Below are 72,089 nucleotides of genomic sequence, written 5' to 3'. Positions count from 1 at the left end.
GATCCTTGTGTATGTTTCGGAGATATAGCTGATGACTTTATGTGACAAAAATAAATGTTTACTTTTCTCACATCTGCGTTGGCCCTGCAGATATGAGCACAAGCTGGAATCTGTGGCCCTGATTCTACAAATGTGTACATGCTTCTTATATGCACCGTAAATTGTCCCATTACATCATAACTTAAGCATGCATTAAAGCGTTTTCAGGATTGGAGCCTAAGGCAGTTCAGTTTATGACTCCCATCCCATGGGAGAAAAAGAGAGGAATGTAGTAAGGGAAAAAATGGGGCTTCTTGAAATTTTTCAAAGTTAAAAATTGGAAAAAGAAATCCATGAAAATTGACAAAAAATTGACGGTATTTTTTTGTTCTTTCTTCTCTCCCTCTCCCCCCCAGATTTTCAACCAGCTCTAGAAACTGAAAGGAGAGTGTAAAAAGGCATACATTACAGAAGGCCATCCTTTAGGCATAAAGAGAGAGAGCACACCAACTCTCAGGGGCTTATCTACACCACTGGTCAGATTGACGGGCAGCAATCAATCCAGCAGGGGTCAATTTATTGTGTCTAGTATAGACGCGATAAATCGACTGCCAATGGTTCTAGTCTCGACTCCGGTACTCCACCTCAGTGAGAAGCACAAGGGGAATCGACGGGAGACCCCGTCGACACACCGCAGTGAAGACACCGCGGTAAGTGGATCTAAGTATGTCGACTTCAACTACGGTATTCACGTAGCTGAAGTTGCGTAACTTAGATCGATCCCCCACCCCATAGTGTAGACCAGCCCTCAGGCTTTACTCCTTCATCAACTTATACTGTCCTTTCCCTTCAATCACTTCCTGAAAGTAGATTGCACTGTCATACCAGAACACACCCTATTGGAAGCTATCATGGTGCACTCTGCATCATAGATCAATTTTTTTTGGCACTTTGGTAGCACATTACAACAGCTTTTTTAAAAAAATGCTCCAGTTTAACTAGATCAAATTGAATGGAACTATTTAGATCCATACAACCCTCGAATGTCAACTCACTTGGGAAAAAGCAACAAAGAGCCCTGTGGCACCTTAAAGACTAACAGATGTATTGGGGGGAGGGAAAGCTCAGTGGTTTGAGCATTGGCCTGCTAAACTCAGGGTTGTGAGTTCAATCCTTGAGGGGGCCACTTATGGATCTGGGGTAAAATCAGTATTTAGTCCTGTTCACCCTCCCTGATTGAACTAGCCTTGTTATCTCCAGACTGATTCTTGCCTGCATATTTATACCTGTCTCTGGAAATTTCCATTACATGGGTCTGACAAAGTGAGTATTCACCCATGAAAGTTTATGCTCCAACACATCTCTTAGTCTTTAAGGTGCCACAGGACTCTATTGCTTTTTACAGATCCAGATTAACATGGCTACCCCTCTGATACTTGTCACTTGGGTAAGTTTAACCTTTGTTTAAATTGCTTTAGCTTACAAAAATAGATTACTGAATTAAATTCAACCCTTTTAAGCAAGGTTGAGGGGGATTTTCTTCTCCACATTCCCTACTACTTCCTACTGTCACTGTTTTATTGGGGGATAGACATCATTGACTGATAGTGAGAGCAACATGAAGACTAAGACCAATATTTGCCTTTTGTTCTTGTTGCAGGCAGGGGGCGCCATTAGAAAGGCTTTGTTTCACTAGTGAAAAGTTGTTTGTTGGTAAATACCTGAGGGGTGGTGGTATTTTTTTCTCTCAGCTGCATTCCTAAGCTCACTGTGACAAAGAGGGCTTTTTTTCTTTTATTCCCCTCATGGCAAAATTGGGGTAGAGGTGGAAAACACAATTTCACCAGGGGCATCGTTTCATAAAAATTGCAGGGCAAGTGGTGCAAAGTTGTATCAGCTTATAGAACATTGTATGCGATTATATTATACCCTGTGAAGCTGGGGGAGGGGGTACAAGAGGGGAACATATAGACCTATGGAAAATCTGGGGGAGACAAATGTTGCCCCATAGCAAATGACACCCCTGAATTTCACGGCTGTTAAATGTTTTTTGATCACCTTTTCAAACCAAGGGCCACATTCTGTTTCATTGCCATGCTGTGAACCTGTTCAGAAAAGGTAGAGTTTATGTTCGCAAACCAGACAGGCAGATGCCTGTGGTGTGACAGCTTGCTCTGACTGCGCTATCATACCTAGGCTTTTATTCATAAATAAAACATTTGATCAAAGGGCACCTCAGCTAGATCTTAAGCTAAATCCATATTCAGGACGAGTCTGTAAATTGCAGTTCAAATACCAACCCCTTATGCGTTGCCTAGCAGGAACAGCATTTGTACTGTTTGCCTTCAGTGCCATTGCACGAAAGCCTTTCGAACTCGAGGAGAATCGTATGCACATCCCACGGGGGGTAGAAGGGAGGTTGGCGGCACAACCAAACTGGACAGATGGCAGGAGATAGTCATGCTTACTTCTGCATACTCCAGCCCAAGCACGGAGCAGCCCGCAGAGAGGTGCAGGAAGGAGATTCTACCTGCATGGATTCATAATCTTAGTCCCAATCTCGTCCTGCAAATTCACTATTTCAATGAACATTCCTGCCAGTGAAGTCACTCACTGGAAATATCCACGGCATGCAAACACAGATCTGATGCAAAATGTGTGCAGCATTCTCCTGACCCTACGGGAAATATTGCATGGCTTGTGTATTTTGGTATATTGTGGCAGCACCTAGCGGTTCCATTGTGCTGAAGACTATAGACACATAACATTGGTCCCTGCCCCAAAGCACTTACAAACAAAGCATTTAATAGGTAGGGCCAAGATCTTCAAAGGTATTTAGGTACCTAAACTCTCACCGATTTCAGGAAATTTGAGTATTTGGGCCAAGCTGCCTTATCTTTGACAGAGTTGTCCCTGGGTGGTCGAAACACATCCGTTTTTCACGCTGCTAGTTACTGGTGCCGTACATTACAACGAGCTCACTGAATTGCTCTTTAAAAATCTTAAGAATTCATGGGTGATGGAAATGGATTTGCTGAGCCCACCCAATGGTACACACACTATAATCATTCATCCTCATCATCCGAAAACAATTTTCTTATTCCATTTCAATGATACTGTGTCAGGCACTGTATCTTAAAAGGTTAAAACCTGGGGAAATACAAAACTTATACCAGCTTGGACTATTGATAGTAGAGGATATTTTACAGTCAACATTCACATGAACTTATTTTTTCTCTCTCTCTGGCATTTGGATTTACATTAAAAAAAACATAAAACCCCTCAAATTTTTGGTAATTATTTTACAGATTTGGTCCTATGCATAGAGTTTGTATTCCTCTACACTTCAGGGAAAACTGGATTCATACCATCTCTGATATACAAGAAGGATATGTATCTGTAGAGAGAGCAAATGAAAATGGAAGAGAAGTAGAAGACATCAAGCATAACAAATGTCTATGGATGAGTGTATTTACAGAAGAAAATACTGAGTCCAATTAATTGGTCTTCCGGATCCGTGTGAGTTTTTTCAGTGAAAGGTGATTTACATATTATAATTATAATAATTGTTTTTCAGCAAAGAAATATACCAAACATAAAGTGAATTACCATCTGTGATATGTAAAGAATAAACTATAATATATGCTCCATGGCATTTTCCCAGCGTTATGGGCTATCACTCGACATTTTTAGTTAGATCATTGATGTGACATCAGAAAATCATAATGCTATCGATCTGGTGTCGGATCAATGGTCTAACAAAGTTCTAGACTGACAGTTTGAGTGGATGGATAGCTAAATTTAAACTGATATGTTTACCTCCTTCTCAAAACAATACGCTGCCTAGCCTCACCATAACTGACTGTGCTGATTCTGAATGGTAGTAACATAGATTATATTTTTGGAAACCAACTGCGTCATTCCTCTCTTTGTTTTTCCCCTCTTTCTTTGAGTCCTAGTCTCGCAAAATATCAAAGAGGTGAAGAAGGAACATCACTTTCATCTCAGAGTGGATCCGCCTATAATTTGATACTATAACCCAGTGGGTCAACAAGCCAGCCCAGTGCATCAAAGAACACTCACTAGTCACAGGGTCTTAGTCTTGTCTCCCACATAAAATAGTTTAACATAAGTCTCCATATAAACTCTATAGCCTTTACCCTGTCCCAGGGTCTCTTGCAGGGATCTAACTACCCTCTACAGATCTCACTGCTCCTCCTGCTGGGGTTAAGGCAAGTCTCTCTATTCCCTTCTGCTGGGATTTTCCTCTCAGACCATTTCTACATTACAAACTTTGTCTGGAGCAAATTATGTCAGCATAATGCCGCCACAGTGAGTATATCGCTTGTTTATGTGCACACTTGGCTCCTTGCAGTGGTGCTGCATATACACACCTGAAGTCGATGCACAGTGCAATGCACCATGCGTAGTATCCTAGTGAGCAACTTGCCACCATCCAGTGCACAGTCTTTTGGAAAGTTTTGGCAGTGCATGGTGGGATAGACACAAATTACACAATGGTGACTGGGACAAGGTGTCAACTCCCCAGCATGCAGCTTTCTCCATCCCATGATGGCATCTATACCCCATATTTCTTGCACCATTTTAAAAAATCCCACAGACTGAGTTCCTCCTTGAGTCCGCCAACTCTGACAGAAGCATGGACTCTGCACAGCTCTGCTGCAAATACAGGATGCACTATCCTCTGGTATTGGCAGAGCCACAAGAAGAACTGAATCAGTGGAGAATGTGATGAGTTTGTGGAGGAGAGATTGCTGTGGGATGCAGCAAAAGCCAAATCAAGGTTGTTGGTGATATTCCCAGAGCAGCTGCAGATTGTGGAGCACTGCTTCAGTGCCTGAGAAATGAGAACTGACTGATAGGGTTGCATCTTAATGCAGTTTGGGATTATGAGCACTGGCTGCAGAACTTCTGGATGTTCAAGGCTACATTCCTGGATCTGTGTGCCACGCTCACCTCAACCCCCCAGCACAGGGACACTAGAATGACAGCTGCACTGACAGTGCGATTGCATAGTGGAAACTTGCAACATTAACTTGTTACCAGTCAATGAGAAATAAATTTGGAGTTGGAATATCCACTGTGGGATTGTTGTCCTGTAAGTGTGCAGGGTCATTATTCATCTCTTGCTATGCAGGACTGTGACTCTCAGCAACGTGCAGGACATAGTGGATGGATTTGCAGCAATGGGGTTCCTGAACTGTGGTGGAAGGGAAAATGGCATGCATATGCCTATTTTGGCTCCAGACCACCTTGCCTCAGAGTATAACAACACAAAGATCTACTTTTCTGTGGTCATGCAACCATTGGTGGATCACTGGGGATGCTTCACCAACATCAGTGTTGGTGGTCAGGGAAGGTGCATGACGCTCTCATCTTTGAGAACACACGATTGATCAGAAAGCTACAAGCAAGGACTTTCTTTTCTGACTGGTGAATTACCATGGGTGATGTTGAAATGCTAACAGTGCTCCTGGGAACCCAGTTTAGCCCTTGCTCATGAAGCAATACACCAGCTACCTCAACTGGACCAAAGAAAGAATCAACTATCAGCTCAGCAGGTGAAGAATGAGAGTTGATTGCGCTTTTGGATGACTGGAGAAACAATGGTATTGTTCATCCTGAAGAGTAGGTCTCAGTCAGAAAAAATATTTCAATGATTATAGCTGCCTGCTGTGTCCTGCATAATACCTGTGAAGCAAAAGGGGGGCAGTTTCTGACAGCGTGGATGTGGAAAAACTGTGTTTTGAGTTTGACCAGACAGACACAAGGGCTATTAGAAGAGCTCAACATGGAATGATATGTCTCAGGGAGGTATTTTAACAGTGAGCCACAGTACTGCGTAGTGGTGCACTGAGCTCTACCTGGCCCTGAGGTTTGGGAGCCTGTTAGGAATTGTGTGGTGCTTGGTGTACATCTCTGAATATAACACCAGCAATGCCCCTATTGCTTCTGTGGTGCTCACTGTGAATTTATGATTATTACACTGTCTTTGTCACTGCTCGTATGAGCTGTAACACACTGTACAATAACAAGTGGGTGCTTTCAGCAGTGCTAGGCATCCTGCAGCATATGTTGGGAACTAATAAAGATTAATTATTTTCCAAGCAATAGAATTATATTGAGTATCAAAACCACTTCAAAAGTGTGTGTAATTTAAAAGCAAATACATTAAAAACTTAATAAATTAATGGAACAGAATTGAACAAGGGCGGGAAAAAAACATTCATGTCCATTTGACTACACATACAGCAACTATGGCTCTCACAGATCTGCATATGTGGAGCTGTGGTTGTCCTTGATGTCCCCCAGGGTGGAGTGATAAGGATAGGAATGCGGCCCCGGATACCATGTGGAATGTTGGGGGTGGCATAGAAAGGTGCTAAAATGGAGTTCTGCATGGATTGCAAAGGGAGGTAAGCCTGGGACTGTTGAACCTGTAGGTCCGCAAGAGATTGCAACTGTTGGGAACAGGGCCGGCTCCAAGGGTTTTTGCCACCCCAAGCTGCGCCAAAAAAAAATAAAATAAAAGCCGCGATCGCGATCTGCGGCGGCAATTCGGAACAACGCTTCCTCAGCTCTCGTCCACTCACGCCCCTTCTCTATCTACGCTACATTGATGACATCTTCATCATCTGGACCCAGGGGAAGGAGACTCTGGAAAAATTCCACCACAGTCACGTTAACACCACCCTATACCAAAAACCCACGGACCACTATGCCTACCTTCATGCCTCCAGCTTCCATCCCAGACACAACTGTATCTGCTCCAACCCCTCAAACAGAGACCAACACCTACAAAATCTTCACCAGGCATTCTCAAAACAACGATACCCACACGAGGAAATAAGGAAACAGATCAACAGAGCCAGACGTGTACCCAGAAGCCTCCTACTGCAAGACAAGCCCAAGAAAGAAACCAACAGAACTCCACTGGCCATCACATACAGTCCCCAGCTAAAACTTCTTCAATGCATCATCAGTGATCTACAACCCATCCTGGACAATGATCCCTCACTTTCACAAGCCTTGGATGGCAGGCCAGTCCTTGCCCACAGACAACCCGCCAACCTGAAGCATATTCTCACCAGTAACTACACACCGCACCATATTAACTCTAACTCAGGAATCAATTCATGCAACAAACCTCGATGCCAACTCTGCCCACATATCTACACCAGCAACACCATCACAGGACCTAACCAGATCAGCCACACTATCACCGGTTCATTCACCTGCACGTCCACCAATGTAATATACGCCATCATATGCCAGCAATACCCTCTGCTATGTACATCGGCCAAACTGGACAGTCCCTACATAAAAGGATAAATGGACACAAATCAGATATTAGGAAATCAGATATACAAAAACCTGTAAGAGAACACTTCAATCTCCCTGGCCACACAATAGCAGATGTAAAGGTAGCCATCTTACAGCAAAAAAATCTTCAGGACCAGACTTCAAAGAGAAACTGCTGAGCTTCAGTTCATCTGCGAATTTGACACCATCAGCTCAGAATTAAATAAAGACTGTAAATGGCTAGCCAACTACAAAAGCAGTTTCTCCTCCCTTGGTGTTCACACCTCAACTGCTAGAAGAGGGCCTCATCCTCCCTGATTGAACTAACCTCGTTATCTCTAGCCTGACTCACTCTTACTTGCATATTTATACCTGCCTCTGGAAATTTCCAATACATGCATCCGACGAAGTGGGTATTCACCCACGAAAGCTCATGCTCCAATATGTCTGTTACTCTATAAGATGCCACAGGACTCTTTGCTGCTTTTACAGATCCAGACTAACACAGCTACCTCTGTGATACTAATCTTCTACCATGTGACCCTGGGACCTATTCCCTTCTCCTGGGAAAGTGTGCTGAGTCTGCCGTTGGGTACAGTTGAGCCTCAACCCCTTTAAAGGGATGTCTTACTCTGTGACAGCACTTTGCATAGAACAACTGCATAACAGGGTTGTTATGTCATTGGAATGGGTGGAAATAAAAGTAACAAACCAAGGCAAAGGCATACTACTCATTCACTTAATTGCTAATATGGGCATATACAGAATACCATTTCTCCACTCACAATGTCAAAATCTATGAAGTACTTGAATCTACTGTAGTTCAGAATCTTTTTCATATGGCAAGTTTCAGAGTAACAGCCGTGTTAGTCTGTATCCGCAAAAAGAAGAACAGGAGTACTTGTGGCACCTTAGAGACTAACAAATTTATTAGAGCATAAGCTTTCGTGGATAGACTTTACAAAAACTAGACAAGCCATTTACAAGACAAACTTTGCCTCTCTACAAAGGAAAAAAGACACTAAACTATCTAAACTGCTACATGCCACAAGCAGCCACAACAGTAGTTCCCTTAACCCACCCAGCAATATTGTTAATCTTTCCAGCTATACTCTTAGCCCAGCAGAAGAGTCTGTCCTATCTCGGGGCCTCTCCTTTTGTCCTTCCAGACCCATGAATATGATACAGTTCTGCGGTGACCTAGAATCCTACTTTCGACGTCTCCGACTCAAAGAATATTTCCAACATACCTCTGCTAGAACAGCATACTAACCCACAGAATCCTCCCTACCAGCACTACAAAAAAAAAGGATTCTGCATGGACTCCTCCGGACGGTCGAAACAACAGACTGGATTTCTACATAGATTGCTTCCGTCGACGTGCAAAGGCTGAAATTGTGGAAAAGCAACATCACTTGCCACATAACCTCAGCCATGCTGAACACAACGCCATCTACAGCCTCAGAAACAACCCTGACATCATAATCAAAAAGGCTGACAAAGGAGGTGCTGTCGTCATCATGAATAAATTGGAATATGACCAGGAGGCTGCTAGACAGCTCTCTAACACCACATTCTACAGGCCATTATCCTCTGATCCCACTGAGGATTACCTAAAGAAACTACACCATCTGCTAAAAAAACTCCCTGACAAAGCACAGGAACAAATCCGTACAGACACATGCCTAGAACCCCGACCAGGGGTATTCTATTTGCTACCCAAGATCCATAAACCTGGATATCCTGGACGCCCCATCATCTCAGGCATTGGCACCCTAACATCAGGCTTGTCTGGTTATGTAGACTCTGTCCTAAGACCCTACGCTACCAGCACTCCCAGCTATCTTCGAGACACCACTGCCTTCCTGAGGAAACTACAATCCATCGGTGATCTTCCAGAAAACACCATCCTGGCCACTATGGACGTAGAAGCCCTCTACACCAATATTCCACACAAAGATGGACTACAAGCTATCAGGAACAGTATCCCTGATAATGTCACAGCTAACCTGGTGGCTGAACTTTGTGATTTTGTCCTCACCCACAACTATTTCACATTTGGGGACAATATATACCTTCAAGTCAGCGGCACTGCTATGGGTACCCGCATGGCCCCACAATATGCCAACATTTTTATGGCTGACTTAGAACAACGCTTCCTTAGCTCTCGTCCCCTAACGCCCCTACTCTACTTGCGCTACATTGATGACATCTTCATCATCTGGACCCATGGAAAAGAAGCCCATGATTTCAATAATTTCCATCCCACCATCAACCTCAGCCTAGATCAATCCACACAAGCGGTCCATTTCCTGGACACTACTGTGCTAATAAGCGATGGTCACATCAATACCACCCTATACCGGAAACCTACTGACCGCTACACTTACCTACATGCCTCCAGCTTCCATCCAGGACACACCACACGATCCATTGTCTACAGCCAAGCTCTAAGATATAACCGCATTTGCTCCAATCCCTCGGATAGAGACAAGCACCTACAAGATCTCTATCAAGCATTCTTAAAACTACAATACCCACCTGCTGAAGTGAAAAAACAGATTGACAGAGCCAGACGAGTACCCAGAAGTCACCTCCTACAAGACAGGCCCAACAAAGAAAATAACAGAACACCACTAGCTGTCACCTTCAGCCCCCAACTAAAACCTCTCCAGCGCATCATCAGAGATCTACAACCTATCCTGAAAGATGATCCTTTACTCTCACAGATCTTGGGAGACAGACCTGTCCTCGCTTACAGACAACCCCCCAACCTAAAGCAAATACTCACCAGCAACCACACATCACTGAACAAAACCACTAACCCAGGAACCTATCCTTGTAACAAACCCCGATGCCAACTCTGTCCACATATCTATTCAAGTGACATCATCATAGGACCTAATCACATCAGCCATACCATCAGGGGCTCGTTCACCTGCACATCTACCAATGTGATATATGCCATCATGTGCCAGCAATGCCCCTCTGCCATGTACATTGGCCAAACCGGACAGTCTCTACGCAAAAGAATTAATGGACACAAATCTGACATCAGGAATCAAAATACTCAAAAACCAGTGGGAGAACACTTTAACCTGTCTGGTCATTCAGTGACAGACCTGCGGGTGGCTATATTACAACAGAAAAACTTCAAAAACAGACTCCAAAGAGAGACTGCAGAGCTAGAATTGATATGCAAACTAGACACAATCAACTCCGGTTTGAATAAGGACTGGGAATGGCTGAGCCATTACAAACGTTGACTCTATCTCCCCTTGTAAGTACTCTCACACTTCTTATCACACTGTCTGTACTCGGCTAGCTTGATTATCACTTCAAAAGTTTTTTTTTTTTTCTCTTAATTAATTGGCCTCTCAGAGTTGGTAAGACAACTCCCACCTGTTTATGCTCTCTGTATGTGTGTATATATATCTCCTCATTATATGTTCCATTCTATATGCATCCGAAGAAGTGGGCTGTAGTCCACGAAAGCTTATGCTCTAATAAATTTGTTAGTCTCTAAGGTGCCACAAGTACTCCTGTTCTTCTTTTTTCATATGGGTGATCAGAAGCATCAAAAAACTCCACTGTGAATGATGAATTCCTGTTTGCATGTGTTCTTGTTCTACTCAGGATTACACACTGTCCCTAGCAAAGTAAAGTACACATCTCACCATCCAGTGGTAGCAAGAATTATGAGCTCTCTTGTTAGCTCTCTCCTCCAAATCCCACTCCTAAAAAGAAAGCCATTCCGTATATATTTTTCCCAAGCAATCTCTGGTTGAGTGACATATCTGCAGAGGGGTCATGGTGACAGGCACAGTCATGAAGCATATGGCATATGCAAGAACACTGACAGCTAGTAAGAATGTATCTTGGCTATGATCAAGGGGAGTCTATTCACGTGTTAAACCTTTTACCACAACAACAATAGTAGTAATGCTGAAAAAGCAATTAGTAAAAATATAGTGGAAATCTTGCATAAATGATCCGATTTTAGCCTGTAAAGTGAATCTGATGATATAAAGTGTAATGTCTCATTTGTGGATGCAGAAGTTTACCTTCCATGTAAAGTCAACAGCAATATCAAAGACCTGAGTGGTCCCATGGATTGTCAACACTACTTGGGATGGATATTTTGTTTGGTTGGTAGGGTTAGGGGGCAGAAGGGGATGTCAGAGTTGTGTCATTCGTAGGATGGAAAGGCTTTTTAGGCTACCTCCTAGCAGCGGGAGGAGGTACACCTGTGAAAGACTCTCCTGGCACTGAGTTGGAATAGGCTATCATGCAGTTAAGGTTGTATTTCTGAATTGGTGTAACTGGGACTTATTGTGCTATAGATGCTGAACTATGGCACTGCCTCCACTCAGACATACCCCTTCTGCAGCTGGCAGCAGCACAATGATTATTTGTATTCCAGTAGCACCTAGGAGCCAGAGTCATGGATGAAGACCCCATTATGCAAGGTGTGGTACAAACATAAGATGGCCATTGCCCCCAAAAGCTTATAATCTAATTAGTGCCCCTTCTCCCGCTGTGCCCCTCTCCCCCAGCCTAATTATGACTCTGCTCTGTGCAGATGTCCTGGAGAAAGAATCCTTGTCACTTGCACAGGACCAGGTCTAACTGGGTCCTTGCAACATTAACAAATATTCGCAATGGCACAGTCCACTCTGCAGGACTTCAGCAGTGGAAGGATTCAGCTCTCAGTGAAGCACTCACTGCACAAATTGATAGCATTGCTCACTCTAAAGGATACCCTCAGATTCTGAGATCCTGACAGACTGTAATTTGTTACAGCAGTAGGCTCCTTTATGACGCATCATGCTGTTTTACAGTATGCCAAACCTGTCCACAGATTGGGATCTTATAAACTAGACAGAAATGCCAGTGAATCAACATCTCTTTAGTATTCACGGCAATACATTTTAGGTGACAGTTAACCTGCTAAAGGGAGTGATCTGCAAACGAACACTTTCACTGCAACGCAATCCTATTCAGTAACATGATCCTGAAGATATAAGCAGGGTCTGCAGGAGCTCTCCCCCGACAGCTAGTGATGAGCTGGGGAGGGGAAAAGCCACAGGACCAGACTGTATTTACATGAACACGCCCACTCTGCCTACATATCCAGCAGACAGAGCTGTGTTGTCAAAGTGATCAACTTTGGCTGGTGTTGGGTTACAAATCACTTTCGCATTGAATGCAGGGGTGATGAAATGTTGTTATCCTTTTTGTATGAGTAAAGAGCAGCAGAACTGTATTTAGCCTGTCCTGATTGAGGGGGTCATCCTCATCTGAACTGAATTTGCTAAGCAAGGGGTTTGGATGCCAGAGCGCAGTGAAGAACAAAAGGTGGGTGGGGACAGGTGTTCCTGGCTAGAGGTGTGGGCTTGTCCTAAGCATGGTGTAACTGGCCCCTTACCACTGTTCAAAAATAGAATAATTAAGGATCCCTTAGGAATCTTTTTCTTTTGTTAAGTGATCACTAAAGCTGAAATCATCTGGTGTGGGACACTCTTTCTGCCCAGCCTGCTACAGCAGTGAGGTTCCCCCACTACAAACTGAAAATCACTGAGAGCTGGGTGGACCCTCAAGAGACTGACCCACAGAGGTCACTGCAGAGAAGCAGGTGGCAGCAGAAGATGACAGGGTGCCGTGGTGACGGCTGGCAGAGCTGGCAGCAAATGGAACGGTGCCAGAGCAAGTGCCTGGATGACAGAGTGAGCAAGGTGCCTTCCCCCATCCCAGCCTGAGTGGGAGGTAAAGTCACACAGATGCACCTCTGAACTCTGGGTCTTTACTGGCCAGGCCAATAAATGTGAGTGGGGTGTAGCGGAGGGAGAAGAGAGGAGCACATTAAAGGAAATTTTGGTTGTTGGACTCAAGAACCTGAGGCAATAGATACTGCCCAACGTACTCTGGGGGAGGTGTTTGACTCATGGGTTTATGTTTATGAAACCTGCTTGTGATTTTTTCCAAAATTAATGCTGGGTGACCTCCCTCCCTTTATTAAAAGTTTCTTTTCTACAGTCAGACTCTGTGCTTGAGAGATGGAAAATATTGATTCTTAGAGGCACTCAGGGGGTGGTGTGTAATTTTCCCAGGTGAGGGCTCAAAATGGTTCATTGTTGTAAAGGAACTCCAAGATATTGAACCCAGACCTGATTGCTGCCGACTCCACCTGGCAGAAGGGTTACAAATATTAGACATCTACAAACTGGCTCTGACCCATTCAAGAATTAAAATACAAACTTTGCTGAGAGATAGATACAGATGATTTGAGGCCACATTTTACACATGATCTAGGTACAAACCCATTCCACATTACAAAGAGGAAAAAGCAAAGCCGTTGATTTTGGGTGCGTTAGATAATAGCAACCTGAATCTGACTCACACCTGTTCAAGGTTCTGCAAAACCTAAACATGACTGAAGAGACCCTGGAATAAGCAATCATCAAAGGTTCCAAATTTTGAGTCAGCTGGGATAAACACTGCCTCATACCAGCTTGGGGAGACAAAGAGTAGAGTCTGCTATTGACAGCACCATAGAAATCTAAACTAATCTACTTAGATGTGATGCTCAGTGATCTAGAAATACTATAAATTAGACAGGATGCTCAAATGGTCTCAGATTAAGTGATTTGTGCAAAATCACACAGGTAGCCTGCTGCAGTGTAGCCAGTGTTTATTGTGCTGTAGGGACTGGATTATGGTGCTGTCAGATTATGGTAATCCCAGATTTCTAGTGTTCTCTTTCAGTCCCTTAACCATCTCAGTGAATTGCTGATCATCACACACAAAGTGAATGGCAGAGTCTGGAACAAACCAGAGCTCGTGAGTCCTAGTCCTGTGCTCTAACTGCTAGACATCCACCAGAATGTACGAAGATTTTTGCTAGATCTTCAATTAATCCCCAGATCTAATTCCAGGCAGCCATTGTGCAAATCTGAGGGCAGAATTTTATCTTAACTGTTGAAAATGTCTGTCACTCATTTTTTTTTTTGTTAGTTCCTATTCATTTTCAAGGCAATTCTTTTAACAGTTATTAATTGTTAATTATTATTATTATTTTAAGGGTCAGATTTAGCTGCTGTGCATGCAATGCAATAAAAGATCCCATATTCCTAGAAACACAGAAATTGCCATACTGGGTCAGAAAAGTGGTCTGTTCAGCCACTGACAGTGGCCAGTACTAGCTCCTTTTAAGGAAGGTGAAGGAAACCCTGCAGTTATTACCACAACCACATTTTCTTCCTAACCCCCCATTAGGCAGGGGTTGGCTTATGACCTGAAGCATGAGAGTTTATCCCTTTGAAAACTCTCCCTGCCCCCACCCATTATAACTCTCTATGTGCTCATTATCTGTGTGTGCCCAGTTTAGGTGTTCTTGAGGGGGAGGGGGTAGAATGTCCATAAGCTTCACAATAAAATATTTTAAAGGTGACGTTGGGTGGGGGGTGGGGGGATAGCTAAAAGGATAGCCTCAGAATCATGGTAGTCATAGATTTTTAAGTGCCTGTGGTTGTCATACCTATTAAGAATCAACAAATATTCCAGAGGATTCCAACCTTAATATCACTCAACAATGTGTTTTAGCAGCTCTGCGTTAAAAGTAGGGCTGTTGATTAACTGCAGTTAACTCATGTGATTAACTCAAAAAAATGAATTGTGATCAAAAAAATTAATTGCAATAAATTGCAGTTTTAATTGTACTCTTAAATAATAGAATACCAATTTAAATTTATTAAATATTTTGGATGTTTTTCCACATTTTCATCTGTATTGTATTCTGTGTTGTAATTGAAATTAAAGTGTATATTATTTTTGCTTACAAATATGTGCACTGAAAAAATGATAAACAAAAGAAATAGTATTTTTCAATTCACTTCATACAAATACTGTAGTGCAATCTCTTTGTCGTGAAAGTGCAATTTACATTTTTTTTACATGACTGCACTCAAAATCACCACAATGTAAAACTTTAGAGCCTACAAGTCCACTCAGTCCTACTTCTTGTTCAGCTAATCATGAAGACAAACAAGTTTGTTTAGATTTAAGAGAGATATTGCTGCCCTCTTCTTATTTACAATGTCACCAGAAAGCGAGAACAGGCATTTGAATGGCACTTTTGTAGCCGGCATTGCAAGGTATTTATGTGCCAGATATGCTAAACATCCGTAAGCCCCCTCATGTTTCGGCCACCATTCCAGGGGACATGCTTCCATGCTGATGGCACTCAATAAGAAAATAAGCATTAATTAAATTTCTGACAGAATGGCTTGGAGGAAGAGTTGTATGTTCCCTGCTCTGCTTTACCTGCATTCTGCCATATATTTCCTGTTATAGCAGTCTCAGATGATGACACAGCACATGTGGTTCATTTTAAGAACACTTTCACAGCAGATTTCACAAAATTCAAAGAAGGTACCAATGTGAGACTATTAAAGGTAGCTACATCACTTAACCCAATGTTTAAGAACCTGAAGTGCTTCCAAAATTTGAGAGGGATGAGGTGTGGAGTATGCTTTCAGAAGTCTTAAAAGAGCAACACTCCAATGCGGAAATTACAGAACCCAAACCACCAAAAAGAAAATTAACCTTCTGCTGGTGGCATCGGACTCAGATAATGAAAATGAACATGCATCAATCTGCACTGCTTTGGATTGTTATCGACCAGATCCTGTCATTGGAATGGACGCATGTCTTCTGAAATGGTGGTTGAAGCACAAAGGGACGTATGAATTGTCATCGCATCTGGCATGTAAATATCTTGTGATGCTGGCTAAAACAGTGCCATGCAAATGCCTTTTCTCACTTTCAGGTGACATTGTAAACAAGAAGAAAGTAGCATTATTTCCTGCAACTGTAAACACACTTGTTTGTATGAGCGACTGGCTGAACAAGAAGTAGGACTGAGTGGACTTGCAGGCGCTAAAAATTTACGTTGTTTTATTTTTGAATGCAAGTTTTTTTGTACATAATTCTACATTTGTAAGTTAAATTTTCATGATAAAGAGATTGCACTACATTACTTGTATTAGGTGAATTGAAAAATACTATTTTTGGGGGGGGTTACAGTGCAAATACTTGTAATAAAAAATAAATATTAAGTGAGCACTGTACCCTTTGTATTCTGTGTTGTAATTGAAATCCGTATATTTGAAAACGTAGAAAATATCCAAAAATATTTAAATGAATGGTATTCTGTTGTTTAACAGTGCAATTAATCACGTGATTAATTTTTTTTTAATCGCTTGACAGCCCTAGTTAAAAATAATTTTAAGCAGGGATTTATTTATGAACTGCCCAGATTCAGGATACCAGAGAAAGTTTCTAAAACGTGTGTGTCAAGGTAAATATTTAGCAAATGAAAATGTTAAATATGGAATATATAGAAGAGCCTATGAATAGAGCTGGCCAGGATCTGTTTTTTTTATTCCATGATGTTCTTTCTTTCACTCTCACTCTCCCAAGTTTTTGAGGTTTTGCTGGAAAAACAAAAGAGGGCAGCCAAAACGCAAAATTTTCAGTTGACCATTGAACTTTTATTAAAAACGAAAACTTGAAAAATTTAGTAAAAAAACATGGGCATTCCCCACTGAAATTTCTATTTTCATCAAAACAAAACAAAACTATTTGTCCATCATTCCCACCCCTCAAAAAAAAAAAGTTTAAAAAATTGACTAGCTCTGTAGGGATAACATAATCTGGTTGGCAAACTGAACTTTTAGGGCCAAGAAATTTCACTGATATATCATGAAGTTGAAGATTAAGGAACACATTTCTATAATCTATTACAATATGAAAACTCACATTAATGTTAATTATGGTTACGAAGCAGTTAAACACTCAGAAATCAGCAAATGTAAACATTAAGGTTGAACTGTAGGCTTTATAGGATAATCTTTAATGATTTGAGCACAAACTGTTACTCATACAATAAATCATACTTTTTCCCCCTGAAAGTTTAGCTGTACACGTTTAGCACCCTGTCGTACTGTGAATTATTTAGAGTATATCAGAATCCAAAGTAAGACAAGCTTTTATAATGTCAACAACTTTAGTCAACATTTAGAGTGAGTATATGATTATATTAATCAAAGTCATAGAAAAAGGTATTAAGATGAATAGAAAATGGGGGAATAACATTTGCTGTGCAAATGACACAATGCTGTTGCCTGATTCAGAAGAAGGTCAGATGAAGTTAGTGGAGAATATATCTGAATATATGTGGACAAGACAAAAAACTAATGGCTTTGTGCAAGAATCCTGGGGAACATGCAAGATTCCAGTTAACGACACAGCAATACAGCAAGTGAGAAATTATTGCTACTTCAGAAGCATCATTACAGAAAATAAAAGGTCAGATACTGTAGTCAGCACCGGAATAGCAAGAGTGAAAGAGACAGCATGAAAGAATAAACAGCAGATGAGAAGGGACATAAATCTGAAGACTAAATTCTGACTCTTAAAACGTATAATTGCTCTGTGTTAAATTATGGGAACATGGACATTCAAACAATCGATCATAAAGAAATTACAGTCATTCAAATTATGGTGCTATACAGGAATTCTAAAAATATCATGGATAGACCATGTTTCCAACAAAAAAAGATTGGAGATTATTGGAACTCAGCAAATGTTAGAGAATTTATGAAAAGAAATAAAATGATTTTCATGGCACATTTTAAGAGCTTCAACAGGTGATGCATGTTTATGGGCACTGGAAGGAAAAGTTGATGGCAAAAGAACACACTGTAGAAAAAAAGACGATTCTTGGATGGATGATTTGATATCCTGGGTGGATCAAAAGGACTGTTCTGAGTAGAGGACTGTACAGAATGAACTACCATAGTTGCAAATCTCCATTCTACTTGAGTTGCCATATTAGAAGAAAGTTATTTGTATGAAAAGTAATATGCTTCAAAAGCTGTGTCATGCCAGTTTTATGCACGTTTAGCTTCACTGGAGTCAATGATATTATCCCAGTATGAAACTGCAATAACATGGTGGTTAATCAGGCCTGGAATGCGTTACCTAGGGAGGTGGTGGAATCTCCTTCCTTAGAGGTTTTTAAGGTCAGGCTTGACAAAGCCCTGGCTGGGATGATTTCGTTGGGATTAGGTCCTGCTTTGAGCAGGGGTGTGGATTAGATGATCTCCTGAGGTCCCTTCCAACCCTGATATTCTATGATTCTATGAACTAGTGCTGGGGAAAATCATATAAATTTGAAACTGAAGGGGGGGAATCATATTTCAATTAAAGCTTTGTAAAAAACATGTTTTCCTACTTTTGTTGGTCTTTGATTCTATTTGATCAAAATTTATGGACATTTGAATTTTCTATATCTATTGCTGAGATTTCAACCAAAAATGCGGGGGGGAGAGGGGAGGTCTTGAACTTGTGGATTCTGCATGAGAGATTATTTCAGAGTGCAAAAGGCAAATATGTTTTTTCTAAGAAATCTAAGCCTTCAAGATTAGTAACCTACTTAACTCGCAACCAATCGAACATTGCAGATGTTTTTGTGTATACACAGAGACATAAGCCACATATGAGCCAGGTTTGTTTTTGCAGTAGATACAAGCACTAGCCAGGTGTTGAACCCACATCCTTCTACACTATAAGCTAGATGTCTGCCCCTATCCAAGCAAACCCAAATCTTCAATAAATGAAATTAATATAAGTATACAAAAATATAGTAGACATTGTTGCATACATATCAAAGGATACAGAAAAATGATATACAATATATCATTTGAGGAAATATTATGTGCCACTATTGAAGAGTGCTCTGTAATGAAGTGGACAGAGTTAAGGTTAAATGTACCAGCTTTAATTTCCAAACGTCCCATCATTTAAGCCATTAAGTCTATGTCTAGACTTTGAGCTTGGAGTGTAGTTTCCAGCTGGAGGAGACATACTTGAGCTAGCTCTGAACCACCTAGCACACTAAAATAGAAGTGAAAAAGTGGCAGTGCAAGAGATGGGAGGGGGTAGCTGCCCAGTATGTACTAGGTATTTCAGCGAGGCTCACAATCAGGGTGCCTAGTCCCTGCCACACTCGTGCAGCTGCAGCTATTCTTCTATTTTTATCATGATAGATTGATCAGAGCAAGGGCCAGTATGCCTTGTCAAGCTGGAAATTACACTTCAAGCTCAAAGTCTAGACCTACCCTCGGTGTGTACTATTAATGCTAATTTCATTTATGTCATGTTTGAATTTTCCTGTTTTCAAGGTGGGGAAGGAGGAAGCCCAAAATAAATAGCAAAAATCCAATACCAATAAATTTTTGAAGAGATTACCTGCAGAGAACAAATGTTCAGAAGCATGCAATAACAGGAAGCTATGGTGAAAACAGTAACCAAAATTATAGCAATTGCCACAAACACATCCAATACAATATCAATCGTGTGTTTTTGTAACAAGGACTCTGGGCAAATTTCTGCCTTCAAGAGCTGGTTTCAGTATTTGGGCAATTGCTCTTTTGTTGCTGCAATTATGATATGTATTAAGGAAGTGTGTCTGCCTGCACATGCTGTATTAGCATTAGGACATACCTGTGCACAGTTACCCAGCAATGCCTTTACTGATTATTTCTTTCCTTTCTTTGGAAGTGTCAATTTTCTTTGGGAATGAAATGTTTTGATACATTCTGAAATCTGTGCTGAGTCCGGGGTGCTTAAGAAGTGCCCCTTTGTTTGGTACCCACCTTACAGTACTCACTTGCAAAACAGCATGTTAAAAGTACAAAAACCTGTAGGAGAACACTTCAACCTCCCTGGCCACACAATAGCAGATGTAAAGGTAGCCATCTTACAGCAAAAAAACTTCAGGACCAGACTCCAAAGAGAAACTGCTGAGCTTCAGTTCATTTGCAAATTTGACACCATCAGATCAGGATTAAACAAAGACTGTGAATGGCTATCCAACTACAGAAGCAGTTTCTCCTCCCTTGGTGTTCACACCTCAACTGCTAGCAGAGCACCTCACCCTCCCTGATTGAACTAACCTCGTTATCTCCACACTGATATATACCTGCCTCTGGAGATTTCCATTACTTGCATCTGAAGAAGTGAGGTTCTTACCCACAAAAGCTTATGCTCCCAATACTTCTGTTAGTCTCTAAGGTGCCACAGGACCCTCTGTTGCTTTTTAGCATGTTAAAAAAAAGTCTATATATACTGCACCCTGTTGCTTTGACATCTTGCAAATGCAGATGTGGCAACTTGATCTGACATGAAACTCGCAAACAGAAGCAGCACAGCTGACAAGATGCTTCATGGATCAATTACATTCTAGTCAACTGGCATATTCCTAGTTAACATAGTGCTTGAATCTGAAATCATCCTTTGTTTACTGGCTGCTTGTTCTGCTGTCAGTAGTGCTGTGCAGCACCATTAACCACCAGCATCACAGAAGTGATTTACAGCACATGTGCAATACAAGATGCAGAAGCTGTCTGCAGTGAGGTAATTATTCCCTCTGAGATATTACAAATCTTGTATTGTCTTTATATAAACCTTGCACCCATCATCTCAACAAACTCAAAGGTTTATAAAATATGGCTTGGTAATGAGCATTCTAAATTAGATTTAACAACAACAACTGTAGCTCGCCAAGTGTGAAGTTTGAGTGTATTTTAGAGTGTAGACAATGTCATGGCATCTGAGAGCTTGTTTACAGCCCTTTGTTAAAAAATAAAAGTAAGACTTTCAGAATGATTGCAAAAATAATTCACAAATATCACAGACTGTAACAGACTAGCTAGTGGAAATTTGCATGCCTACACTGATTTCAATGGCAAAGGTATGTCTGAAACACAGAAATCAGAACACAATGGGGACAGATTCTCAGCTGGTGTAAATTGGCATACTTCACTCCCGTAACTTCCAGGGATTTCCTGGAGGCAAACAAGTACTGGAGTAGATGTTTTAAACAGAAAAAAACTCAAATGCCTTAGCTGGATTCTGGTTCGGTGGCCTGCATAGTAATAAAAGGAGAAATAGAGGAGAGTCTGGAATACCTTCCACAAGCAATTAGTGTTTTATATTTACTCCAGAAACTTTAATATAACCAGAAGTTGTGACCCTGACATGGCTGTCGGGTAGCATTCAGAGAATGAGTTAGTGATCCTTGGTCCAATACCTAGTGGCATGTGCACACTGTATAAAAATCACCTTTATCGTTAACACTAACTGTCACACGTCTCAGCAGGTAAGCCAGCTATTGGATAGCTATGGAGGTTGGTGAGCCCTTTGCTCCCAGACATGGTGAACCCATGACAGAATTCTGGCACAGTGACAAGGCAGCATGGTAGGGAAACCTGTAGGTTTGCTGTCTACACTGACTTGTTCTGTAGACAGTTAGGGGACTTCACTCTTCCGGACTGACATTCCAGCACTTTTTGTGAGCCAGAAATTCATTTCCAAAGAAACAAAAAATAGTTGTTTTTTTTTAAATCTTGTTACTGGCTTTAGTGGGTGACTGAGCATGTCCTGCATAGTTCTACTTATCAGGGCAACTGTAAAACCAATAAATTACCTTTTCCATGAAAAGGAGGATAAATGAAAGTCAGATGAAATTGAAACTTACTATAAAGGTTATTTGCTAATGCAGCCCAGTGACAGGACAAACACTCAAAATGAGTATGTTTTGGTAGCTAGGGAGACCAATTTCAAAAGTCAGCTAAGTCAGACAGGGTCCAATCCTCAGCTAGTGTAAATTAGCATAACTTCATTGACCTATTACCTTTTAAAATACTACTGGGTGTTTCATGGCCACTTTTCATTCATGTATTCTATGATCTGTTGTGCTTAGGTATTTCTTGTCTGAAAGCTCACGTGACTTCCTAGAACCAGCACTCGAGAGTCAAACTTGTACTCCCACAGTCCTTGGGTTGGTTTACTCAAACAGAATCACTGTTTAATCAGATGTCTGCTTTTCCATCATCATACATCTCAATCAGTCGCTAAATCTAGGTGGTCAGATACTGCAGCATTGAGCATCCTAGAAATGCCTATAGATACATTTATGTTGAAGTGGAAAGCAGAGCTGGAGCTGAATAACCCTAGCAGAAACATGTATATTAGAAAGAAATTAGCTCAAGCCATTCAACAACAAAGTTTATAGAAATTTAAGGCAATCGGGGCCAACTTGAGGCAAAATGGGCCAAGTTCATTGTTAGAGGGCTTTCCCTCAACCCTCCCATTTCCTTGATTCTTGTCACGCAGACAGCAAGCAGCAAAAGACCAGAAGTCCGAAGTGCAGACAATTCAATGTTTATTGGCAGGGCCGGTGCAACCCATTAGGTGACCTCGGCGGTCGCCTAGGGCACTACAATTTGGGGGGCAGTGACCGCGGTGGTATTTCGGCGGCGGTGCCTTCTGCTGCCTCTGTAGGGGGTGGCATCTCGGGGCGGGACCTTCCGCCGCCTAGGGCGGCAGAAAAGCTGGCGGCGTTCCTGTTTATTGGGATTAGTGTCCAAGTAAGCATATTCCGAAGCCCTTCACACCATCTCTATGCGCCGATAGAGTCTGTTCCCCAGTGTTCCCTTCCTAGCTCTGACACCGGAGAGCATTTACCCCAGGTCCCCCTTCCCAGCTCTGACGCCACAGAGCCTTACCTGTGTCCCTGAGATAGAACTGGTTGGAATTCATAATTTCTATTCTGCATGAAATTCCAACATTTCAATATTTTCTTTCATATCATATTTTAATGAAAATTTGACATTTCAAGATTTACCACATATAACAAGGTTATATGCAAACATGAAACCTGTGTAAGAGACCACCCTTGCTATGTCACCCCATCTTGAGACAGCACCCGAAGTATCTTCAACAGTGCCAAGCAGAGTTTTATCCCACTTTCATTAGAACATTCCTAGTGTTAGTTAATCCAATTTTTAACATCCTTTAAGGGATCACTTAAGACTAGGTCCAGCTTATTCTCGATCCATTATGCTGGGTCATTGCCAGATTTAAGGTCTGATATCTTGTAAACCCAGAGACAGAAGATTTATTCCACTTGAAATCCCCTCTTCTCTTTGCCACCGAGCTTTCCAGTTTTCCAATAGAACTACTGCTTCTTTCTATTTATTTTGGATGTCCCCACTTTTGGGTACTAAACTTGACACCTTCAAGAGGGCCCGCTTTCAGGAAGCGATGAACATACACAATCTTGGCTAAGTAGTTTATGTGTAACAAAAGCTATTTTAAGTCATTCTGTGATTTACTTCTTAAAATATTGGTTATATTTCTATGTATTTTGCTCTCCTTATCATTAGCATTGCAGTAGTGCCTCAGAGACCCAGTCATGGATCAGGACCCCATTGTTTGTGATTAATCAACCCAAACTTTCAAACTTGAATGTGTAAAGTTAGGCCTCTAAATCCATATTTAGGCACCTAAATGAAAATGACCTGACTCCCACAGGTTCTAGGCAGCTCTGATTTTACTGGGAACTGTAGGGAACTAGAGGTGGCATCAGCTCTGAAGAGAGGCCACTTAGGTAGATGCCCAAAATGGACTATGGAGCTTAATTTTAGACACTCAAGTGTGATAACTTGGCATGGTGTGATAGGCATGGGATCAAATCTAACATAGTTTATGTTCCATCCCCTACCTTTGGTTAAGTAGATTTCCATTTTCTGAAGGATACCTTTTTGGCTCCAATAGAGTTGGCATGCTAATAGACATGTATTGAACACAATATATATTCCAACTGAGATGTAATCAGTCACCCACTAGCAAACACCATATCACCTTGTCATGTGTTCTCCAGTTGGTGTGGCCATGCCACAATTTCACTACTGAAACTGTGCTTCACTTTCCCTCCTATTCTGCTAGGGTAGTTTTTCAGGTGCTTTAGTGCATTGGCTCTCTAGCCAAAGTAAAAGTCCTCTTCTTCAAGGGAAACAAGTGTCCAGAAAGGAGCAAAACATATCCTTGGACTTCCCCAGACACTACCCTCATGGGTGTTGGTGCAGGGCAGATACCAATAGTCAATGGCCATCCTTAGGCTAGACTAGTCCTTTCTTCCTTGATCCTTGTTGCACGCGGTGAAGGGAGCTTCCTCCAGTCTTGTCTAGAAGTACCAGCCCAGCACTGCAATAGGAAGATATCCTGTCTGCTGCTCTTAGACCTCCTGCCAGACATCCCACTTCCTGGGTCAGGTACTGAACAACTGATCTTTCTCTTAGATTCCAGCTTCTTCACAGGTCTTTTACTCTGCAGTTCCTTCTGATCACACCTCATCCATGATGTTTTTTTACCTCACTATGCCTTTATATCCATGCCTTTTACAGCATCCCTGTCTATCCCATCCAAGTCACATGGTTCCAAGCAATGAAGGTCTGCTAATGCGGATGGCCTTTTTGCAACTATGCAAGGGAGCGTGTATGCTCTTTAAGGGGCATCATAGCCTAGCTTTGGGAGCAACTTCTGGTATGTTTAGCCAGAAGGTACCTTTTTAATATAGTTACTTTCCCCAGGGCCGCCGAGAGCGGGTTCGGGCCCCGGTGAAATTTTTTGGGGGGCCCCTCAGCAAGGGCAGACCGGCTAAACAGGGCCGACGGGGGGGGGGGGAGGGGGGAGGGGAAGTCGGGCCCCCTTCCGGACTGCTGGGCCCCGTAATTTGTACCGGCTTCCCCCCCCCCCACTCTTGTCAGCCCTGACTTTCCCCAGTTATAACTTTTCTTTAATATAAGACCCCGAGTGGACTGTTTGTTCTACCCACAAGCATCTGTATAGATCTGGTCAAAATTTTTGGAATAAAACTTTTTTTTTTTCATTGAAAAATAACCTCTCTGAGGGGGAAAAAAAAATCACAATTTTTTAAAGAAATTTTCAATTTTTACAATGAAAAAATGAAACATTTTCAGTTTTTCCTCTTTTTCTCCCATTTTCAGCCATATCATGGAAAGAGGGAGAAAAAAGGAGGTGCAGGGGAAGGAGAAGGGACCAAAAACAAACAAACAAAAATGAAACCCTGAAAATTTTCAGTAAAAATGTTGTATACACGTTTTTGAAGTCAGTTATTTACAGAAACTTTGAAAGAAAAATGTTTTAGAATTTTTTGAAAATATTCACAAATTGTTTTTTGAAAATATTCACAAATTTGTTTTTACCAGTGTTAATTCTGTGCACAGGCCTCTTACACTCAGGAGCTCTCTACCAATGGCAGTGGCATGCCAGATGTGTATGCAACACATGCATCGAATGCCCCAGGACTGGCTATACATGCAGGACAATTATGTCAGGCCCCCAAACGTGCATGGAAGACACCATTTGGTAGAACAAAATGGTATCCTCCACACAGCATGACCTCATACACACCGTACATGAGAGGTGATGCTGCATAGAGAACACCATTTTGCATGCCAATGTACAATTTCATTCCTGACTAAAGATGTCACCGCACGCCATTGACCACTGACTGGCAAAGTCATTTTTCATGGTCCATTACAGGCCTAACAAAAATAGGCCAGATGTTCAGCTGGGGAAAATTGACATAACTTTGTTGAAGTCAATGGGATTAAATTTATTTACACCAGCTGAAGACCCTGGCCCAACCAGATATAACTGTGAAAATGGGATTTAATGAGACAATGGTAAGTGGAAAAAATATACATGACCCAACAGAGGAGGTGAAACTGAATGCACCACTGAGCATGGAGGCAGTGCTAGATGGCTTGAGGCTGAATTAAGGAAGCCAGCTCAAATTTGGAGAAGTCCAAATAACATGCACCAGAGAGATGAAAATTCATCAAGTTCATGTTGTTACTACAGTAACACTGATATGTATTTTCCCCCCTCAAGCAGCATCATAGCGAGGGGGAGCACAGACTGATCCCTACAACAGTTCTTTTAAATTACTGGGGCGTTTTGTTTGTTTTTTTAACGGAACAGGATAGAAGCCAAAAGAAGGCAGAAACAAGCCAAAGGAAGTTCCAGCAGGGGCAATGTAAAGACAATTTTAGGGAAAGGTTCCCCAACAGACCCATAACAATCATTTCAAAAGGAGTGAAATCTAGTTAAACAAGAGATCAGGTTCTAAAGGAGATAAAAGGAAAAGCCTGAAGAGTCAAACATTTTCATGGTGATACAAGGGCAGTAGAAATAACCTAATTTATCCCAGGACTTTAAAATTCCCTTTCATTGATCTACTGTGGGGGACTCTCTTCCATCTTCCCAATCACTCATTTTTCCTTATACATTTTTTGTTTCCTCTAGAGAGATCTCTTGGCTTTCTCATAAACGTTTTTTATTTGAAAAACGCCTTGTGTATTCAAGACACTTCCTTTTCCATCCATGATTGCTATGGTATTGTAAAGGCTTGAAAACATTCGTGAATTAAGAATGCAAGCAAAAGGGATCTTGTAAAATGCAAACACTAAGGGCCAGAGCCTCGGGTGGTGGAAAATAGCACAGCTCCATTTACACCCACCGAGGTTGTGTCATAGACATCTTAGAGCTCTATCGTCAGTGGGTCAGTTTCACTGGTGATGTTAATTGGAGTTTAAGTTACACATTGGTAAAGCAGGTGTAATTATGTTGTTTGTAATTTACATACTGAAGGGGTGGAAAGAGAGGAAACTCAATTACCAGTAGGATGTACAGTAACTCAAGGGGAAACTCGTCTCCTCCTCCTTTACATCTGCTTACATCCTCTTACCCTCCTGCAAATTACATCTTTACTATTACAAATTACTATCTGTGTCACTTTTGAATTTAGCACACTAGAGTCCTGGATCTAAAGTCCACTGACGTTTGAATAATTTCACTTAAGTGACTTGACCAGACTCGCACCATGAGTGAACAGCAGAAGGCAATAGAATTTTGAATCTTTTCCACCCTTGCGTGGCAAAGTTATTTCCAGTAATAGCTCTAATTAGAACTCAGGTCCTTTCAATCCATTTTAAACCTCCCATTTGTATTTCTGAGACAGCATGTGTCAGATTATCTTGTCCTTCTTCAGAAGCTTTAGGAATGCAATGTCTCTATAGCACACTATACATTTTAAATTTGTATTTTTTCCCTCATTGGTGCTGCATTTTACATTTAGCTAAATCTTCCACTGAACATAACAGATAAGAATCTGTCTGAAATATGAATATATGGTAAAAGCTTAGAAAACTCTTTATTTTGTGCATCATTTCCAAACCTTACCCAAGATTTTAGGGTTTCTTGAAATGCATTTTTGGATATGAACCTCAATGTACTGTTTTTGGATTGAAAAACTACAATTTACCTATTACAGTGGTTCCTGTTCTTACATTATACCAGCTGGTCTGCAAGGGATAGAAAACAAAGCCATAAAATATCACTGTAAACTGTTTCTTCCCTTTAGGGAAAGGGAGGAATATCATTATTAGTAAACATGTGTTTTGCAGTAACCTCTACAAGCCATCCAGTCAGTGCCCCATTGTGCTAGGCACTGTATCAGGGATCGGCAACCTTTGGCATGCGGCTCGCCAGGGTGAGCACCCTCATGGGCTGGGCCAGTTTGTTTACCTGCTGCGTCCGCAGGTTCGGACGATCATGGCGCCCACTGGCTGCGATTCGCCGTCCCAGGCCAATGGGGGCGGTGGGAAGCAGCACGGGTCGAGGGATGTGCTGGCCGCCACTGGCCACCGCTTCCCGCCGCCCCCATTGGCCTGGGACGGCGAACCATGGCCAGTGGGAGCCACGATTGGCCAAACCTGTGGACGTGGCAGGTAAACAAACCGGCCCGGCCCACCAGGGTGCTCACCCTGGCAAGCCGCATGCCAAAGGTTGCCGATCCCTGCACTATATAAACATATGGTAAGTGACAGTCTCTGCCCTAAAGAGCTTGCAATCCAAAAAGTTACCAGCAAAGTGCAAACTCTTCAAGGTTTAAGTTGGAGTTTGGTTCAGATCAGGATCCCAGTGTCTGGGGGCTCAATTCTGTCCCATGAATGTGGTTTCAGTGGATTTCTAAGGTCCCAACTCTGATGCCATCTAAATCAGAGAGTTTCTATTAAAATGAGTGACATCAACAGAAGACCCCAAGGAAGTGCAGAATTAGGGCCAAAATCAGCTCAGTTGATCAGCAGAGTGATCAGGGAGAATGAAGACCAGTTTCCGTCCATTCCCAAACCTGTCCCAGAGAGGGACTAGGCACTTAAGTAGACTGTTTACTCCTATACACCTTAATCCAAAGACTGGCTACTCCACACAGGCGTGTGCAAGGAAGATTCTCTCTAGAACCAGTCAGGAGTTTTTCCACTAAGTTTTTCATCACAACATGCCAATTTATTGAAATCTAAACTTTTAGAAGGAAAAACAGTCAGTTTTGATTATTTTCTCAATTTGAAAGTTGAACAAACGGTGTAAATTGTAGAAAAGATCCATTTAGACATTTTAAAAATTACATTTTTTGATTTTCTGGTTCAAAACAAATTTTCATTTTTGAAATTTAAGCTAATGATAGTACAATTTAAAAATGATTGTGGGGGAGGGGGGAGTTTTGATTAACTGAAACCAACTTTTTTTTCCATGACATTTTTCAAGATTTTGACATTTTGTCCTAATTCAGAGCAGGGTAAATTTCTGAAATTTAAAAAAATGTTTCCAGGATGAGAAAACCATTTCTCAGCCAGCTCTAGTTCTTTAACTTCCTGAGTCCAGCACATACTCCATGTCACTATCTAGCCCTTAGAATATTGGGCAGGAAATCTCCCCCAACAAGTCATACCTGAGAGATTTCCAGTACTCATTGTTTCTGGGCAGGTTCAAAATACCATAAGGACAGAGTACCAGTCCATCAGTTGTCAAAGACAGTATTTCCAACATGGCTCCTGTGGCATTTTTCATATTATTCTATCTTTACTAGCACCTTGATCCCCAAGTTCAGTGCAGAACAGAAGTTATTCCCTCAAAGAGGTTGGAGGGGGTACTGGAAGTGGAAAACCACTGTTTCATTCCAATTGCTCCCAAATTATATTTGCATGAAAATTTTCCAACCAGGTTTTCTCCCCAGTTAGCAGACAGAAGCGAACTTGATATTGTGGCATTGATTCAGCAAAGCATTTAATTACATGTTTAATTTTAAATTCATGCCCAACTTTAAGCAATGCTTAAGTCCCATTGACTTGAGCTGGTCAGAAAATAGAAAAGAAAAACGGGTTCATTTTTATTCTAATTGTCAGCACAATTGCACTGCAGTACATTTTTGCAACAAGCTTTACTTAAGCACATGCTTTAAATTTATCACATGCTTCAGTGCTTTGTTGAATTGGGGTTTCTTATCAGTGCTTCCAGAACTCAGAACATGGATGCACAAAGAAGAACAGATGTGAGGAGGAAAATTAACCAAGCCTTTGAACACCTTCTAAAAGGTTCAGATTGCATTTGGTCACTGTTCTGAGCATGACATATTTATTTTATCTTAACCAGTTTACCCAGTTTCCCGTTTTTTTAAACTACCAGGGTACTTGGTTTGCTTTATTATAAACCCTGTTTATTATAGAACCCATTGAGTATAAAATGCACTCAAACATATTAAGACTCCATAACATTACGAAAAAAGAAACGTTATATTGTATCTGATCATTAGGTTGTTCATTTTGTTCTGGCACAGATACACCTATTTGGACAAAGGAAGATGTTATACAGCAAGTCTTTTAATAGCTATATATTCATTCCTCCACCCCATCCTTATAAAATGCTGTTCATATTCCTAGCATTCAAAAGGAAATTGTTTTACTAACAACAAGGAATACAGGTAAAATAAAGTTGCTTCTTAAAGAGAGAGCCAGGAAATTTTTACTTGTAATTTCTTTGTTGACAAGTACAACAAATGCCAGTGAAAAAGGCTGTCTGTTTTCTAAAGGAGAGACACATTTCCATCTCTTACATATCTCACAATGGTGAGTCATGCAAATTACAATTCAGACCCAACCTACAGAGATTATTAAAAATTGATTTCAGTCTAGCGAATATTGTTAAAGGTGCATATAAATCATGTCTCACCTATTCTTCAAATTGATATAAGAATTTGATTACTCGTTCATTTTCTAAAGTTTTAAAGCTAACACTGCTAGGATTGAGACAGAGACTCATGGAATCCAAAAGCCCACATTCTGGCTGACAAAGTATTTAAATAATGATGTACTATATTCAGGCACATGCTACCCAGCGCCATTAACTCTCATAGCCTAGACTTGTTTCTGGTTTGCATATTGATTGTGTTCCAGAGCACAACACTGGGGGTGTAGTATAACTGCAGACATGATCCATTCATGAAGAGCTCTTTAGACCAGACAATTCCTTTCTTAAATATGTCCCATTTCTCCTTTCATCAGGAGTATCTAAGTATAAATGGTTACTTTTTCCTATTATTAAAAATGTATTGTTGCAAAACAGCTGAACTGTCCTCATGTGATCTTAAGAGCCTAAGTATGTACCTTTCCAAAAGAGTTAGTTATTATTGGAAAGGTAAACTAAGGAATAAGGTGTGTAAGAGAGTTGACAGAGACTTCCCAGCAAGTCAATGCAAAAATGCATAATCAGCAACACTGAAATGTTTTGCAAATTCATGTCAGTTTTGCTGAATTGTTTCACTCAAAACAAAACAGAAAAAAAACCAAAATTAAAAATAAACATAGTTTTGACATTTTGTTTTGGCAAACATTTTGGGAAAAAATCATTTTTGGTTTGACCCAAAAAATGTTTGATTTTTTGAAATGACAAGCAAACCGAAAAATCCAATATTTGCACAGCTCTAGTCGGGAATCTAGAAGACGGCTTGAACTGAACTTTTATGGGTTTGCTTTTTGTTTATTTGTTAATCAAGATGAACCTCAGAAAAGGGTTGAATTCTAACTCTGTTCAGGAGATGTAGTCTGTGTTTGACACCAGAGAAGAAAGCCCTCTGCTCACAGAAGTACTAATGGAAAAGAGTGTGCTTGTGTTAGAAAATGCATGTGAAAATAATGGGACCGCTACACTTTAGGATTTTGTTGAAATCCTGATAAAATATATTAAAATTCATATGAGACTGCATAGTGCTTAGAACAGGGCAAGCAATTTTAATTACTGTCGGCGTGATATGGTATCAGATTATCAAATGCATCATTGCCTCCTGTAACATTATGTTACTAAAACACTGTTTTGTGTTCAATTGTAAGTGATAAGTACTATATGAATTTCTCCTGCTAATTCCATTTCATGCATCTTTAGGGCAGCAACTATGAAAAAACTGACCTATAATTTGTGGGAAATACTATCTGCTATATCCATATTGGAAATGCAGCATAACATTTTCAAAATATGTACACAAAGGCCACAATTAGTTTTTCAGGGCTTTGTTTTAGGGCTTTTATGGCCTCTATCAGCTTGTTTTCAATATACAGCTTTCCTGAATCAGCTGCTAAAAAATTCAATTCTGATTTCACAGGTTTTACACTGGTGTAACTCAGCTGAGTTCATCAGAGCCGCTCTTGATTTATATCAGTGAGACGGAGTTCAGAATCAGGCCTAGGTTATTCAATCTAAACTTCAGTCCTACATTTTCAAAAGTAATGAGTGATATTGGATGCCTTAATTTTGGGGTGCTCAACATGAGATACCTGAAAGGGGTCTGATTTTCAGAAAGTGCTAGCACCCCATTTCTGAGAATCAAGTGTCTCAAGTTGGGGACAGAAAATTATTAGTTGCTTTTGAAAACCTTGCCCATACCACCTTCCACAAATGCTGACTTTGTTCCCCTGTCAAAGTTTCAGGAGTTTCTGACTCTTACCTTTAGGGTTTTTTTTGTTTTTGTTTGTGTTTTATTGTTGATAAAAAGTGCTGGATTGACACCTGTGGAGACTAAAGTCCTCTCTGTGGGTTCAAACTTGCTCCCGTGCAAGTCAGTGGAAGAACTCCCATTGACTGTTATGATGCAATATTGACAGAATAAATAAAACAGTGTGGTGGGGTAGCTCCCCACCCTCATGCTAGACGGGGCTGCAACAGGCCAGTGAGCATGCACAGACAAACAACAAATAAGAAGAGGGCTTATTGAGAGCCAATCAGGGCCCAGATTGGAGACAGCCAATCAGGGCCAGACTCAGCCCTATAAGAAGGCTGCTCAGGGAGAGTGCAAGCAGTCTGTCCCAGACCTTCATGGGGGTAGGTCTGTCTCCAGAGCAGTGCCGGGCAGGCTCAGGGTGAGTACAGTAGGGCTCCAGCCCCAAACCTACCAGACTGCGGGGCCCTGAGAGAAAGGGCCTGAAGGATGTAAGGGGCCAGAGGGGAAGTGGGCCAGGGAAGAGAAGGAGGGCAGGGAGGCTGCCACTAGAGGGTCCCTGGGTCAGGACCCAGAGGAGTGGGTGGGCCTGGGTCCTCCCCTTCCCCCTTGTACTGCACCTGGCCATGCAGTAGGGTGGCTGAGAAACTGCAACTGGCCCTAGTGACAAGGGGCTAGACTTTGGAGGTTGTGGTTGGCCACTGAGGCCAGTTCAAGGACTGCAGAACAACCCCCACCCCCGAAGAGGGTGAGGATTGATTAGGGGGCACTGCCAGAGGGTAGTCGCCTGAAGAGGACGCCGCCAAGTGAGAAGCAATGTGAGTCCAGACACCAGTGGGGAAGAGACGACGGACAGGACACCACCGGCAGAGGGTGCTCCCCATGGACTGAGCTAGTTCCCGGAACAACCAGTGGGAGGTGCTGCGGTGGTGAGTCCCAACCTGTGTCACGCAGGTAGAAAAATGCAGCACTGGAAGAAGCAGTGTGAGCTTCCTTATGCTTCCCCAAGAATGTGCCTTCACCCTCAACAACCATACAAAGAAAAACACCCAGAAGTGGAAACACTTCAGCCTGGATCAGATTTGTGAATATTTGAGAAAATACCGGTTTTTGCAGAGTACCTTTCAAAAACCAAATATTACTTGTGTTGTGTTTTGAACCTTTCCCCAGATGAATGCTTGAGAAAATTGTATACTCTATGGTCCCTTGGCTGACTGCAATTATAAAAGCCTTTTCTGGCTTCTGAAAGATTCTAGATAGCACAGTAGGACTGCAATTAGTCCTTAGCTGCAGAAATGTTCTCTTGCTAAAGAATGAGTCTAATTATCCTTCTGTTTCCAGTTCGTCCTCCTTGGCATGGTGTTTGAAAGGCTTGTTTAAGAACATTGCCTTGTAATCATACACTATCAATTTTGGTCTATGTTTAGAACTCTGCTTAGCACAGAGATTAGTATTAGTGAAAGACTGACAGGATGCAATATGGTTCTGATATCTGGAATGATGCATATTGCTCAACAGAAAAAGGATCAACAGAAAAAAAATGAAAGGCCTAGTCATTCAGTCATGCCAGGAGAAGAGTAAATATTTAAAGAATCATGGACTCATTCAAGCCAGAGGGAAAGAGTTTGGGTCACTGGAAAAAGGAGAACACTCCAGTATTAACTATTCTTGGTTTTATACAGATTAGAATGGACAAAAATCAGGAGGGTGAGGGAAATCAGGGCTGAAGGAAAACAGTTTTTCCATCCATGAAGATTTGAGATTTCACAAGTTTTCCCATTCCACATGGGGATGAAATCAAGACCTTTCAAAATTTTTCCACTAACAGAGGGACACTCTGGTCCAATGATTAGTTGGGATGAGGGACACCAATATTTGCGCTCCTGCTCTGAATCAGACAGGAGGGGAGTGAACTTATGACCCAAATTGCACGTGAGTTCACAAACCACCTGACTCTTTGGTACAGGTGGGGGCTGGTAATAACTCTCTTACCAAAAATTCCAACTTTTGTTGGGATCTGAGAAACCATCCAAACAAAAGTTTAGGCAAAATCCATCTGTTTCTGCCAAAAAGTTTTTCAACAAATCATCTCTAAAAAAAAAGTCAGCTGTACCAAGAGATTCTAAAGTGAGAAGACTGCTTTGGGTTAGATAGTAGATACTTAAACACAACTGTAAGGAAGGGGTCCTGCATAAGCTATTCCACCCCACGTGCAGCCCTGGAAGGCACTGGGCCTCTGAGATACCCCACTGAATCATAATTTTTCCTTGCTCCAGAGGGATTGTATACTAGCAGTAAGATAATACATCCCTCCTGCAGTGGCCAGAGAATGTCATGTGGGTGGACCCAAGACTCTAGCTATCTCTCACCCCCAGGGCATGCAGTGCTTGCCTGGTCCCATGCAACATCAGATAGCCAACATGGGTTGTAAAGGGTGGGTTCTTGCTCCCTCTCTCCTGTGTGCAGGCCAAGTCCCAATCCAGTCCTTTGTAATGTGGGAACCTTTTATTGAAAACACAAAGGGGGGGGGGGTAAAGTTCTCTGGTAGTGGTCAACCCCACAAATCTTTGTTCTTCTTTATTCTCTGTTCCAGCAAAATGTTATCATAGCAAACACTGTATTTGTTATTACTAGGGAAATTTTCTCTTTCATGTACTCAACTTGCACTAATTTGGAACACCAGGAAAGAGTTACTAAAATATTCTGTTCCTCATCCTTCAAGGCATCTCATCATTAGCTGCCCCCTACTCCCTTTCCTGTTGCTTAAACTCTGCCAGTTCAGCCAACCTGGTCACTGCCTGATCCTTTTCTTCCACAAATGACTAAATACCTTTTCTCATGCAGCTAATAACACATTATTTGAGCGAGTAACTCTAGAGCAGTGGTGGGCAACCTGAGACCTGTGGGCCGCACATGGCCCGTCAGGGTAATGCACTGGTGGGCTGCCAGATTGTTTGTTTACATTTGCACAGCCACCCGCAGCTCCCAGTGGCCACAATTGATGTTCCCGGCCAATGGGAGCTGCAGCCACAGGTTGCCCACCACTGCTCTAGAGCATTCACATATTCTCCTCATTCATAGTGTAATAAGCAACATGGCTTGAGATGGGAGTGGTGGGTAGGGTATGATTTCAAAAAACTGTCTAAATACTACTGCCTAGTTCGCAGGAAACAACTTTGCCCCAAGAATTTACTCTAGTTGGAGAGATTAAATCAAAGAGAAGAAATCTTACTGCTTGCAACAGCTTCCCCAAAGAGTTTGTGCATCACAAAATTAACAGGATGGTGCTTGCAAGCCAAGGAAAATAAAACTTTCTGCTATAATACTTTCAGACTGTTTCTGGTCAGGTACTTGCTGACTTGGTGTCTAATGATATGTTCCCCTTTTCTTCCCAGAAGGGTTCTTTTAATTAATGTAGCCCAGTGTTGAAAACCATCCAAAACTATTCACTAAGCAAAAGTAGTTTTGTTTTTAAACAAAGAATCTATGGTTCTTCTTGTTTAAAATGCATTGGCACTTAGAATAATGACTCAGTAAGAATGACATTGTGGTGTCCTATATTATTCTCTCAGTTATGTCCAGATCATAGAACAATTTCAGAAACTAACTAGTAGTGCTTTAGAATCACTGTTCTGAAAATCAAGCCCTTTTGTTCTGCCTTTGGTAGCAACTCCAGAAATAAAGAATCTGAAATTAGGACACTGCTGGCAATTTTACTCATGAATGACGGGTAACTCAACGGGGAGGGTGTGTTACAGGTAGTCTTCTCTGCCCATACAAAGGGAGAGTATGATTTGTTACAGGGCCAGTCACTGGGCTTTAGCCCAAGCTACACCACTTCATGCTTTTAGCTCTTGAGGTCTCTGGTTCATTCCCTGATGTATTGGCCAAGATAGCAGACATGCATGCACAAAGCAGCAACGTTCAGTCTTCGATTGACTATTGTGTTAACAGTAATTATCTACTTGTATGGCCCCATGACCATAGTATCTTGGCACTAGCACTTGTGGATTTGTCCTCAACTCCTTCCTGGGAAGAATTAGAAAACATCTTTTTAAAGATGGGAAACCAAGGCACAGATTTTAAGTGACTTACCCAATATTACACAGGAAGTCTGTGGCAGCATTCAGAACGGGAGACTTGTGATCTGAGTCCAAAGTCCAATACAGGAACTACAACGCTGTCTTTCCACATAAATAGGCACTACTCCTAGACACGTAGGAAACAAATACATTGTACTAAAAGGTGGCTTTAAAAAACGTCTCCTTTTTGACCATTAACCAACCGAAAACTTTCTAGTCTTGAAATGCATGAAAGTCTGTGGACATGGGTTCTTTAACGTAGTGACATCTCAGAGCCATAGAGTTTAAGGCCACTAGTTCATCTAGTCTGACATGCTGTATATAACAGACCACCAACACCATCTAGTCCATAGAAAACTAAACTATTATGTGCCAGAGGCAGAGAACAGCAGGGGCCAAGGAGCACCAGTGCCCAATGTGCCTGCAATGGCAGGAAAATGATTAAATGAGAGATATTGAGATAATCCTGGCAAGTGACCTGCATCCAAATGCTGCAGAGGAAGACAAACACCCCCCCCCCCCCCCCCGCCCCAAGGTCACTGCCAGTCTGATCTGGGGGGAAATTCCTTCCTGACCCCAAATATGGTGATCAGTTAGATCCCGGGCCTGTGGGCAAGAACCTGCCAGCCAAGCACCTGAGAGAGAGAATACTCAGTGTCACTTCAGAGGCCTGGCCAGCTCCACCCAAGGTCCCATCCCTAGCTGTGGCCATCTGTGATGCCTCAGAGGAAGGAGATAAAAAGTGTGGGAAGTGTTATGCATACAGCAAAACGGACAATTTGACTTTTTATACACTTTTTAATAAGGATACAGGATAACATTTCTGAAAATGCCTAACTGATTTAGGACCCCAAGTCCATTGCATAAATATATGTTTATACTAGCACCAAAATTAATATTTAGGCAAATATATATTTAAATACACATTTTATGCTAGCACATTTATAAAATGGTCATTATTCAGGCAAACAGATTATTTAAATGTACAATTTGTCTGAGTGCAGGAATTATACAGCCAAATGAACTGTCCCCTCACTGTTAACTGAAATAGATTAAAGTACAATCACAGGTTATCCTATGTTGAATGAAAAAAACATTTTTACAATCAAAATATACAAAAGCCTTCATGTTTTGTGTTTCATGCCATAAATAAATCAGCCATTTACACAGCTGTACAAATCACATGGGAAGCTCAGCTGTAACTTTTTTAGGCTTCTAAATTGTTAGGTGCTTTTGAAAATTTTACCCACACTGCCTAATTGTCCTCCAACACTGGTGTAAATCAGGAATAAAACTAATTGAGTAGATGGGGGGGGGGACAAAACATCTCATGTGAGATCAGAATCAAGGATACAAACAAAAAGTCCTTGAAACTCCCCACCCCCCAAAAAGCTTATGTCAACAAAACTACTTTCCCAAACCTCAAAATAGCTTCTGCATTCAATTTATTTGTGTATCCAAGTGTTTAGCAGCTTATCCAAACTTCTCGTCCTACAACCTTTGGCTTGTTTTCATTATAGAATTAGGAGTCCTCATAAGTCTGCTTTGTGTTAACATAAGGATGGCCGGGAGATAACTTATTAAATTATCAGCCAAACTTTTCTCAATCTCAGAAAAATTTCAGGTTGATTTTGGGGATGAAATTTTGGAGAGGTTCTTTATCTTAAAAAAAGTGGGTTGTCCTCTCCTTTGCCAATCAAAGATTGCAGAGAATTATAACATTAAGCTTTAGCCCACGTGAAGAGATGCTATTGTGAAGAAGGATAAATAGTGATACATTTTGCTTTCTTTCCCACCTCTACATATTCACCTTGGGACAAACCCCTATATCTATCTGCTGCTGGCTAGCAGCCTCTGTGGTTAGTTTAGGATGAGTGGTTATCTGCAATACATTCTTCACCTTTGTGGTTGCGAGGAGGAGGAAAATCTGCAATGCAATTTAAAAAAAAAAACCACCACACACACCCCTCTTCTTCCTTCACTCGCAATCTTCTCTCCCCATATCACTAATTGTGTTTCCTCACTTCTTTCTAGGGTGAACAGACAGCAAGTGTGAAAAAAATTGGGACAGGTGATGGGGGGGGGGGTGATAGGAGCCTATATAAGAAAAAAAACCCAAAATTGGGACTGTCCATATAAAATTGGGACATCTGGTCACCCTATTTCTTTCCTACATTTCTGCCCTTTTTCTACCCCCTTCCCAGCACAAACATTATTACTTAATACCCAAATGCATTTGGGAGAAATTACCCACTCAAACACACTCATTATGGAGATTCCCACTCTAAATTCAGGACTCTTGGAAATTATCTATCAGTTCAACTAGCTATGTTTATTGGTGCAATTTAGTGGACCTTTCTAAGGGACAAAATGATTTTAGATTCCACGGGCATCAAACTGATCTTTCTTCAAGCGTTTTAGATTCTTCAGGACTAAAGGTCATCTACATGGATCTTACTTTGAATAATGAGTAGGGGTGCTTTAAAGGGGTCAGGTTAATCTCTGTTGTGAATTTATATAGACTCTAAAGAGTACTATGTGCTTTATAGACAAGTATTCAGAGAAAGTCCCTACCCTGTGCAGCTTACATCCTCAGGCCCTGATTCTGCAAATGCATCACCTAGGAGCCCCAGTCCTAGACCAGGATCCTGTAGTGCTAGGAGCTGTACATATACAGAACAAAGACAGACCCTGTCCCAAAGAGCTTACAATTTAAAACAAGAGACAGATGGATACAGACAGACTGATGGGAGTGTACAAGGAAACAATGAGACAATATCAGTCAGCATGATAGGGACAAGAGTAGGGCGCTACCAAATTCACGGCCATGAAAATCGTGTGTCAGGCCGCAGAATCTGATCTCCCCCATGAAATCTGGTCTTTTGTTTACGTTTACCCTATACTATAGGGTAAAAATATACAAAAAGTACACAGAGTTTCTCTAGCTGTGGGTCCTCCTGACCCAAAAGGGATTGCAAGCCTATTGTAGAGGGGTCAAGGTACTACCACCCTTGCATCTGCACTTCCTTCAGAGCTAGGTGGCTGGAGAGCAGCAGCTGCTGAATGGGTGCTGTGACAGGGTTCGACTCACCACCGCTAGTGCCCCCTGCCGGTCACTCCAGGAATTACTCTTGACTGCTGCAGAGCACCTTCGACACATGGTAGCTCATCCGTTGTCTCTGTTATGCTGTCCTGGGACCCACATTGCTCCCTGCTCAGCAGCGTACTCTTCAGGACTGTCTTCATCCGCTTCAGGACACTGCCCTCCAGTCTCACCCACTTCCGGGGGGCCGTTGTTAACAGTAGTACTTCTGTTTGTCCCTGCCTCGGTGGCCAACCACAACCCTAGAGTCTAGCCCCTCATCTCAGGAGCCGGTTGCAGCCTGTCTCGGCCCCTCTCCTTGGTGGCCAGGGGCAATGCAAGGGGAGAAAGGGGGAGGGGGATGTAGACCCAGGCCCACCCACTATTCAGGGTCCCAACCCAGGGACCCTCTAGCAGTGCTTCTATATTGTGATACCAACTTTTCCCAACTTACCTAAAAATTTCCTAAATCTGGTGAAAAATTCCCAGATAAAGTTTTTTACAGTGTTTCTATATCCTGGGAAATTTCCCAAAACCTGGGAATTTGTGAGTAAAATGTTTCAATGTGGGAAATTGGGAATTTTCATTCAAAATATTTTACTCAAATTCCCAGATTTTGGGAAATTTCCCAGGATATAGAAGCACTGCCCTCTAGCAGCAGTCTCCCTCTGTCCTTCTTCTCTCCCCTCTCATCTGCCTAGTTTCCCTGGGTCACTTCCCGTGTGGACCTATGCACCTTCACGACCCCTTCTAGCAAGGGCCACAGCCTGGCAGGTATCTGGGCCAGAGCTCCGCTCTGCTCCCCCAACCCTGCCCAGTACTGCTCTGTCCAAGGTGCTGTTCCTTAGCTCAGGAGCCAGTCCTTCTCCCTCACTAGCCAGAGAGTGACTGACTTCCCCCTATGCTAGGCAGCCTTTATATAGGACCTAGCCTGGCCCTGATTGGCTGCCTCTTCCCTGCCCTTATTGGCTCTCCTCCAGGCCTTGGCTGATTAACTGCTGGTCTGCGCAGCCTCTTGGGCCTGGTTCAGCCCTTTTCCTCCGGGGGTGGGGCACCCGGCTCCGAAAGCAGTGACACCACAAGCAGCAAGGGTGACAATACCGTATTATGCAACTCTTACTTCATCTCTGCTACTGGTGGTGGTGCTGACTTCAGAGATGGGCACCCGGTCAACAGCCACTGCTCTACAGCAAGGGTCCTGGAATAATTTGTATAGTGGGGGTGCTAAGGGCCTTTGAACCTAACTGCAAACCCTGTATATATTGGAAACCATTTCAAGCCAGGGGGTACAGCGGCACCCCCAGTGCCTAGTTCCAGCACCTATGCTCACCACCTGACCAGCTCTGAAGGCAGTGCAGAAGTAAGTGTGTCAATACAGCAACTCCCCTACAATAGGCTTGCAACCCCCTTTTGGGTTGGGACACCCAGTTTGAGAAATGCTCACAGGACATTGTGTAAATAGCCAATTTTGTGGATGTGTATCACATCCACAATTTTCCATTTGTACCATGACCCACCCATGAAAAATGTATGATTTCTTCATGATTTAAGTAGACCCCTACACATGAGTAAGCTTGTCCATGTGAGCGTTCCCATTGAACTCAGTGGGACAACTCACATGAGTAAAGTTAAGCATGTCTGTAAGTCTCTGGAGAATCTGGCCCCCAAGTGTAACACTCCACCCCCTCTTTTATTATATTACTATATGAATATAAAGTACAGCAACCTGCACAAGCTAAGGGGAAACCGCTGAAAAGATATATTTTATTTGGATAGCCCTATGCTATTACCAATCTACTTATGAAGATATCAAAATAGTAAATATAACAGTTTGAGAGAAATAACAATTATAACAGAGCCAGTCCTTCCGCTTGAGAGCATTTGTACGAACCACTGTGACACTTTAATCACTAAGTTGGATGTCGGGCCGCTCTGAATATGCATGTAATCTAATTGCCGAAATCCTTCACCTTCCATCCCTCCATCCCCATTTCTTCTACCATTTATAGTTTTGTTTGTCAGTCAAGCCAACGTTTAGATTGTGAGGACCATTACAGTCAATGGCAGCTTTGCTATTGAGTCCAATGGGAGTAGCCTTTCTCCTTGAGTTTTTCAGGACAGGACTATCACCTATGGGCTTTTGAGAGACACTCCAAAGTAGGGCAAGGTGCAGATGTTATGCTGAATTCCTGCATGGATTGAATCTAGGACCTCTGGATCTTCACGCATGCCTGAGCTGAAAGACCCAACTCGGCTAGCCAAGGGCAAGCTCATCTACCTCTATCTGTGACCCAGTCACCACTAGAGAGTGCTAGATCACCACACAAGGTGCGTTAGAGAAAGCAGCATCAGTCCAGGGGGAGAGTCAGAGAAACTGCCTCAAACCAACATAATCTTTTCAGTACTGCTCTTTACTCACAATGTATTGCTCCCCTAGCGCCCCAGTTCCTTTCCCAGAATCCTGCTCCCTGCACTCAGGAGAAGCAAAGACCCCCAGAGCACAGATGTTGCTTTTGGGAATGGCCTTCGTGCAGCCATGATTGTTGGCACAGGGCAGCAGAAAATTCCTAACCCTCCAGAAGCAAGGGAGAAATTGTGACTCAGAGCGGTATCTCTATTTAATTCAGGGAAGTCCTCTGGCCTGTTATACAGGAGGTCTGACATACAGCTCCCTCCTCTGAGGTACACAAAACCCAGGACATCCAAACCATTTCATCTGGGATAGACACCTGAAAAAAAGGGATGATCCTGGGAAAACCTAGACAGGTGGCAACCCTAGTCAGAATAAATGATCACAATGGTCCATTGTGGCTTTATAACCTATGAAGCTGAGGCATGGTTGCTGCTCCTGGAGCAAAAAGGACAAGGAGTCCTTGTGGCACCTTAGAGACTAACACATTTATTTGGGCATAAGCTTTCGTGGGCTAGAACCCAATTCACTGGATGCATGAAGTGAAAAATACAGGAGCAGGTATAAATACATTACCAAGTGTGAGGTCAGTCTAATGAGATAAATCAATTAACAGCAGGATACCAAGGGTGGAAAAATAACTTTTGACGTGGTAAGAGAGTGGCCCATTACAGGCAGTTGACAAGAAGGTGTGAGTAACAGCAGGGAGAAATTAGTATTGGGGAAATTAAGTTTAGGTTTTGTAATGACCCAACCACTCCCAGTCTTTATTCAGGCCTAATCTGATGGTATCCAGTTTGCAAATTAATTCCAGTTCTGCAGCTTCACACTGGAGTCTGTTTGTGAAGCTTTTTTGTTGAAGAATTGCCACTTTTAGGTCTGTTATTGAGTGACCAGAGAGATTGAAGTTTCTCCTACTGGTTTTTGAATCTTATGATTCCTGATGTCAAATTTGTGTTCATTTATTCTTTTGCGTAGAGACTATCCGGTTTGGCCAATATACTTGGCAGAAGGGCAATGCTGGCACATGATGGCATATATCACATTGGTAGATGTGCAGGTGAAAAAGCCCCTGATGGTGTGGCTGATGTGGCTAGGTCCTATGATGGTGTCCCTTGAATAGATATGCAGACAGAGTTGGCACCAGGGTTTGTAGCAGGGTTTGGTTCCTGGGTTGGTGTTTTTGTTGTGTGGTGTGTAGCTCCTGGAGCTGTTTAACTAAGACAATACCCTTTCTTTTTTGTGCCTACAGCCATAATCTGGCCATCTATGAACCTTTGAGAATGTGGTTTTTCCAGGACTATCGGACAATTGCATGAGAAGGACTATTTACTACAAGGCAGAGGAACCCAGTTCCATCCATTCGGGGGGTGGGGGAGTGTTCTTATAGAATCATAAATGCAAAATATTCACACACAACAGGTCACAAAGCTTTGCTGGGCAAAATAATATTTTTCCACAAACCTTTTTCCATCAAACTTGTGCATGCATCAAGGTCAAGTGAGTTACACTCAGAGGAGCTCATAAAACTGGAATGTTAATTATGGTACTTAATGGGCATCTTCAGTTTTGGCAGAAAGCCTGTTTTAAAGTAGAAGATATCAATATAATCTAAACAAAAAAGAATATCTGCTAATTGCTGCAGCTGAAATTCATATTAAACCTTTCAGCCATCAGAGATAAGCAAATAAAATATTTCCTTTTAATCTGTGAAAGAAAAAAATAAATAACTGATTTCCCCCTATATAGCTTTGACACTTGTGCTAGTCCCGACCGAGTCCATCTCTCTTCTTCTTTTCCTCCTCTCTTTACTATTCTGGCTTTGACTTTTCAGCCTTGACCCAGCCATACCCAGCAGACCACTCACATATTTATAGCCTGACAAATTGATTCATTCATGGCTCTGAAATACTGCCTGCCGGGCATTATAGCTAATTGATAAAGAAGGGGAGCTGAGTTAGGGTGCTGTGTAGCAATGCATAACCTGCTGCTAACAGGGTTTACATGCAAAAATACATTATTTCCCTTTGTGTGAGAGATGAAGGGGCACACATTCTTTTACATATGTTAGCTAAGCCTAATCCTGTTACTCTTTTGTCTTTTGTGATCTGTCTGTTACTTAGGAAATAAAACCTCTGCTTGTTTGAATTGCCTATGTTTCATTTAGTACTTAAATAACTTTAAAAATATGGGCCTTAGTCTCTCTGTTCCTCATCTGTAAAATGGGGCTCATCACACTCCTTTATTGCATAGGGGTGTTGTGAGGAAAAATGAATGAAAGGTTGTGAGGTGCTCCACTACTATGGCAGTAGGGCCATATAAGTCCATTAGATATAGATCTGCACAATGCCTAGCAAAATCTGTGAAGATACAGACCTATTGTTAAGTTAGTCACATCGGGTACCTCACATGAGGGGGGAGGGATAGCTCAGTGGTTTGAGCATTGGCCTGCTAAACCCAGGATTGTGAGTTCAATCCTTGAGGGGGCCACTTGGGGATCTGGGGCAAAATCAGTACTTGGTCCTGCTAGTGAAGGCAGGGGGCTGGACTCAATGACCTTTCAAGGTCCCTTCCAGTTCTAGGAGATGGGATATCTCCATTAATTTATTTATTTATTTATTTACACTGCAAAAAACAAAAACAAAACGCAACTGCAAGTCTCAGTGTCCAGCCCACCTGATTCAAGCTCGTGCTATGGGGCTAAAAAGAGCAGTCTAGATGCTCCCACCCAGGCTGGAGCCCAGGCTCTAAAACCCAGCAAGGGGGTGGGTTTTAGATCCTGAGTGGGAATGTCTACACTGATATTTTTAGCCCCATAGCACAAGCACTAGCCATTTGACCCAGGGTCTGGTGTGTGTGTGTGTGTGTGGGGTTCAGACTAGATGTACCCACAGAGGCAGAAACAAAGTGAATGCTAGCACTACAGCAGCATCTTCACTGTATATAACAAATAATAAATATAATAATAATAAGGTAGACTGACTCCAGCACTCAGTAAAGTTGCACTGCAGTATTGCACTACACATAGTGCCACCTACTGACTAAACATTATAATGCAGTTTAAACTTTCCATCACATCTCCCCTTTTCAAATGTTTGTGATGCTAGTAAATCAGGTGTCAGCTCTTCCCAAGTGTGGAGGCATCAGCTGAGCAAATTCATAGCTGGACACCAGAGCAGTTCACCTATGTGTTAATATTCTTCAAGATAGGTGTTAGACTTGTAAGGATGTGTTTAGTGTTTAGACTGTAAAAGGCTTTTAAATTGCTGCCTGCATTAGTCTTATTTGTAATGTCTGTATTCCAGGCTACAAGGTAAAATATGCTTGGTTGATAACTGTAAAAATGCCTGCTATGAACTTGTGAACTCAGATGGTAAGGACTATCACAATTAAGTAGACCATCATAGGACAAAAGCTTTGTTAATTTCCCCATACACCCATGGAGGAGTACATGCAGAATCCCCTCGGTCTGAATGCTGGAAGAGGGAAGTAAAAATAGCTAACATGAAGATTTTTTACCTCTTTGTGTTTTGGACTCTCACAGGGGCTGGCTAAGAAACAAAGTTTGTCTCCAGGGTCAACCTTAGTTAAGTCCTAAGAAGACATTCAATGCTGACAGATTATGACACCTCTGTCATGTTTTGAATCACAGACAAACTCATTTCTGTATGTACGCTGGTTTACTTTAACTTTTAAATAACCCTCATTTCTTTTCCCTAGTTAATAAAACTTTAGTTAGTTTTATTACAGGATTGGTTACAGGCATTTTCTTTGGTGTGAGATCTAAGTTACAAATTGATCAGAGGTAAGTGACCGGTCTCTTGGGACTGGAAGCAACCTGGATATTTTGTGATTTTTTTGGTGTAAGTGACCATGTATCATTAAGGCCCGCGTGCCTGGATGACAAGATGGACTGGAGAGTCTAAAGGGACTGTCAGTGACTCCATGATAAGACTGTTACAGTGATCTAGGAGTTCATATTTGTTACTAGGTTGGTGAAATCTAATTATAGAACGTATCATTAGTTTGGAGTGTCTGCCCTGCTTTTGACAGTCTACCCTGAGGTTGGTACTCTCAGCTGTGAGTCAGTGCAGACAGTGTGATAATTTTATCTCTGCATTTTAAACAATTTTAAAGCGATCACAGTATTTTCTGTCAAAGCATCAAATTTCAACATGGGTCCATCTATTACTCATTTATTTATTATAATTTAACTATAAATTTAAACTATATTTTTAACTTTTTAAGAGCAGGTTAGACAAACACCTGTCAGGGATGGTCTAGATAATACTTAGTCCTGCCATGAATGCAGAGGACTGGACTAGATGACCTATCGAGATCCCTTCCTGCCCTATGATTCTAAATGGCTAGAAAGGGTAATGGCTTGGTGACTGGATTCTCTTATTTGTAATTGCTGTCTCTGACAGATTTGGAATCGGTGAATCTTCTTTTCCTAGTCCTGCAATCTGTAGAATTTGCTCAGTTGATTGTTCAGTTTCTGAGTAGCAGCTGTGTTTCTATCAGCAAAAAGAACAGGAGTACTTGTGGCATCTTAGACAGAAGAAGTCGATGGTTTCTGTTGAACTCCCCACTCTCTCTCTCAGGGCATTTAATCTAAGAGATGCATTCTTTTTCTTTACAACAGCTGCAATTCTCCATCCTTTTCCTCCATTCAGTTTGACACACACATGGTCACCAGATCCCAGATCAGGCAATTGTCTAACTGAGTGATGACAATTATAAAAGTATTCATAAGCTCTCTTTGCCTTTTGATATGATTTGGGTACTTTTCTCGGGTCTGGCCATTTTGAGACTAGAATCTTTTCCAGGGTTGGAACTGTAGTGCTTAATCCAAGTCTTTTCCACTGATAAGTGTTATAAGGGGTTTGTGATCAGTTATCAGTTTAAAGGAACCCAACCCACACATCTGGGGAAGTTCACAAGCCTATACACCTGTCAGGCTCTTCTTTTCAATCTGAGCATACCATTTTCCTGCTTCAGTAAATGTACAAGAGCAGAATGAAACTGGCTTCTGCTCAGATCCATGTAGCTGCAACACCCAAGGCCATAGTTACTGCCATCAACACTGATCATTGTGAGTTTGTTTACATCATAGAACTTTAAAACTGGAGCAGTTGAGATAATTTCTTTTACATTTTTGAAGACAGTTTCCTGATCTGTCCCCTCCCTCCTGAGCCAGGATGTATTGTACCTTACTAGTTCATTCAGTGGTTTTGTCACTGAAAAAAGGTCTTGCAGGTATCGTCCAAGATAATTTACCATCCCTAATATGCATCTAGTGCTAGGAGGATATATGCGTATGTAAAATGCATATTACATTTGTTGGTGCATTCAATTCTCTAATTGCTTTTATTTTCCCAAGGGTAGAACTAATTCCATATTTCTTTATGATCTGTCCCAAAAATTCAATCTGGTGAAGGCAGAAAATATACTTTTCTGTATTTAGCCTGAGACTGCACTCATTGATTAAAGTGAGAACTTCATTGAGGGTTTTGTCGTGTTCTTCCATTGATGGCCCGCATAATGAAATGTCTATAAAAACAAAAACCTCCATTTATGTTCTTTAGCAGTTCTGCCATATTTCTTTGAAAAAATTCAGGAGCACTGGTATTCCCAAAAGGTAACTTTTGAAAGCAACATCTCCCAAATGGTATAATTAATGTATTCAGTTTAGCACTCTCCTTGGCTAAAGGAATTTGCCAGAAACCATTTGAGACATCTAAACTTGGAGAATAGAGTAGCTCCTGGCACTTTAGGGGGAAAGTCTTCTAGTGCTAGGAGGATATATGTTTCTCTCACTACTGCTGCATTAAGTCTTTTAAGATCCACACTGTTTTGTATTTTTCCATTGATTTTTTGACAGGTACCATTGGTGCACATCATGCAGTTGGTTCAGTGATTTTTTTCAATTATATTATTCTTTTCCATTCTCTTTAATGCAGTTTCTACTTTATGATGCAAGAGGACAGGAGTTCTGTGGAGTGTATGTCCAGCATATGGTTCAGAATTGCTTCTTAAGATTATTTCTGCTGGATGTCCTTTTAAAAGCCCAACACTACCAACTACTCCATCCATTTTTCTACCTTTCTCACTAGGCCCGTCCTGGTAACCACACTGTGACTGAGTAGATTAGAGGATCAGAGGCTGGCAATAACATACACATTACAATTAAAGTTTTTGTCTTTGTATATTAATTCTGTGGAAAATTGTCCAATACAGTTCAATATTGCTCCAGGGCTATTTAGGACAGTATCTTCTGGTTTCATCTGTGGGAGGGGGTGAAGGTACATCTCCACCTAAATCTATTTTAAAATTAAACAGTCTTTCCATAAATATTCAATTCCATGCTCCAGGATGGCTCAGCTTGACTACACCTGAGTGATCTCTGAAAAAAATGGCTTGCCTCTGAGTGGTCACTTCCCATAATGCCTTTGTGCAGCAAACAGCAGCCATATGACCAATTTTTGCACATTTAAGGCATTTGGCTCCTTTAAGCTGGGCAATCAACTCTTGGACTATGATCTTTCCCCCATTTTGTGTATCTAGTCTGAAGTGTTCTATTCTGCCTGAGGCTTATACCACATTGCCTGTGAGGATTAATCATGATTGCTTTCTGCAGCAGTGTTTACCTCCTATTGTGATTCTGTAAAACAAATAGAATCATAGAAGATTAGGGTTGAAAGAGACCTCAGAAGGTCATCTACTCCAACCCCCTGCTCAAAGCAGGACCAACCCCAACTAAATCATCCCAGCCAGGGCTTTGTCAAGCCAAGCCTTAAAAACCTCTCAGGATGGAGATTTCACCACCTCCCTAGGTAACCCATTCCTCCTAGTGAAAAAGTTTTTTCCTAATATCCAACCTAAACCTCCCACACTGCAACTTGAAACCATTACTCTTTGTTCCGTCATCTGGTACCACTGAGAACAGTCGAGATCCATCCTCTTTGGAACCCCCTTTCAGGTAGTTGAAGGCTGCTATCAAATCCCCCTTCAATCTTCTCTTAAAATAAGCCTAGTTCCCTCAGCCTTTCCTCATAAGTCATGTGCCCCAACCCTCTAATCATTTTTATTGCCCTCCGCTGGACTCTCTCCAATTTGTCAACATCCTTTCTATAGTGTGGGGCCCAAAACTGGATGCAATACTACAGATGTAGCCTCACCAGTGCTAAATAGAGGGGAATAATTACTTCCCTCGATCTTCTGGCAATACTCCTACTAATGCAACAAGGGCACACTAACTCACATTCAGCTTCTCATCTACTATAATCCCCAGGTCCTTTTCTGCAGAACTGCCGCTTAGCGAGTCGGTCCCCAGTCTGTAGCAGTGCATGGGATTCCCCCATTCTAAGTGCAGGACTCTGCACTTGTCCTTGTTGAACCTCATCAGATGTCTTTTGGCCCAATCCTCCAATTTGTCTAAGTCACTCTGGACCCTACCCCTATCCTCCAACATATCTACCTCTGTCCCCAGCTTAGTGTCATCCACGGACTTGCTGAAGGTGCAATCCATCCCATCATCCAGATCATTAAGGAAGATGTTGAACAAAACTGGCACCAGGACAGACCCCTGGGGCGCTCAGCTTGAGATTGGCTGCCAACTAGACATGGAGCCATTGATCACTACCCATTGAACCCGATGATATAGCCAGCCTTCTATCCACCTTATAGTCCATTCATCCAATCCATACTTCTTTAACTTGCTGGCAAGAATACTGTGGGAGACCGTATCAAAATCTTTACTAAAGTCAAGATATATGGTGTCCACCGCTTTCCCCACATTCAGAGATCTCATCACAGAAGGCCATCAGGTTGGTCAGGTATGACTTGCCCTTGGTGTTCCTGATCACCTTCCTCTCCTCCAACTGCTTCAAATGGATTCCTTGAGGACCTGCTCCAAAATTAGTTCCCCAAATTTTCCATCTTCCCTTTTTAAAAGATGGGCACTATATTTGCCTGTTTCCAATCGTCCTGGACCTCCCCCGATCACCATGAGTTTTTAAAGTTAATGGCCAATAGCTCTGTAATCACATCAGCCAACTTCCTTAGCACCTTTAGATGCATTCCATCCAGCCCTATGGACTTGTGCGTGTCCAGCTTTTCTAAATAGTCCTTAACCTGTTCTTTCACCACTGAGGGCTGCTCACCTACTCCCCATGCTGTGTTGCCCAGTACAGCAGTCTTGGAGCTGCCCTTATCTGTGAAGATTGAGGCAAAAAAAAGCACTGAGTACTTCAGCTTTTTCCACATCATCTGTCACTACATTGCCTCCCCCATTCAGTAAGCGTCCCACACTTTTCCTGACCACCTTCTTGTTGCTAACATACCTGTAGAAACCCTTCTGGTTGCCCTTCACATCTCTTGCTAGCTGCAACTTCAGTTCTGCTCTGGACTTCCTGGTTACACGCCTGCATGCTCAAGCAATATTTGTATACTCCTCCCTAGTTATCTGTCCAAGTTTCCACTTCTTGTAAGCTTCCTTTTTGTGTTTAAGCTCACCAAAGAGTTCGCTGTTAAATCAAGCTGGTTGCCTGCCATATTTGCTAGTCATTCCTCTAGGTTTCTTTCTGATGGCCACTGATTTCTCTTTTGTTTTTAATCATCTCCGATTGCTGTGCTATTTCTATTCCTATGTGAAGGAGTAATCTCTTTGTACTTGAAGTTCTCTAATCTTCCAATCACTACTCTCTTTTTCTCTCTCTCTCTCTTTGTGTTTTTACTTTTTGTCTTTAAAAATCAGTTTTTTGCCATGCCATACAAAGGTTCCACAGATTTCCCACATTTTTGGATATTGTGGCAGACACACACAATCAAAACGTCACAATAGCTCATTGTAATGTGATATTTCCAGGTTCTACTTCTGTCTTCTACTCTGTCCACACAGACTGTTCAGAGACTGTTAAACATCACCACATAGTTTATTTATACCACCTTTACTAATCCGCACAGCACAGTATTTACAACATTGGTTGCCCCTCAGTGCTCTGCTGAGGAGAGAAAAGAAATCTCTCAACGCAGACACCTTTCTTGGTTCTAGCCCCACCAGCCTGCCTCTCTTGCCCCAGCATTTCCTTTCTGTGCCTTCTTCTACCCTCTGCATTAATGGATTAATTAGCTCTTTAGTCCTCCTTGCTCCATTCTAATCCACTAATTAGGCACAGTCGGGTCCCACCTTGGGAAGGGTGGACAGGGGCACCGGTGAAACTGGGGGAGCCATACCCTCCCTTCCCCCATTAACAAGTGGGAAGGTCATGTCCATGCACTTTTTAACATGGGCATAGTTAGGAAGGTAGGGGTCCACGTTGCCCCCCCAAACTGCAAGCCTCAGGCAGGCGTGGAGCAGCACGAGCGGAGGCTACACTTCGCAGCAGGGGAGCGGATAAGCTGAGCGGCTCCCCCGTTGTGAAGCATGGCTCCTTCCAGTGGCACCAGCCTCATGATGAGGGGGCTGAAGTGGGCCTTAGCCCTCCCCGCCAAGAAGCCTGGTCTCTCTCAGTGGCCCTGCCCGAGCTCCTCCTCTTGCCGTGAGTCCCTACCCCCCTGGCCAGTCCACAGTCAGAACCAGGCAGTGGTAAGAGCTACCCAAGGAGCCAGGGCTGCTGTGGGGAGGAGGAGCTGAGGCCACAGAGAGGGGTGGGGATGGAACTTCTAATGCAGTTCTGGCACTCCGTTGGGGTGGGGATGGAATTAGTTGGTGTTTAAACGATCAGCGTGCTGGTTCAGCTGTTGCTTTCCAGCACTCTGTCACAGGTATAAAATGATGATCAAACTTGGCCAGCACCACAGTATAATTGCTCTTGTGGTTCTCTTCTCCAGATTTAAAGATATGTTCAGCTCTCCTGCCCATGTCGTAGGCTAGGGAACTACTCTGCCCCTCCCAACTCTCCTCATGAACTTTAATTGCAATGCAAAATCATGCAAACTGTTCCTTCCAGTCAGGCCGGTCTGACAGTCTGCAAACAAGGCACTTTGGCATTTGGATGAAATTCTGCAATTTCTATTCTTTTTCTTCTGACACTGTGTCAGGTTAGGCACAGAAAGACAAAGGCCAAATGGACACCAATAGCAACAACTTTATTGTAAAAATAACATAGACCGTCTCCAGCGCTCAGTTCAGATGTGCTACAGTAGACTTCATACAGCACCACCTAGTGACTAAGCATTGTTATGCAATTTAAGCTTTCTATCAGACTTATCCTGAAGTGCTTACAATTATATTTTATATTCTGTTCTCAGGGTTCCTGATCAGGAACAGGGGCTTCATGTGAGGCTCTGCACAGACAGAGGTAGGCATTGTCCCTGCCCCAAAAAGTTGTTCTAACCCAAAAGACTGTCACATCCCCTGCAGTTAGGACAAGAAGTAATCAGATTAATTTGCAGCCAGGGAGATTAAGGTTACATATTAGGAAATACTTGCAAACTATAAGGGTAGTTAAGCACTGGCATATGTTACCTAGGGATGTTGTGGAATCCCTGCTATTCAAGGTTTCTAAGAACAGGTTAGACAAACACCTGTATAAGAGAGTCTAGGTATACTTGCTCCTGCCTCAGCATGAGAGGCTGGACTCGATGATCTCTTGCGGTCCCTTCTAGCCAAACACCTCTGTGTTTCCAATATTGTATGTGCACAAAGGGAATGTTTTAAAAGATAAACTTTGAACCTTAATTCTAGCATTTCCTAACTTTTGAGTGCTTGACTTTGCAACTTTAACATTCATTTCACATACAAAGACGCACTTGCTAGTATTACTTATGTAAAAGATATTAAATATTTAATGAATATGCTAGCACAAGAATTATAAGATCAGACAAAGCCCTGCACTGTTAATGAAAATAGACTGACTGAAGTATAATTTCAGGTGATCCTCTGTGGATGTAAATTTCCATTTTTGTAATCGAACCTGTGAAATCCTTCATGTTTCCTTGTACTTCATCTCCTCAAGGTTATATATTTATTTTGGCACAAAGCAACACACGTTACATGGGAAGATCAGTTGTGAATAATAGAAAGACTAAGAACCATGTGGGAACTGCATATTTCCAAACTTTACTTATGCTTTCCTGGCAAAACTGTACAAGACACATTGAGCCTCATTCTTGCAACTAATGGTGCTGTTATCTGAATCACACATGTATCTGTGTTTTCTATATGTGGTCACCTGGTGATCATCATCATAGAGCAAGACTTCCTTTTCCTGTCATGCTTGTAGAGAACTCCTCATTCCCTTTGCTAAGGGATTGTATATTTTAATGTGGAATTTATTTCAAGAGTCACAGTATAAGAAACAAGAAGTTGATATTGTTTAAATAAATTATCACAAGGACAATTTTTTCCCTTCTCCTTTATTAAAAAAGTAAGTTTGCACCGATGTGAACAGGAGGCAAACTTAGGCCAGATAGAACATTCTGTTGTCAATTGCTCATAACTTGAACCATATGACCCACAGTTTTCATGCCAGGTGTCTGCCTTACACTGCATTGTTTTGGGAAATTCCAACCATGTTGAAATCGTTTCCAAGATTGAGGCCAGGGAAAAAATACATTGTTTTGCCCATGTTAAAATATTCTGATGATTTTTTTTTTCTTCAGAAGGGCTAGTGTTCCCAAACGTTGAAGCAGGAACTTGACAGGGAACTGGGATGAGAATTCCATGGAATGAAGACTGTGATTGGCTGAATGAAAAGAACAGGATTGGGTTGAGGAGCCAGGGGTGAGGAAGAAACAGGACTGGGACGGGTGGGCAGAGATGAGGCAGAAGAAGTTAAATTTGGGTGTGAAAGGGGACAGGCAGAAACTAGATCATACTCCCCTGTAGAGCCTTAAAAGAAACCTAAGATTGCTAAGTGTCATCATTCTTCTGCAACCAGCAGATATCTGTGAAAGCCACGGGCAGTGCCCCATCCCCCTCCAATGCTTGTCCACATTAAGAATGACAGCCCACTACTGCTATCAGTTACTCCATTACCTCAAGGGACAGAGGTCCGTGTGGTGGATCTAAAGGTTCGAACCCTGGCCCACTCTCAGACTGTTAACGGTGAGGGTAATTAACCATTGGAACAATTTACCAAGGGTCACAATGTATTCTCCATCACTGGCCATTTTTAAATCAAAACTGGATATTTTTCTATAAAGTATGCTTTAGGAATTATTTTGGGAAAATTGCACAGCCTGTGTAATGCAGGAGGTCAGACAAGCTCATCACAATGGTCCTCTCTGGCCTTGGAATTTATGGATCTTCTCCACAGTGCCTAGGTCCACCAGGGAACACTGAGAGCACAGGAAAGAAGGTCTCCCTGCTGTCAACACCTTCTCTTGCTTCCTCTGGGATGGTGCATCTGTACCACTACTTGTTAATGGGAGAAGCAAACCTATAGCACCATCTAGCCCTTGGAGAGGAAAAGGAAAATCAGGTAGCTTGCACTAATTAACCGGTCAGTTAAGAGTTTTATGAAAACATTTCTGCATCCGCCATCTCTTGCAATAATCTTCCTTCATTCAAATTACTGTAATTGGAACTCAAAGAAGATCTGGTTAGAATTTTTAACCATTTATTAGTAAAGAAAATTTCAAACACCAAATCCAGATGTTTTCATAGAAGTAGCCAAGACTTTCCATTCTGATTATTATTTGTAGGCCTCCTGCTTCCTAGGTTTTCTGAATGTTTGTGTTACTTATAAATGTGCTGGCACAGTAGGAGTGTGGTTTATTAGTGCTGAAGACAGAGTTCACACACACACTGCCAGCTGTGACAGAGCAGAGTTGACTGCCCAGCAAGCTTGTATACTCTTCCTTCTGAAACCAGCCTGATTTTGTTGTTCCAGCTGTTTAGAACCACAGTTCTCTTGTCAACTGACTGAAAAGAAACTATGTCTAACATTTGATCCTTGTCTTCTTAAGAAGAAGGAGCAAAATACCCCATTCCTGGTGCTGAAGGACTTTTTTTTGACTTCTCAAGAAAACAAATGTTTTAATACCCTTTTTAAACTATTTCTCCCCATTTTGCCATTGGAAAAGAAAAAAGGAAAAACAGATGGAAATAGGGAATGAAAGAAGGTGAAAGCAAACAAGCAAAAATTTTTTGGGGGAGGGATAGCTCCGTGGTTTGAGCATTAGCTTGCTAACCCCAGGGTTGTGAGTTTAATCCTTGAGGGGGCCACTTAGAATCTGGGGGAAAAATCAGTACTTGGTCCTGCTAGTGAAGGCAGGGGGCTGGACTTGATGACCTTTCAGGGTCCTTTCCAGTTCTAGGAGATAGGATGTCTCCATTAATTAATTTAATAATTAAATTTTTTTCACCAAGACATTTTGTGGGACAGTTAAGTATTTTTTTAATTCACATGAAAAACAACTGACATTTTCTGACCAGGTTTTTCTATGTCCCAATTTTCTTTTCTTTAAAGGAGGAATAATATTTAACTGCTTCTGTATATGACAAAATTCCCAGTGATGTAAATAGAACTGGGATTTCACCCAAGGTATTAATTTACAATTTTTGTCTCGATACCACAAGAATGATCACAGCCTAGATGGAAGGAGCTAAAAGGTTGGTATGTCTCCAAAACCCCTCATCCCAGGGCAATCATATGTCAAAACATGAATACCTGGGCAGGGCAGGTGTGGGCAGGGGGCAGAGGAGGAGATTTGCCCAACAGTTTATTATTTGCATGAATTATATCCAATTGAACACATTCAATAATTACAAGTGAACAATTAACTACCAATACTAATGGTCACCATGAAATCCTCCATACTGTTACTTATCAAGTGTTACATTAAAGTGTGTCACATTTTCTCTAAAATTGATTTTTTGTTAGTAGCTACAATAACTGACAGCCTGAGCCCTGCCACACAGGGCTGAAGCCCTCAGCCTCGGCTCCAAGCAGTGGGGCTTGGGCTTCAGCCCTGGGGCCCAGCAAGTCTAAGCCAGCCCTGGCTACCCCCATTAAAATGGGGTCGAGACCCACTTTAAGGTCCCGACCCACAGTTTGAGAACCGCTGCTCTAGAGCATCTCCCATTGCTTATTCTGGGCCTGAACTTAATGTTCATAGAAGTCAATGAGAGGACTTACATTGATTTCAGAGGACATAGAATCGGGGCCTCTAATAGCACTCAGTGCTTTATCAACAGCCAATATTAGATGTATAAACAGGGCCGCCGAGAGCAGGTTCAGGCCCTGGTAAAAAATTTTTGGGGGGCCCCCCAGCAAGGACGGACCGGCTAAACAGGGGGCCCCGGGCTCCCTTCCCAACTGCCGGGCCCCAGTAATTTGAACCGGCTTCCCCCCTCTCGTCGGCCCTGCGTATAAACAAACAACTCACAGGTTAGAGCCTCAGCCGCTAAAGCCCATTTATGCCACTCTGACAGCTCAAAGGGAGCTTGAAACTGTCCTAACTTGGCAGTGAGAGAATCCTTGTGTGACTTTAAAGCTAGAGTGACCAGATGTCCCAATTTTATAGGGACAGTCCCGATTTTTGGAGCTTTTTCTTATATAGGCACCTATTAAGCTCTCCCCCCCCCCCGATTTTTCACACTTGCTTTCTGGTCACCCTACTTAAAGCTATTACAAAATGCAAATGTGAGAACACCCCTGATCAGCATGTCTGCAGGGATGGAATCTGGGATATAAATCACGGGCCTTTACTGTTCAATCTCAATTATCTTGGAGATGGTAGCAACTCATTAACATCTGTATATGAATTATCCATTAGACTCGGACAGTTAACTTTAACGCTTTGTCCCATTCTGATAGATAATTCATATATAGAGATTTGGGCTACACAAAGACACCAGTTTGTGTATTATCTTAGGATCCTCTGTATATACCCAGCGGGGCAGGACTTTCCCCTCGGTGCATACAATTCTGGCTGGAATTTTTGGGATACATGACACCAGACATTTTTGTTTCTGTTTTATTTGCATTTATTACAACAGTGTTGTGCAAACTGGAGCGCACAAGAGGTGCGGGGGGGGCATAAAGAAACTGTGATCCTGTGGGTCCCACGGGACCTTCTGCCGTGAGAATAGAAGCAGGATAAAAATAGAGTAGGTATTGTGCAGGATTAAAAAAAAAAATAGTCCTCCTGCATTGCAAACAATATGAATGCCCCGGCCAGTAGTTACTGCTCTCCGGTCGCCCAGCTCTGAAGGCAGTGCCACCACCAGCAGCCATGCAAAAGTAAGGGATTATTTCAGATTACAAGTAATGGGGGGGAGGGTGCAACAAATTCCATGAATACTAAGGGAGGAACAACTGGAAAAAGCACCACTCTATTGCAATATAAACTTTTTGGGGTAACTGGAGACCATATCTGAGTGGGATGATATGCCACTAACTTTGAGAACTAAGCGATCCAATGCTGGATTCCCCTTATGCTAAAACCAAAACCTGAAAGCTAAAAATGTTTCAGTGGAAACTCAAACAAGGATTCTTCCAGTAAACATAATATGTGAGCACATAATTAAAAACTGGAATACAATTCATTTACAAAGGGGGTGTGAATTAAACCTTTACGGGAACTTTAATTTTGGCATTTCCTAACGTTTGAGTACTTGATTTATATAAAATTTATGCAATCATAAGCCCTCATATTGTAGTTGAATTTGCTATATTCATTTGCAGACCATGAAGCAGAATTCCCTTTACTCTCCTTATTCAAATAGTCCTCTTGAAGTTCATGAAATCAATTGGACCACTAGCAAGAGCGATACAAGCAAGACTAGCCCCTTTTGTGTTGCTTCAAGAATCAAATGCCTTTTCTCGTCAACATTCAAGAAAGGCCCGCACATTAGAAAAATAGCCATAGACATTCATAAGAACAAAAACAAAACAAACAAAAAAACCCTGCATCATTTCTTTAAATGTTCTGGAAGGTTTTCAGTTTGTCTACACTGGATGCCAGGACAAAACCAACAGCAACTGCATTTTTCCATTGGAAAAACTTTAAACGAGACATTTTTCTACAGGAAGCCAGGCTTTATGTAGGAATCAATCGACATGTCAAGATCTAAATTGTATTTTTGAAGTGGCATTATGCCGTTCTTAAGAATGTTAGCCTTTGAGGTGATCAGAATACAAATATATCCCTACTGGTTGGAGGATCAGAATACCCTAGTTTCCAAACTAAATTTTACACAGTCACGAAATCTCATATTATTTTATTTTTATTTGAATGGGGGGAGGGGGGAATCAGATCCATGGTTTCTGACAAGTGCTCTGAATAGTTTTTACAAAAGTCAAACAGAGGCTTTTCAGAAAAAAAATACTCAGTCTATCAGAATTTAAAAAAAAAAAAAACTGTCATTTTTTGCATTCAGTTCATCACAGTAACAAGGGAGAATGAGAAGGCTAAAAAAAACCCTTAGTAACCCAAGCAACATAGAAGGTCAATGCATACACAAAGCTTGGTCACATACCTAAACCAGGCCTAAAACAAAGAAATACGAATACTCTTCTCAAGGTGTCTGTGAGCTTTTTCTCCGAGACAGTCATTCAGACTCTGTTGAAATGACACAGAGAATGAAAGCGTGCAGTTCCACGACTCCACCTGGCATGCAAAGCAGGAGCAATGGTAAAATAAAATACAATAAAATAAGATAAAGATGTAATGAAAGGAATTCCATAAAGATGGCAAAAAGTCAGATGTCATAGTTTACTGGAACTCCTTCCAGCACTACAGGAATGGAGTCTGTAAAGTAGTGAACCATGTTGTTCATGATTGCTTAGGAGGGGGACGGATAGCTCCGTGGTTTGAGCATTGGTCTGTTAAACCCACAGTTGTGAATTTAATCCTTGAGGGGGCCACTTAGGGATCTGGGGCAAAAACGGTACTTGGTCCTGCTGGTGAAGGCAGGGGGCTGGACTCATATGACCTTTCAAGGTCCCTTCCAGTTCTAGAATATCACCATTAATTTATTTATTTTATTTTTATTAGACCCAGCCAGCACTTGGAAAAAACTAATGTGACACTAGGCAAGAGGCTGTATTAGTCTAGGAGCCAAAGAGACAGGAAAAACTTCAGATTTGTTCGTGTCCAGCAACAAGACTAAAGAATCACCTATATATTAATTACAACCAAATGAAGTCGTGTGAGGGTCACTGCAAAGTCAAGAGCACAAGACTCTTCTCACTATACGAGCACCAATGCTGAATACAGACAAACAATCCGTGATCTTTCTGATCCTACACCTCCTATTGCTATTTTTTTTACTGTATGTTTCAATTTAGCAATAGCTATTTCTTCTAACAGCATGACATTCAGAGCTTCAAGGATTGCCAGGCAAGAAGAGACTAATATGATTCTATAGGGGCATATCTACAGTACAATCAGAGGACGAGACATACCTGAACTAGCTTTCATCCAAGCTAATTCTGATAACAGCAGTAAAGCTGCACCAGACATACCCTATGACTTTTCCCGCCTACACTAGTCATGGGATGCACCCAGTGACTACTTCATTGTGTCTAACAATTTGTGGTCAAGCTATATACTGTCTCTTAGAAAGGTATTCAATATTGATTCAAGGACTCCAAGTGAGGGAGATTTTACCACATCTCTTGGTGAACCGTTCCAGTGGCTAATTACCCTACATCTTACAATTTTGGGGATTATTTTATTCACTGGGTAGTTTAGTATCTTTTCTGCAATCACGTCCAGATTGTCTCAACAATATAGTACTTTTATTTTGTTACAAGTGAACCACCTCATATTTATCTGAATTAAACTAAGCAGAATGAGGTTTTCTAGGTTCTCTAATTTATCTAGCTTCCATTGTCTGTTAATTCTCTTTCATATTGTTAACCATCTCCTTGTGTTAGCAAAACTAACCAAAATACTTTGTTACCCCTGCTTCTAGGTGACTTATGAAGATGTGAAATAATATTGGCCCCATACATTGATACCCCACTTAAGACATCCCCCCCCCCCAATTATAGAGGCTTCAGATTAGACTCCTAAATAAGTGACTCAGCCAGAGGAGAGTATAGCTGTGTAGCAAAGTTGTAATTCCAGTGCTCCCCCTTGTGGCCAGATGTAGAGATAGAGAAACTCTGCATCAGCTTCCCCCACAGTCCTTTGATCTATTCTGGCCATAGAAATTACCCAGCCCCCCAGCCAGCCCATTTTACAGAGTCCAGCCCCTTCCAGACTCCAGAGTCCCACTACAACGTTCAATAGAAATGTATAAACAACCAAATCTTTAGCCTGGCTGGGCTCAGCTGGGCAGGGGTTCTCAAACTGGGGATCAGGACCCGTCAGGGGGTTGCAAGGTTATTATATGGGGAGGGTCATGAGCTGTCAGCCTCCACCCCAAACCTTGCTTTGCATCCAGCATTTATAATGGTGTTAAATATATAAAAAAGTGTTTTTAATTTATAAGGGGGGGAGTCACACTCAGAAGCTTGCTATGTGAAAGGAGTCACCAGTACAAACGTTTGTGAACCACTGCTCTAGCCTGTCCTGTGTCACAATCAAACTTACAGTCCATGTTCTAGTACACATGTCCCCTTACTCAACAGTTCAGCTCAGCAGAACCCAACTCCACTCAGGCTTCCGTCTCAGTCCTGGAGAAACCAACCCACACCTCTCCTCCCAACTATTGTGCTTCCTCCTTTTAAATCCTGCACCCAGGCTTAACAGCCAATAGTAGTGCACTAGGGAGGGACTAACTGAGCCTCTGGCTGCAAGTTAACCCCTTCCAGACCAGAACAGGGTTTATACGGACCTTGTCACAAGCTGGTTGAAAATTTACCATCAAACTTTTTTCATCAACAAGAAGAATGGTCTTTCCCCGCCCCCGCCATTGGAAAATTGTGTCCTTTAATTTTTTTTTCTGGTTTTTCAGTGGAAACGCAAAACCCCAATTTTATTTTTGTGTTCATTATTTGTGTGGGCGTGGGTGTCTGTGTGTGTGTAAACCTGATTTTTGTTTTGTTTGTTTTTAATCAAGAAACTGGAAAATTTCATGGGGGGGAGGTAGGAGGAAATGAATACATTTCATTTTAAAAAATTAATGGAAAATATTTTCTGTTTTCTGACCAGCTCTAGTGGAGGTTGCCCACAGCCTCTACTGAAGTCAATGAAGTTAATTGGGAGTAAAACCTGAGTAAGGTAGTAGTGAATCAGGCCTTCTTTGTATATGACTCCTCCAACCTGTTAGGTACCCATCCCCAAGTCTACCCAAATGGTGTTATTCCAATTGCTCCATGAGAGTCCCATGTGGAAATAGGTTGCATCAGACATCTGCCACCTGAACTAATTAAGTGCCTCCAAAGTACAGCTTTGAGATGGGATTTCATCAGAAAAACTAAAAAAATTGGATGTGTGTGTGTGTGTGTGTGTGTGTGAGAGAGAGAGAGAGAGAGAGAGAGAGAGAGAAAGAACCCAATTTCAATTCAGCAGTAAAAAGTACCTCCATTTATTAGTCACCCTTGTATGCCAACTACCATTGAAGCATATGTGACAGGGCCCCCGGCTGATGTACATAAACATGGCAAGCAGAGAAGACCAAAAGAAAGACAGAACGATTTCTTTGTGGTATTCAGAGCCTCTCTTAGTCTATCAAGATCACTTTCCACTGAGCTGCTGTTGCAGAGAAATTCACTCTGCGAATGGCAGATAAGTGAACTTCACTGACTCTTTTTCTATAAAACTCTGTGTTTGAATGTGCCTGTGGGTGCATAAATAGATGGAGATAGATAGCTTCAAATTAGAAGGTGGCCTTGTGCTGAAACTCTCTCTCTCTCTCTCTCTCTCTCTGATGTTAGGCTGCGATGAACAGTGGAAATGCCACCACCAGAGATGTTCAATACAGAGTAAGAAAGGTACTCTGTGATAGGGACAATACTGCATATTGGAGGGCATGGGAGTGGACTAGATAACCTGCTTAATCTTTCTCTTTCTGCCTCGGTGTTTGATTCTCCAGTCCCTGCAGAGGCAAAACACCCTGTTGATTTCAATACACAGCCTCTCCTGAGTAAGGACTATAGCTTTGGGCTGTCGTTATAGGGTATAATCATCAACTGCTCCATTTCTTTCACAGAGGTCAGGGAGGGGTGAGCTGGGAAAGGTGGATTTAAGACACCTTTGCACACTGTATATTCAGAGGCCTGTCCAGTACAAGCTACAGAAACTTCTCTAATTTACCCTCCACTTTCCAGTGTGCCCTATGGGCTCTGTGAAGTAGGGAACCACCATAACCCAGTGAGCTCTGGCCATACCCCTTCTTCACTTGGTTCACCACTCTCCCTCCCTCCCTTACCCAGCACACCTCTCTACTCCGTAGCCTGAGAGGGATTCTAGTGCAGGTCAGGGAGACCCCATGCACAGATGGTGTTCTCTGGGGCCCCTTTCATAGATTCATAGATTCTAGGACTGGAAGGGACCTCGAGAGGTCATCGAGTCCAGTCCCCTGCCCTCATGGCAGGACCAAATACTGGATAGACATTTATCTAACCTACTCTTAAATATCTCCAGAGATGTAGATTCCACAACCTCCCTAGGCAATTTACTCCAGTGTTTAACCACCCAGACAGTTAGGAACTTTTTCCTAATGTCCAACCTCAAGCTCCCTTGCTGCAGTTTAAGCTCATTGCTTCTTGTTCTATCCTTAGAGGCTAAGGTGAACAAGTTTTCTCCCTCCTCCTTATGACACCCTTTTAGATACCCTTTACATCATCTGTATGGGATAAAAAGACCTTTTTGTAACAGGGAATCTGTCCCATATAATATAGGATAATAAAGCCTTCACCCACCCTTGCATTTCAATTTTAGCAAAATATTGAAGCTTGGAAAAGAGGAATCATGAAGAAAAAAAAATACAGAGTTTTATGTATTTTAGCTTCAATAAGTCCTAATAACAACATCAGACTTTGCTCTTCTGCCTTCTATGCCAGTGGCTCTCAACATTTCCAGAACACTGTATCCCTTTCAGGAGGCTGATTTGTCTTACGTACCCCGAGTTTCACCTACCTTAGAAACTACTTGCTTACAAAATCAGTCGTAAAAATACAAAAGTGTCTCGGCACACCTATGATTGAAAAATTGTTTATTTTCTCATTTTTACCATGTAATTATAAAATAAATTGTGATCCCTCCCCCCCGGTTGAGAAACACTAATTTGTTTATACTGCTCTATATACTATGTCATTATTTGTACAAAATTTTAGTTTGTATTGACTTTGCTTGTGCTTTTTACGTAGCCTGTTGTAAAACTAGGCAAATATCTAGATGAATACATGTACCCCTTGGAACACCTTTGCGTACCCCTATAGGTTCATGTACCCCTGGATGAAAACCTCTATTCTGTGGAACAGCTGGGATTGAATTGTGCACTCTAACCCAGGTTTTGATGCTCTTCATGACAGTGACTAGATGGCACTTTTTAGGAGCTTGCACCAAGCCCATGCTCCTGGAAAGGTACTGACTGTGCCTTCTACCAGCCTACTTCATACAAGAGGTCAGAAGGCTGTTTTTCTACCAGGAAAGAATTACAAACAACTATCTCAAAAAACAGTCCATGACTCAAATAGTCTCTCTCATTGAAAGCAAACTGCATTAAGAAGCGTGAGAAGAAAAAAAACAGATTAAAACAAAACAAAGAAGCTGAACGGAGTTAGCTGCTGAAATTTAAACTGTTGACACTTTGAAAATCGTAGCCAGCGTATCTAACCTGAAACTGCAGAAGCTGGTGTAGGCACATGTTCTCTTGGGCTTAGTTGCAGCAAAGAAGTAAACTCTAAGATCTCAAGAGGGTGCATCCTTTCTCCATTCCCCTGCCCTTTTTCCATCTGAGCCCTTGGCATAGGCTGCATGTCAGAGAGACAGGATGTAATGGTCCTCACTCAGGGTCTGGTTAGGGAGCGTGGCCCTGTGGTCACAGCCGCAACCTCTGACTGCGAAGGGGACTGTGGAGAAGGAAGCCCGGGCACTCCCACTCCACCGGACTCCAACCTAGGGACCTTTGGGCTACCAGTACAGGAGGGAGTTACTCACCTGGAATAAAAGACTCCAGTTCACATCCTTGCTCCCCATCAGGCAGAGTAGGGACTTGAACCTGGTGTGCCCACATCCCATGTGTGGGCCCAAACTCCTAGGCGCTTATGGAGCTGCTCGTTTGTCTTTTGAGCAGAGAGATTCCATCCTGGAGCTGAGAAACATTCCAAACAAAAGTTTAATCAAAACCAGTACATTCCTGTGAAAAATGTTAGGTCAAAATATTCCGAACCAGCTCCATTTACTATCATGCTAGGCACCCCTAAAGGTGGCTTACTCTAGTGTCTTTGGAGGAAAGGGGCACCAGTCGGTCACCAATTTTTATTTTCTCATCCCAGTCATTCATTATTGCAATCGCTCCCTTGGCTATACAGTTTAGTTCCTTTAGTATCTTATTCCCAAGTTCTAATTATTAATGATACCATTACCACACAAACAACAAGGAGTCTGGTGGCACCTTAAAGACTAACAGATTTATTTGGGCATAAGCTTTCGTGAGTAAAAACCTCACTTCTTCGGATGCATCCGAAGAAGTGAGGTTTTTACTCACGAAAGCTTATGCCCAAATAAATCTGTTAGTCTTTAAGGTGCCACCAGACTCCTTGTTGTTTTTGTAGATACAGACTAACACGGCTACCCCCTGATACTCATTACCACACAGTGATCACTGCCATAGGTGTTTTCCAAACACTGAGGAAGAACAGTCCCTGCTCTGAGGTGCCCCCAGTTTAAAGATGAACATGAAGACAGAGGGTAGGGAAAAGGGAATGGGAAAGAACACTAAGCAAATTGTGTACAAGCCAACTTAATTCACAGGAAGCAGCATGGCAGAAGTGAGTCTTAAGGGGGACATAAATGTGGGTAGGATGGGGGCTTTGCGGATGAGCTCAGTGAGGCCATGCCATGCATAAGGGAGCCACATTGAAGGCACACAGGTGATTGTGTGAGAAGCTGGCAAAATGGCAGAGCAGATGGGAATGGCAGCAGGAGCAATACGAAGCTAGACAAGGCCACAAGGGAAGACAGGAAGGAGGGCATGGCAAGCATTTAAAGTACTGACAAGAAGCTTACAGAACTGTCTGCTCTTTCTTCAAGCTTTATGCACGTGCTTTAGCAGTTTAATTGTCAACCTGAAACTAGCTCCGTCTATCATTAAAGAGATAGGACTCCTATTTCCTTATCACCCCTCTGGACTTCATTTTTACTCATGAATCACTGACAGACTGAAGCTGTCACACCTACACACAGGGGTTTGTGCCTCGCTAAATCAGTCAGGACTCTGTACTAGAAAAACAACCTCATCCACATAGTCAAGGTCTGAAAGCAAGAGATCAACAGTCTTAATGGCTATGGATCTGACATAATTCTGCATTATGAAATCTATTGCCCAACAAAAGAGTGCAGGGGCCAAGACCCAGCCCTGCCTGACACCAGATATTGATTTAAAAGCTGCCGACATCCGATTCCCAAGACATACATGGGCATTGGTTCCATTATGCAACTCACCAATCAAGTCCAGCAGAGTGGTTGGGACACTGACACCCTTTAAAGCCTTCCATTGCGCAACTTGGTCAACTGAATCAAATGCAGCCTTGCGATTGCCATACGCTATGTGCAGGGGTTTCCCTGAACTCATGGTGTATCTCCGACAACAAGCGGAGGGCCAAAATGGCTCTAATGTGGACCTTTTCCTCGTAAAGCCTAACTGTTGGGGGAGACACTTCCAATGTAGCAGGGACTCCAAACATGCCAGCAAAACATGTGCAAACACCTTCCTTGGCACAGACAGCTCTTACATTCACTGCATGGTCCCTTGCCCTTATAAAGTGAGATCACAATACTGTCCTTCCAGGTGGTAGGCAAGGTTCCAGGTCTCCACACCAGACAAAAGATGGCCAGGCGTGATTCTGCTACAGGGTCATTTGCACATTTTAGCAGCTCTGGGGGAATGCCATCAGTGCCGGGTGCATGTCCAATTCTCAGTTTGTAGATGGTGTGCTTCACTTCATCCAACGTTGGTGTGTCAATACAAGCATCTGGGTCTGAAACCATAGAAGCTGTGAAATTGTCCAGCTCCTAGCCAGCAGCAGCTGGACGGTGGTTGCGGACACTGTGATAATGTTCTATCAAGCATGAGAGGATGTCATCATCTGAGTCACATGGATGGCCCTGGCTGTCATTCAGGATGCCATTTGTAGAGACTACCTCTTGACGGGTGAGGTTGCAGATTGTGCAGAACACTGGCTTTAAGTCTCCCCTGGCTAAGCCAATTTCAACATCATCCACCACTTGGTTATAACATGCCTCATGATTGTGAAGTGTCAGGGCATTGAACTTTTGCTTAAGCCGGTTAGGAATGAGCTTATTGCTGCGCTGGCCAGCTGTGGCCTTCAATTTAATTTTCTGGAAGGCGTCTTCTGATAGCTGGATGCCTATAGCCGATTATCTGTTTGGTGGATTATTTGCATTTGTATTACTTTCGTACAGCATCTAGCACAAGGAGACATGAGCACTGTTTATGGTTTCTAGGTGTTACCATAATATTGATAAATGAACATTACAGAAACAACACCAGATAGAAAAAAATCAATAATAGCCAGAATAATATCAAGCCATGGTCAAAATATATCTGTAAAATTTAAATGTTAACAACATTTGAGACAATTACAGATTCAAAGTTTGAAAGACTCATTCCGTTTGACCCCTTACTTCTCAATCCCTTTGTTTATGAGACTTGCACCAAGCCCATGCTCCTGGAAAGGTACTGATTGTGCCTTCTACCAGCCTACTTCATACAAGAGGTCAGAAGGCTGTTTTTCTACCAGGAAAGAATTACAAACAACTATCTCAAAAAACAGTCCATGACTCAAATAGTCTCTCTCATTGAAAGCAATAGATGAAATATCCAACCATGACCCTGGCCTAAATTTGCGAGTAACACTAAAAGAAATCAGCAAATTTACAGCTCAGATTGTTCAAGTTCTAGGAAGGTAACTACTATAACACAGGGCTAAATATATTTCTAAAACATTCAGATACTCTCATGCCTACCCCCCACTCATTCCCAATCCAACATTCCCTTTTAGTGAAACCTTTTCTGTTCACCTTTCATATCTCGGCCATATGAATGAATGCTAGCTAACCCCACTTATTAAAACATTATCACACAGGAAAAAATGGACTTTCAGGTCACAATCTCAGCTGGTGCCAGCCAACATCGCAATCATCAAATCAATTGGTGCAAGACTGATTTGCACCCTGTGGGGATCTAGCCCTTCAAGTATGATGTTTATTTTTCCTTTGTCAAAAATAAAGCTTGGTCAAATATCAATGGTTTTATCTAAGCCAGTACAATTTACATGGATTTAAGTTTACATGTACCAATGCAGGTAAAATCACATACACTATGCAAAATAGAAGGCAAAATACTTTGAAAGGCAAAGTACATTCAGACGTCACCAGCCTAATATTCAGAAAGGAAAAGGTTCTTACCAGTGCTAGCTCAAATAGTCTGCAATGCAGCACAATTTTCTGCTACTGCACCATTTGGGTGGTTACAACTTCCTTCATCCCCCTGGTTTTATTTTCAAGATATTACTTGGAATCAGAGAACGTATAAAACTGTTGCCTATGTGCAATTGAAGAAATACTGCCGAAGGCCCCTTACCAAGCTCCTTTAAGACCTAATCAAAGATTGTAGGTTACTAACTGAGTGACAGTTTTAGCTCACTACCATCCAATCAGTGTTTTACATCATTGTACTTGATTTACAGTAGTATGTAAATCAGTTAAATGAAGTAGACCAACTACTTTTTTTTTCAGGCACTTTTTTTATAATGTTTGCCCCCTAATTGATTCTGGCACATTCAATTTTATACGGCAAAAGAAAAATGCAGAGTGTATGTTTGTGGGATGGTACTGGGAATTGTCAGAAAGCAGTGAACTTTTATTTGAGAGTGATAAAAAAGGTGAGGAATAGATGACATTAATGCATTTGCTTTAATGGGTCTTGGCACGTAGAAATCTATATAGAGAAAGTGTTTCGTGTGATGGAGTTTTTCCTCCCAGTAAGCAGTGAGGGATAAAGCCAGGCATAAATCTTGTTAACAAATAGCTTTAAAACGCTGCTGCCCGTGAAGCTGCTGTGTTGACAAAGTACATTAGTTAGGACAATTGTTAAGCGAAGCAATTCACATTTATTCTCAAAAGCTCGTCCCCTTGTGTTGAGGCTTTGGAGCATTTGATGGATATAAAGTTTATGAGAGAGCTTCAGAACAGGCAGTGAGGGGGGGAGCATTTGTACAGAGCAGGGATGAACTGAGAATAAATGCAAGAGGACGGCTAAAATGAAGCTGATGAATAATTGGCTTTGTTTGCTGGGACAGTGAAATAGATTTTTTTAAGAGCCCGTGGTGACACCATCTCAACGTGGAGAGGCAGTGTGGTCTAGTGAACAGTGCATTAACCTGGGACTCTGGAAACGTGGAGTCTATTCCTGGTCCTCCCACTGGTCTGCTGTGTGACTTGAGAATCACTTCCTCTTTCCACTTTGTGTTCCTTGTCTACTTTTGACTGTAAGCTGTTCGGAGCAAGAACTTTCTCCTACTCTGTTTTTGTACAGCACCTAGCACAATGACGCCTTAATCTCTGTTGGGACCTTTAGGGCCTACTGTAATACAAAATTGGGATAGTCTTATGATACATCATAGATTTGACCCACACTATGATTGTAGAAAGCCAAGGTAAAATAGATTAACATTTTATTTCAATGCAGTGTCAGTCACGTCCTTACTTTAATCATTTCACTGGCTTCCTGTCCATTTTCACATCAAATGCTAATTCCTCACCTTCTTTGCATTAAGACTTTTTTTTAACCTTTTGTCTAATCAGTGACATAGTTACAGACAATAGCTACAAAATCTCAGGTACCCCAGTATGAGAACTGTTGGTAAAGGCTGACTATTTACTAAAACTGGATGAAGGGTCAAGGATCAGGTGGGGGAGTGGAATTGTGAAATTTGGTTCAAAACTGTACAAGTCCTGCCCCCCCCCCCCCCAAAAAAATTTTCAAATTCTAAAAATTTAGGCCAGGGTCATGGTTGGATATTTCATCTATTTTTCCCTCCAGTTTACTTTTTGCCTTTTTAAATTGGAAACTTTGTCCCAATTGCTTCTGGCTCTGCTTTTCCATAGGCACCACTGCCAGTTCCAAGTTTGCCGTGGTTGGACTTTTACTGGTTAAGTATGTGTTTGTAAAACACCATTCGCATCTACTACTGCCCTGTATAAATAATCATCTAACTGCTTGGATAGAAAATGTAGAACTCACATTAAATTGCAGTATGCAATTAGAAAGCTAAGAGCCAGCCCAGGGCACTTAGTCACTGACCCACACTGGAGGTGGGGCAGCATAATCATTCCCTATGGCCCCAACAACATGCATGCAGAGGCACTGAAGCATGCTCTCCCAGTACGCAGGCTGAAGCACTGGGAGGGGAGGGCAGATTGACTATGCACCGCTTCCTCCGCACAGCCCGGTGGGGCAGAGAAAAGTCTGTTTCTACTGAGCACAACACTCTGATTGTCCTGTCTGTGCAAGCACTGGGGATAAGTAGATCCAGCCTGCAAACAAGAATTTAGTGAACAATTTTGAGATTTTAAAAATTGATTTTGCTCTGCATCGGAATGAACCCAAAACCTTTTGAAAAATTTCAAGAAAGAAAGAAGAGGGCAGGGAAGTAAGAGCAAAAGAGAGTGAGCAAGCGTACATGAGCTCAGAATAGCCAATAGCATGATCATTAGGGCACTCGTCTAGGATGTGGCAAACCCAGGTTCAAGTCTGTAAACTATCTCATTTGGAGCAGGGCTTGATCCCCAATAAGTGCCCTAACCACTGAGCAATTGGCTGTTCCATGATCTCTCTCATTTTGCCTGGAAATTCCATCCTGGACCTGAGAAACGTTCCCAGTGAAAATTGTCAGAATCAGTATGTGTCCACAAAGAGTTTCAATTTTGACAAGCCTGCCATTTTCTAATCAAAAAGAAAAAAAAAAAGTTTTGTTGAAAAGTTCATCCATAAGTAGTCAGTATACATTCACCTCATCAGCTTATAAAACATATTATTTCCAAACTATTGAAGGCAGCAGCAGATCTGTGCTTGACCCTTGCCTTACCATCATGCTGCATCAAAAAAGGTTATCAAGTAGAGATGGATGGAAATTTTTTCATCCGATTTTTTTAAAATGAAAAATGGTTTCTGAGCAGCTCCTTGAGATGGCAGGAACCACAGGGAATACTCTGCTAACCCCAGACAGTGGAGTAATTGTGAGCCACTCCCTGGCCCGATCCCAAACCCTCTGTTGGTGGAATAGGGGGCTGAGAAAATTCAGTTAGCTGTAGGTCCTCTGACTACACCCCTATTCTTGGTAAAGGGAAACCTGCCTTAAGCGAACACCGGGGTGACCCCCAACATATAGAAGCAACCTAGCAGAAATGGTCTCTCACTAAAGCTGAAAAAAATGGAATTAGAAACCTCATGGGGTTACAATAATTCAGTTGCTAAGACCCTGAGCCAATACTAACTGAATGTGCCAAGACTCCTGTTGACTTCAATGGACCCCACAAGAGGCAATTGCCTATTGAAATTGGTCTTTCAGTCAGGTGCACTGTAGCTATTAAAACATGGCATTTCAAGCCTGCCTCTCAAACAGAGACATCTGTTTGAGTATTAAAAGTGTTTAAAAAGGAATGAGACAGAGTAAGAGCAGCTTTAGAGCAGAGCAGAGGGCTGAGGTAAAGCCTCCTTCTCTTGCCGTTGGGGACAAAGCACTAAGCATCACTTGACATTGTGCCTCAGAGTCAGACACTGCTAAGTACATGAAAGGAGGAGGCGGCGGGCAAGGCGAGGGGGAAGATATATAGGACTTTAAAGGGCTTTGGCGCTTAGAAACTTGCTAAGGAGTTGTGGATGAGAGTTTAAAAAGAAATCCTATCAATTTGATATGTTGCCTTCCAACACTGGCTGCATTCAGTCCTTTCAGCAGCTTCTTTTAGACATGCTGTCAAATTGCAGATGACTTCGCTAGTATTGTGAGTGAGGTTAGGACACTCTGTATGCAGCCATTGTCAGAAACTCCCTACCCTCACCTTGAATGAGGAGCCCATGTTTTAGGCAATCTTAGTCCTGGTCTACACTACGAGTTTAGGTCGAATTTAGCAGCGTTAGATCGATTTAATCCTGCACCCATCCACACGATGAAGCCATTTTTGTTGACTTAAAGGGCTCTTAAAATCAATTACTGTACCCCTCCCCGACGAGGGGATTACTGTTGAAATCGACTGGCCAGGCTACGGTGTGAAAGTTCTGTTTGTTTCTCCTTGATGAAAACCTGCCCCCTTAGTTCACTCTACTTCCCTGTAAGCCAACTGTCCTCCCTTCCCACCTTTGATCTCCCCTTGCAGAGGCAATAAAGTCATTGTTGTTTCAAATTCATGCATTCTTTATTAATTCTTCACACAAATGTGGAGATAACTGCCAAGGTAGCCCAGGAGGGGTGGGGAAGGAGGGAAGCACAGGGGTGGGGTAGTTGTAGGGGCACCCCCTAGAATGGCATGCAGCTCATCATAGAAGCAGCCATTTGCCTCTCTGGTTCTTTGGTAGGCTTCACACGGCATTGCTGCGGGTCCCTGTTATAATCTCTGTCCTTCATGCCCTTGGAAATTTTTTCAAATATTCCGGCATTTCATCTTTTGGAATGGAGTTCGGATAGCACGGATTCGTCTCCCCATACAGCGATCAGATGCAGTACCTCCTGTTTGGTCCATGCTGGAGCTCTTTTGCGATTCTGGGACTCCATGGTCACCTGTACTGATGAGCTCTGCATGGTCACCTGTGCTGATCAGCTCACTACGCTGGCCAAACAGGAAATGAAATTCAAAGTTTGCGGGGCTTTTCCTGTCTATCTGGCCAGTGCATCTGAGTTGAGAGTGCAGTCCAGAGCGGTCACAATGGAGCACTCTGGAATAGCTCCCGGAGGTCAATACCGTCGAATTGCATCCACACTACTCCAAACAACCTAGACTTGTATGGGCGTACTCACTCTTTTACCGCATATATCATATTTCTTCCTTGACTATGAAGACTTCATGCAGTGGAAGGCCTACTGGGGGAGATGGAGAACCCAAGGTTAATTCTAACTTTTACATCTCCATAAAGCAAAAAAATAAAAAATAAATGCCAGATGAAGTTATATATACAAAACAAAAATGATTGCATCCTTTTGTAATGCAGACACAATGCAGGTCTCAAACCTGTGACTTTCTGTACCAGCCTCCAGTTGATGAGAACAGCGGTACCAGGTCAGACCAAAGGTCCATCTAGCCCAGTATCCTGTCTACCGACTGTGGCCAATGCCAGGTGCCACAGAGGGAGTGGACCTAACAGGC

This window comes from Malaclemys terrapin, chromosome 5 (assembly GCF_027887155.1).
Source record: "Malaclemys terrapin pileata isolate rMalTer1 chromosome 5, rMalTer1.hap1, whole genome shotgun sequence".
In the NCBI taxonomy this organism is placed as follows: Eukaryota; Metazoa; Chordata; order Testudines; family Emydidae; genus Malaclemys; species Malaclemys terrapin.
The sequence above is the reverse complement of the archived record's forward strand: the minus strand, read 5'-3'. Positions refer to the sequence as shown.